At 38.3% G+C, this 53,097-nt stretch overlaps 1 protein-coding gene across 1 annotated transcript; it reads left to right on the forward strand.

The window, feature by feature from the left end:
- The first annotated feature begins 20,388 nt into the window (after positions 1-20,388).
- Positions 20,389-49,068, forward strand: RANBP3L (RAN binding protein 3 like). The gene is made up of 15 exons (XM_056514666.1): positions 20,389-20,941; positions 29,183-29,241; positions 29,506-29,542; positions 30,127-30,204; positions 31,229-31,303; positions 32,334-32,405; positions 33,042-33,166; positions 33,681-33,784; positions 37,950-38,070; positions 39,452-39,551; positions 40,612-40,742; positions 41,654-41,774; positions 42,319-42,461; positions 43,786-43,981; positions 48,303-49,068. The coding sequence occupies exons 1-15, from the start codon at positions 20,698-20,700 to the stop codon at positions 48,344-48,346; spliced, it is 1,650 nt and encodes a 549-aa protein (XP_056370641.1). The 5' UTR covers positions 20,389-20,697; the 3' UTR covers positions 48,347-49,068.
- The last annotated feature ends 4,029 nt before the right edge of the window (positions 49,069-53,097 follow it).

A 53,097-nucleotide genomic window follows, 5' to 3' on the forward strand; every position in this document is an offset into this window, starting at 1 on the left:
GAAACTGATTTATTCTTTTCTTAGCTGTCCCAGTCCATGGGCCAGTGCCTTAAAACCAGCTATCACTGACTCATCTCTGCATTAATATGAGATTTCTAGGCTGTAGTTGCTGTGTTCAAACACCAGTTGGTGGCTTCCTGCACAAGAACTGGGCTGCTAGAAGGGGATGTTAAGGATAGCTGGCAAATCCCTCTGCAGCTGTCTGCAGCACACCTGAAGTAAACCCATGATTGATTTCAATGTGTTGCAGGGCACTGTACTCAAGCCAGGCTGTTCCTGAAGCAGCTGTTCTGCACTGTATGGGCCAAACTAAAGATGGAGATAAACTTCTTCAGTTGTCTTTTTTTTAATTGATTTGGGATCCAAGGTAGATGAATTAAAATGAGAAGATTATCTTATTCTTTTAACATCCCCTCAATAAGACAGACAGAGTGATTGTATCTGTGATTGACCTTCCCTTTTAGCTGCACAAATTTGTGGACTTGACTGCAATGCTGGAAATGATACAAGAGCTAAAGAACTGCTGGATTTCCCTGGTGGCATTTCAATTTTTGCACACACATGAGTACAATGACGGTAAAGCCATTGGAAAACCAAAGTCATTAAGTTGGTACTGAGCTTTCCAGCTGAACCTGTCCCTATTCCATGTTACATGGGTGCATTATGGAGAAAAAAAGTAAGAAAAGAGAGCTATCAGCAAGCCTGACATGCTGCTGATAAAACTTACAAAAAACATTTGTAAGTATTTCCTTCCCAGCTTCCCAGAATCTCAGTCAACGACCTTATGGATGGTTAGGACCATTTGATTAGTTAATGACAGTGTAATCAGGTGAGCACAAGAGAAGCTGCACACCTTTTGCTCTCTTTTCTTCTGCTACATGTTATGCAGTAGGTCCTATAATCTATCAGATAAGCCTGCCATTTTCTAGCCAGCAAATGTTTCCCAAGTTTCTCAGGTACAATCCACAGAGTGGTCCTATCTAGGCGGGGGAAAAAGCCATATGAAAGTCATAAAAAAAAAGAGATGCTTTAGGAATGTTTTCTCAGTTTAGCAGTGCACAGTAGAATGACATGCAGCTGAACTATGTATGTCCCCTGGAAGCCCTGTTATTCACTAATAAAGACTGTTGGTATGGAAAGCATGTCTAAGGCAGGCTGAACTACAAAAGAACCATTGCACATAAGAAGCATGAATACATAATAAAATTGTTACAGTATTAATCTTACATTTTTAAAAATTTATTTTAGTCCAAACTGGGCACATTTCTATGCCTCTTGTGTAGTTTAAGCAAATGTGTAAATTTTGGTGCAGAAATTTGCAGATGCCAGAATAATTTTTTAAGGCCATTATACAGCTATATTATTATAATCATACTGCAAGCATTTTGATTCCAGGGAGCTACAAAGACATTCAACCCTTTCTTAAAATGGCAGTTTGACTGTGAAATTATGTAAAGGAGGTACATCAGCATAGATGGTACTTTAAGCCACATACTGCTAGTTCACATACATGTGACATATTTTGCATTTGCATCATACATAATCTCTCAGTTTACTTCTCCTTTGTAGAAAGCTCCATGGAAACATTGTTTGTAACTGCAAATAGCATTGTAAAATTCTATTTGCATTTAGTGCTGTCTCTTAGTCTGCAGACAGACTAAGACTTCAATGAAAGAAGTGCTGGAGAAGATATAATTTTTCTAAAGAAACCAAATGACAAAAAGTCACAAAAAGCATGACATTAAACAGTTTCAAGATGCTAAAATTTCCCATGGGACTGCCAAACTTACACAATCTACCATGATGTCTTCAGCATGGCATGCAGGTGACACAACCATAATTACATTACAAAGGCATGAAATAGGTCAGGTCAGATAAAATAGGTGGAGTTAGTGAAACTTTAATAACTGATTTAGGAGGAATATTACCTAGATCAAATTTCTGATTTGCAACTACAAATTCATTAAGTTGCTGTAGTAACATGTGCCAGCTATTAGGTATAGATATATATATATATGCTGACTTCACCAACAAGCCTGATTAAGGTAATACTTGCCTCCCTCTGATCTCCATGGTCAGAAAAACAGGCAATCCACTCATTCACAAGTGTAGATTGCATATTGCTTCTTTTACCTGCTTATCAATTCTCAGTCAGGTATTCCTGCACACTTCTAAGTAGAGACTGTCTGTAAGACAACCACATGATCTATTACAAACCAATATTTATATGTGAGGTTTTTGTTAACAGATTAGATTTGTGCATGTTTTTTGAACAAGAACAACAGTCAAAGGACTTTTACTTTGAATGAGACAGAATTGAATGTGATTTGTGTGGTGCCTTCTTATTTTTAATCACAAAAATCTAGATTTTTCAGTGTCTGAGGCAGCACAAATAATCAATTTTTCCTAGTAATGTATATTCTGTAACAATATACGTGTATCAAGAGTGCTGCATTTCTTTGCTTCTTTGAGAACATGGTTTATGAAAGGAAAACCTGGTGCTAGAGATACCCACAACTTTGGACAGGACATACACATTTGGAAGAACACAAATCAATACATTAAACCAGTAGAAGCTAAAAAGAGATCTGAGGTTGCCAAGTCCCAATTATTTGCAATAGAACAGTAGTAAAAGAACATTACCAAAATAGATGTTTTTTGACTTAAATATATGGGCAGATCATGTACCTAAAGTTATGTAATAATTTTATTGTGAAACTAGATCATCCTGAATTCAAACAAAACTTGCAAGAAGCAGAAGAAAGTAAATCTGGCATCAGTTTCTTCTCTCTGTCACTCAAGCATTTGTGTTTGAAAAATGAGCAGTACCCCAGAATAAAATAGGTAAACATTGGAGAACTTGGCCTTCTTTACGACTGACATTCACTGGAGATACAAAGACATTGAAATCCCTGATATGATTAAGACATATATATTTAATATTCACATTTATTAAGCACTCCAGAACTGAAATATGTTTAAAAACGTGCAACAATCTTGATAAACTTATGATTGAGAATGATAATTTGTATTCAGCCTTTTAGTTAAACTAGAGCAATACTGACAGGTAACATTGACTCCCCTTAGAAAGGAAGAATGAGAGAGAAAGAGAACATATCCAAAGGGGATTGGGTATGTCTGTGACAGATGATCCTGAAGAACCTGAATGGACAGGTAACATTTATAACCTGAGTGTGTGAGCTGGCATGGGTAAGACTCAGGAACAACCACAAAACCAGACGTGAAATGCAAAGAGTAAATTTAATTTTCTTACCTCACCAGCCAGGGTATCCCTGATGCAGCACCCAGGCAGGGGCACACAGGAGGGGACAGAGGCTTGGTCCATGCAGAGGATCAGCTAAACTGCAGTTTTCACCTGTACTTCAGGGATTCATGCAGGTGGAGTTTACTACTCTCCTTGGGTCTTTCCCACAGCAGAGTAGAAAGAAAGAAAGGAATAGGGAGAAAGAAAGATCACTAGTCCTGGTTCCAGTATCAGGTAAGCCCCTGGGATGTCCAGGATCCTGGGGCATGCACTCTGGCTTCTTGGGGGTACCTTTGTATAGAAAGTTTCCCTGCCCTGGAGATGAGTTTCTCTCTTTCTATGCAAATCAGTTCTCATGTGCAGTTCATTATTTCAGACCTTTCTGGAAATGGGCCAGAGGCTGTGGGGGTTTTGGGTGGTCTTGATACTTCCTACAGCCCATGCCCACTTCCTGGCCTCATTCCTGCTGTGCTGGGCTGTGCTTATTCCCAGGAGCCAGAACAAGCACGTTTATCCCCAGAAGTGCTGCCCTTGCTCTGTGTGCTCCTTCCCAGCCACATCCTGTTCTTTCTCACATCCCGTCCTTACCAGCAATTCTTTCCTTTTACCAACAGTCCTTGTCTGTTACCACATAACTTTGGTTGGCTCACAGCCATCTGGCTATGGGTGTTTGAGACATACACAGTCTCCCCTTCTGGGATTCTGCAGCAATAATGCACCATTCTGGGTACAGTATGTTTGAAGTAGCACTTGGTTGAGGAACAGATGTTAACTAACTTCAGGCAAGCAAAACAGCATGAATGTTTCAAAGTATGATCCTGGAGTCTTTTATTGTCATTTAAAATTAAATACTGGCAAGAAATCGACCAGCAAGCATTAAAGATGTTCTACTGTATTGTAAAATGATTGGGGTATCTTTGACTACATTGAAACTAATGTATTAGATCACTTCCAAGGACTGTCCCAGAGGTATCAGGCTCTGCCAATTACTCAAGTCTCATCCACTCAACACAGTGGCCTTGAATGCCCTTGGTTGGTAAATTTCATCCAAGAGTCATTTCATTATCTAAGCAAGGCCCTTAAATAACCATCCTGATCCCACTTCATAGGTACATTTGAAAGGTGACCTATTTATAAAGGATATTGTTTCACTCCATGCATCTACCAGAGTGTTGCAGAAAGAAGTAGAAGGACTAGCTTCTCTGAGAAATCAGATTTATACATTCTGCCCCATCTCAATACAGTCTGTCACAACAGTAAGGTAGGGCACAATCTCAAGAGAAGAAATCTCTACTATGTAAGACCACACTCTTTATTGATGAGACCCAGAAAGCCTTACTGTTACAAAGGGCAAAGGATCTTTTCCTTCTAACAGTGCCTAAACTGAGAGCAGAACAGACTCCCAAAACATGGGACCAAAGGCACCAAAGATGAACATTCCCAATGCTTTTGCTTGAAGCTGGGCTCCAGAGAAGATAAAAGGTCATCTGAAAGCAGTCCAGTTTGGGGAAAACTAACCAGTCTCTAGAAGAAAAATTCCAAAGTTAAAACCAAATCCTACTGGATGGGGGATTTCAGTAGGCTTTCTCCCTTGCCCAGAACTCATGGTCCATGAGACTGTCAAATTGGGTCTACCAAAATGTTTTGATTCATTCATTTCAGTCATTCCTAAGTTTTCATACTTCAATTGACTTGGCTGGGAGAGACACAGCACCCAAGTTCCTCACAGGACCCCCACCACCTCCCAGCATCCACCATTCAGAATTCTTTTGTGCTGTGCTTTGGGAAGACACAGCACAGTCAGGCACAGGCAAGAGTGTCCCAGCCAAGACAGGGTGAGTAACAGAGTCCATGCATGTATGGCTGAGTGACTGCTTTTGAATAGAAGAGCAGAGATGGATAAGAAAGCCTTGCCATGTAAGCACCTCTGTTGGGTGAGAGATGCTGAACTGGTGGAGAGAGGGATCTGTTGTGAGTCCACAGACCATGAAACCAGCGTCTGCAGGGTGAAGGTCACCTCTGAAAGCCCCCAGAGAGGAGCAGTGACCTGGCCTGCAGTCAAACAGGATGATCAAAGGGCTCTCACAGAGCATCTCCTGCCTGAGTTTATCATCCCTCCTCTATCTCCACTGTCACAATGGACAGCCTGGAGGGTGGGGGATGCCTTCACCTAAAGGTGTTTGAATAAACGTGAGAGGTTCTACATTCCTGCTCACAGCCTGCTGCTTATCTCATCCCTTTATTACTTTTATTCCCTTTATGTTTTCTTCTTTTACTTCTTTCTCTTTTTAAGCTGCTCTTCCTAACAGTATTCCTTAATTCTATATAATGTAGGTATAAATGTGGTTGGTCTATCAAATACAAATAATTTGTATTTATTATAATGCAAAATGATAAATTTCATTAATAGAGATCCTGCTTTACTGTGTATAGCTTTTCATATTTCATGCTTCTTTATGTATATAGATAAATATTTCATGTTTATATGAATAATCAGAAAATCATCTGGATAGTTTTAATATCTGGGTCAATCCTTGGATTGACTTCACTTGGAAGTGATCTAATACAAATCTAATAGAGATACAAAACGCATTCAGCTGAGGATCTCTGAGACTTTTAAAGAGAGTGTTTCTACACAGTTAGCCTCATATTTGTCTTCTTGGGTTGTTTGTTTGGTTTTTTTGTTTGTTTGTTTTGGTAGGTTTGTTTTGTTTTGTTTTGTTATGTTATGTTTGGATTTGTTTGGTTTTTTAACTGGTTCCACAGTCTGTTGTCTAGGAAAACAAATTATTTGCAAATCTATGAAGTTTCTGGTTTGATTTCTCTCTGGTCTTCTCTGAGGCAAAGTCCCAGACAAATCTGCTGGACTTTTGGCAGAAGATCATATGCTTTGATCAGTTAAAGAATTTTGATTTAGCTTCAGGAAATAAATTTTCTAGATTTTATTTAATGAGATTTTATATCCATTTAAATGAACAGAAGAAACACACACTATGAAAGATAGATACTGGCACAAGCATAATCTCATTTCCAAATCTTAAAAGTGAAATACAAGCCAAGTTATTCTGAATTAAGTAAGTGTGTCTTTATTTAACACTAGGGAATTCCTGAGAAGAATAAAACTCAATAAGCTTTGGGGTCTAATGACCAATAAATACCTTTTCATCTTGGGTTTCCTTAGGATTTTTTGTATCAGCTCACTGTAAATTCCAAGGCTGGGCACTAGATGATTAATTATTTCTACAAAGAGCAGTTTCAGTCAGCCTTTCAGAATGTAAGGCTAGGATTTCAAAGGAGCCTAACCAAGTTAACTACTCATCACCTAATGGATGTCAAAGGAGTTTAAATCCCTTGAAGATTCCTACAGGGAGAGGAGAAACAGTAGGACTTTTTGATACAATAGAAATAAGAAAAGTCTTGTTCCAGCAGATTTACAAACATGAAATATTTATTAGTCACTGGTGGTAAGTTTTGTAGCTAAAACTTCAATAATACTGAATTCTGATTATTTTAATATTTTACTGAGGAACTAAGAAATCCCTTGTAGACAAAAAGGAGCTCTCCTGGATACCATTAAAAACATCCATGTGAATAAAGTTTGAAAAATTTAATTCAATAAACAAATAAAGCAAAATGCACAACACTACACAAAATGAAAATAGATCTTTCCTGACCTTTCAGAAACAAGGACAGATTCCTTCTGGAAGGCTACAACACACTCCCTTCACATCATCAATCAAGTCTACCTTTCCAGACTCACTCTTCTCCTTTTGATCTACACAGGCCTGCAAAATTTTTAAAACTGAAACCAGAAAAAAACTAAAAGAGGAAGGATACTGAATGCACTTATAAAAATCTGAGTATTTGAATAATCCTTTTTGTTTTTGGCAGTGAGATTTGACAATACTAACAATTTGAATTCCCTGCCTCACATGACTCAGAAAAAAGAAAGAGGCTTCACTACTTTATTGTCTGTCTGTGAAGTTGCCATTTCTTTTTACATTTTCTTGTGTTCTTGACTGTTCAGTTATTTGTGTTAGGACAAAAACAGAATAATTTCTATTTATAGGCAATTCATTTTCAATGGCAAGAAGATAGTGGTTGATGAGATTACAGCATAAAAGGAGGCAATTTTGAATGAAAATGCATCTGAAATGAAATGCTTCTCTAGCTGTGGAAAGGCGTTTTACCACTAACAGTGATGAGAAAGAAACACAGATATAGACATAGGCTCCATCTGAATGAACTGACAGTATAGATACCCAGCAAATTCTAAGCCAGCACATTTGTGTAATAAAAACATTTCAGCTATATCATAGATCTTTGCTGTTGTTGCCATCTCACTAAGATGGGCTGGCAATATACTCCAACATTCCATGTAGACACTCTCACAGAAGCTTCACAAAGCCAAATTTTAAAATTTGCCAAATTTTGCATTGACTGTCAGAAGGTAATGAAGATTCCTAAAACAGTAACAGCAGTTGCCTTTTTTTTTTTTTTTCAATCTATTCCAGAAATCCTAAACACAAATTCTGATGATAAAAAGATAGTTAATAATGGTAAGTAAAGAATAGCAAAAATGATACTACTGGAATACAGCTGGAATACAGTTAACTGGAATGTAAATATAATTAGGGTTTTTAATATCCTAAAGAAGCTGGCTGGAAGGATTCCATGCCTGTAAGTAATTTAACTCATTGTACTTTCCATCACAGGGCTGGTTCTGCTTCAATACCTGTGACTTTGCACAAGTTGTCTTTGGTCAGCTTTCCCTTAGACTGCCTTCAGGGGTTGGCCAGCTTTTGACTAATACTATGACAAAAGATATCAAATCACTGTTTTTCTCAGAATTCATTACACTGATAACTTTAGTCTGCTGCAGATGAATATTTTTATGAATATTTTCACTCTTGTACACCTGATTGCTGCTGTGTGTGACACTGGATCTGAAAAGTCTTCCAGACTGGCAGCTGTGGCTTTTCCATAAGGTATCTGTGAACAGATATTTAGAGCAGCTGCAACACTACAGAACAAGCTCTTTATAGAACTTGAGTTTGCAATCTAGCGTCCATATGTGACACAGATAGCCAAGATAACTTTCTTTGAAGCAGTCAGTCTTTGAGTTCTGAGTACAGGTCTACTGCCTCAGAGGAGAGATGAAAAATTCAGAGAAGGACACAGGCAAGAACAAGTTCATATTCTAGTCCCAGTGAGGAACCAGAGTTGTAGCCTCCAGAGAGGAAGATGATGTACACTTAAAGAGAAATAGCAATAGGGTAAGATATATTCAAACTAGGGAGGTGAAGAAAGTGCCTGCCTGTGTCATTGTTAGGGTTTTCTATGTACTCTTTTCAAAGGCTTAGACCACCAGATAAAACTTTGGAAATCATAAAGTCCCATTTACTTCTGAAAGCCTTGCCAGCTGACAAAGTACTGATTCAGGGCTTTTAAATTATGGAGCACTGTTCTACAGTGTAGCAAAGTGGAAGTGGTCCCCAGCAGCTGGATTTCTATCCCTGCCCTTGACCTGGATCCTTTGCCTTGTAAGCCTCTACTTTTAATTAATTTGTTATGACTTGAATTGTTGGTTCTCCTCTTCTTCTAAATCTTTTATTTATTTCAGCACCTTCTTCCTTTTCCCATAGTCTTATGAGTGAATCAATTTGAGGATGATTTCCTCAGTTGTTCAGCTTTTTCCATCTTACCAATCTACCTTGTTATTTTATTATTTTACCTAACTACTATCACAGTCTTTAGCAAAAGTCACCTGATAGATGAAGTCACAAAATATGTATTAACAAAATCACAGAATCAGAAAACTTAAGTTTTGATAGGAAGCAGAAACAGTTTCTTTGAGGAAAGACATTGCATGACTAATATATTACAATTCTTAACTTGTAGGGAAGTGACACAGCTTTCCAAATCAAAAGAAGATCAGCAATTCACAAAAGGTTTCAAACAAATCTAAATGCAAGACTTAAAAAAAGCCAGACCCTGCTTTAAGACTGTTAGTTTTAGACACATCTGAGATAAATGGCTTGTCATTCTGTCCATGAAAGTAGCTTGAATGAACTTCAGAGGAATGGGCAATTCCACAATACTTCAGTTGGGTATTTCTTCCCACCTCTTGCAAATACATTGGTGGTTTATGCCTTGAGTCATAAGAATTATCCCTTACTCATTTACGACTCTCTATATAACTGTTATTCCTATATGTAGTACTTTTACACACTGTTGTCCTGCTGAAAGTTTGTCTTGTGGCAGTGTTCCAAGTTCTCTTTGTCCATTGTGTTAATAATGTTTCTGCTCAGTTTTAGGGGTTTTATTGGGCAGTTTCAGGATAAGCAGCTGCTATCTGAGCTGGGACTTGGTGCAGGAGCACTCAGGTATTATACACAGGTGTAGTTATTCTTAGAACATATACTGAACATCAAATTGATTTGTTGAATTGCTAAATAGAGATGTGCAATAGCATATAACACTGGCTTGCTCTCATTTCTCACTAGTTTTACACATGTAAAGTATCTCAAACTTAATTTTCAATGAAGTACAGTTATGCAGAAAAAATAAGCAGTTAATTATCTTTTAAGACTATGGAAGCATTTTATTCTATAAGAATGACACAACAGGCGATTTCTGTCATCATATTTCCTAGGGAAAAACCCACAATAATATATTTTACAATGCTGTATTTTCACTTTTATTACTTAACCTCAGTAGCTGCGAGTTTTATTATTTTCTTTTCCCTGGCAATTTATGTCCAGTCATATCGAGGAAGTCTGTGAACACTATTAAAGAATGAAATCTTTCTGGATTATAGTGAAATCTGTCATTATCCACTATTCTTGTTATGATAATCTCCACGTAATTAAAGAGGAAACTGACAAAGCATCTGTGATTAGGAGAGACAAAACTAGTTGAGTTTACCTCCTGATTTGCTCTGTCTAGTTTTCTCTTAAAAGAATGTAAGTACTTCTCTTTCTCTTTGATTTTCTTTTCACTTGCTGATCTCTCACACAAAAGCCCAACCTCTCAATCCCAACATTTGCCATAGTCCCAGTGACTCAAATCAGGCTTTTGACTCCAATGTTGAGCAGCAGCTTTTGATTGCAGCCCTAACTTTGTGTATTAGCCTGCTTGGTGCTCTCTTTTTATTGGAATAAAGGATAAAAAAAATACAGCATCTGTGGCTTTGCTCCTGTTTGCATTTGTCTAATGAAAAAATCCATCTGATAGAAAGATAATAGTTTCCACAGTAGCAACATTAATTATAGTAATTTTAATGTACTGTATCACAGCTATCAATAAAAACCTATTCTTGAAGAAATGTTTCCTTTAGCTCTTGTTTACTCTAAAAATACCATGAGCTGGAAACTGTGAGTAGTTAGTTACTCAATCAACAATGTACATATACACAAAAAGAAAAGTAATATAAAGATGCTGACACTGAAAACAAAACCAAAACAAATTATTCACTTATAGGGAGATTATATAAGCACAGCAGCTTTCATGAGGCTTGAAGAAGTTTCTCTGCCCAGTAAGTTAGTTTACTGTCCTGGTTTGAAGGACAGGTGTCTGCCAGTAAAGACAGGAGCTTCTCTTTGAAATGGAGAATGTAAACTTCCTCCCTCCAAAATATAATTTTGAAATTAAGGGGCTCTCAGGCAAAGATATGGGAATTAGGAATAACAGTTCTTTACCAGGAAAATTAAAATAGAAATACATTATTACAAAGAACAATCCCAAAGCACTGACAGAGTCAGAATACAACCTGACACCCTGTCAGTCAGGGTGTTGGTAGCAGTCCCATTAAATGGTGGCTACAGTCCTCCTGCAGTGGCAGATGTGGTTCAGCTGAAGCTGTGCTCCTGTAGAAGGTGCAGTTTTCCTCTGAAGGTCCAGGGATGACAGGGAAAGGTCCAGCTTTCCTCTGGAATCCAGTGGAAAGAAGGTATCTTGCTGTCCAAAATCTCAGTTTTTATCAAGGTAGGAAAGGCTTGGCTCCTCCCCCTGGCTGGAGCATCTCCCAATGGAATGATATCATTTTATCAGTCATACAGTGGCACTTAATGGGCCATCAGCAGATGATATCTCCTGGAGGGAGGATGGGTTGTGGAAAAGATAAAGATGATTGCCCCACCTGGCCTTAAAGATGGCCCATTAGCAGATAGTATGTGCCAGGGAGATAAGGACCCCACCTGGCTTCAACAGATGGTGATAGAATACCCATTTCTGGCCACATCCTGTACTGCAACCCAAGACATTTACTCAGAGGAAGCTCAGGGCAGCAAAATGCAGCCTTGCCATGTCTGTGCCAGCAAGGTCCAGCAGGCACTTTAGGATGTTGGAAGTGACCTTCTTTCCATCCTTTGTGCCAAACACTGAGAAATCATTCACAGACAGGCAGAGGAGCTGCACCTAAAAGCTGGCAGTCCTGCAGTACCCTGGAAGCTGCACGACAGGGTCTGCCAAGGAAGGAAGCCTTCTTGTATCTGGTGCCTGCCAGGTGGTGTGGCAGTGGCTGAAGTTCCTTTTTGTTCCACTGGGACCTGCCCATTTGCTCATTGTACAAACTACACCATCAAACTCTCAAAACTGAGCCTAAGCACAAGGCAAATGAGGAAGATTTCAGTGTTTGTCAGATATGTGCAAAATATGACCCTTGCATTCCACAGGGCTTGTTCAGGCTATTTTTATAATTTCACTTATTGTAGGCTTAAACAACCCAAGGTTTGCTTTGAGTATCAGCTTCAAATCAGCTCCAAAGGGTTCAGAATCCAAAACCAATAAAATATGAATTCTAGATAAGGAAATCTAGTCCACAAGATAAGCCTAGGTAATTTAATGACACAGGAAGTAATAAAAAAAACAATGACTGCATTGTGTGTGTGTGTGTTTTATACAAAAAGGACTAGACAATCTCTATTCCAGAAAGGTGAAAGAGTGACATAAATAATACTTCATGTTTCATATCACAAATCTGTCTGGTTGCCTGCTTCAAGGAATTAGAGCTTAGTAAGTTTAATAGGATTTATTAAGGGTTTGAACAGTCTCTTGTTGAAACCAAAAGTATTTTCCAGACTTTAATAAAGTTTATATGATTCTGGCCTTCAGAAGTCTCAGGTTCTAGTAAAAAGTTCAGTGAAACATGTTGACCAGGACTAGCTAACTCATTTAATGTGCTGTGTTACTGACAGACAAATCTTGTGCTTTAAAAAAACTACTAATTAATCACCTTTGAAGTGGGGATATGCTTTGCCAACACTCTTAGAGAAACACTGCTTCATTTAGTTGGCCATTTAGTTTTGTTGTATTATAGAATGAAGGCTTTGTAACATAACATCCGATTTGGCCAGGGGCACTATATATTTTTGGTTTGATCATATCCAAGTTTGACTTAATCATAGCACTAGAAAGGGACTTTATGGTTTTATTCCTCCCCCAAATGAGAATTAAATTGAAGAATGTGACTTCCTTTCCCACCAGGGGAAAAAAATCCACTACTTTTAGCAATTTGAATAGTTACAGTGATACAATTTTGATTAAGGAATTTCCTCTACATGTCTCCAGAAGCAAAAGAAGTGAGAAAGGATTGTTCTGCATGTGCTAAAATACTAATGAGTCCTAACAGCTGAAACAGCTTTTGCTATTCATTGATTTACAGATTAATACAGATTATTGTTAAAAGGGGTAATTCTGAACATTTCTTGACCTCTTGCATAGTGCAGCAAAGAATTTCAGTTATTGTTGCCCTGTGCTTCAGGAAGTCACTTTGTACTTGCAAAGAACCAAAAGACACACAAAAATTTAGTACTATAGGACCACAAGGAACTGAATTGATTCCTACAATTCACTCATCTAATTTGCAAATGTTTGAAAGATAACCCAATGGATAATAAAACCTAGTTTTGCCTGAAGTCTGAAGTAATCATCAAGTGTCTACTCTACTGCACAATAATCTGGTGATGGCTCTTGGTAACTGAGCTGCCAAATGGAAACCCTTCCAGGAGCACAAAGGGCTCCAGCCTTTTTCATTTTCAACAAATATGAGCAGTGTAATTGTCTTCCATCTGATGGGTGGGAATCCTTTGGGAAATTGCTCCTCTGACATAATAAAATAGTGAAATAGAAAACAATTTTTCTTTCTTATTCATCCATTTCCTCTTGTCCTCACAGATAACTGAAGTGATCTTTTCCTCTACGTTCTTGTCCTTAAAATATATGCACTTTCAAGGCACAATCTCATTAGTATCATAACTTTTTTCATTATTAACCATAATTTTTTGTGCTGCTAAATTAAGTTTTCTTGACATTTACTCAAGTATTTACTCAAGTGCTAATGTACCCTAGGACAGCTACACACAGCTTGAGTGTGTCCTCAACACCACTGTTCATGCTGCTAACAAAGGTGTTAAACAGTGCTGGTAGGTGAAGGTAAAACACAAACCATTGCTAAAGAAGATGCAAACCTACTGCAAAGAGTGTAATGGTTTCAATTTAAGACACTTTCTTTATCATATGCATCATTAAACATAAACAGCCTGTTAATCAGTGAATTTTCTGCTACTCAAATGCAGTTTTGCACTACAATCAAAACTTCACAGATATTTGAAATATTATATATACATAAATTACAGCATAAAAATGTGATTTATATGTAAGGTGTGCAGCTCACTGTGCTCCTGTACTTGACTGCAGGTCTGATGGCAATGAGAGCATTTCCTACTCCAAGAGGAATGAGAGTTCAAAACCAACCGAGAAGAGAATGGAAACTCAGTGAAAAAGGGGTGTACTAAAACTCAGACACTAAAAGAGAATACAGTACCTGTTAGCAGCAAGGCAATACTCCCAGTTATTCCTAAGTAAAGGCAGGTTTTCAATATAACTTTCCAGGTGTATGTGCACCACTAGACCTAGTGGAATATTCATTTAGCTTTTGTTTTAATCAGTATAACCTTGCTTTCCTAGATGTCTCTTCTTCATGCCTTTTCTTTCTTTCAGTTCTATCTCTGGACCAGCTCCTAGAGAAACCTTTGAGGAGGCTGTTAACATGGCTTGAGGTCAGCTGATAGAGCAGACAGAGAACCTTTTCCAGTCCTCTCCTCCTGAAGGGCAAAGACAGTGCATGCTCTGACCCTGTCCTGCTCAGCACAGCAGGAGTTTCATGTCCTAGTTCTCCTTCAGTTTTCTTTCAATAATTACTGGAGGCAGGTTAATTAAAACCAAGCCTTTTGTAAATAGTTTTAAATAATGCCAATGATGTCCTGGCATATCTATTACAGAACCACTGGAAAGTTGCCAGGATGTTGCACGGAGCTAATTTAATGTGTCACCTACAGCAGAACATGCAGTATTGTCATGGCAACAATGCAGCACAGTGTCAGATTCTACATTTTGCAATGCCATGTTGCTGATAACACCCTGTGAAATACATCAGATGGATGAGAAAGGCAGACAAAGAATACCAAGGAAACATTCTTTATACCTTATATTTGAACACAAAGATACTCCAAACGACTATCATAAAAAAAAAAAAAGACTTAAGAAGAAGGCCTGTGTATTGTATTTTATGTGTCAAAAAATGAATTCAAAAAGCAGGTATGATTCTACAAATACTTAGAGCTTTTGGCTTTAAAAGTATTTATTTTTATGCACAAGCCATCACAAAGTATTCCACAGAGTTCAGTTGCCTCAGTGTGGACTATACAGGAAATTATTCATCTCTCTTACCTGGAAGTTGTTTGAAGGGAATCCTTCCTCAGTCGGTAAAGGGACAGTGTCTGTCCAGAGGCAGCTCACATCACTGGAATAAATCACTGTAGCAAAACCTTGCAGGTGAGTTTTGCCTTAAATAAGCTGGTTTTGAACTAAAAGACAAACTGCTGTTGAGCAAAAGTTCCTGCAGAGAGATCCACCACTCTGCCAATGCACAGCTCTGGAAGATTACTCAGGAACTTTGTCCTGGCACAGACAGACACACAGACAGCCACACTGTCACCCCCTCCTCTCGATGGCACCACACTGCCAGAATCTTCCAGAAATCATACCTGGCCAGAACTCCAGGTGGAGGTTCTGGGGCATTTATGGGGAGAATCAAGGTAAAAAATCTCTAATTCCTGTTGTGTATATGGGTTCCCACCCACAACAGAGCAGGGCTCCATATGACAGCCACAGACCACAATCACCCACACGTGGCTGGAGCCATGGCAGGTGATGTCTGTCTCTTATCTTACCTCTCTTTCCCCATTTTTCTCTTTCCAATTTTCCTCTCTTAGGGTGATCACATCCTCCATAACACCTCTATACCCCTCCTCATTTTTTTCCAGTTATGTTTTCAATGGAGTTGTTCATTGTTACATAAGTTATTTAGCACTGTTTTGCTTTAACACACCCCAAAGGATGTGTTAACAAGGAACCTGGTTGCCCTGCCTCAGAGGCAGATCCCAGCAACTTCCCTCTCTGAGGTACAGAGCAGAAGCAGAGCAATGGGGCTCTTAATTTAGATGCCTTACTGAGTGCCTAAAATTAGAAAGGTGTAATTTAAGAAAACAGGAATTTGCATACAGAAAACAGGAATGTGTTTTCCTAGGGGCCCTAACATACCTTACAGTATCTGTTGACAATTGTTTTCCTGATTCCTGTCTGAAATTCAGAAATTTTAGAAGTATTTTGCGAGGTTTTTACTGTGTTGAATGACTTGTTGAATATTCACTCACAATGTACTCCAAAGTGTTGGATCAGATTAAGTATTATTGTCTTGCAAAATAAATACCACAAGTGATTTAAAATAACAGTCCAAATATTGCAAATTTAATCACAAGATTAGGCTCTGGAGTAAAAGTTATTCTGTACATGTATGTTTGGACTATTTTCAGATGAAGTTTTGCAAGTCTTTCAATTTAGTACTGCATCATGTCCTGATGAAAAATTCATATACTCTACAATATAGAGCTCAAGTAGAATGAGTCAAAAATTAGCTGGTGTCACTCAAAAGGTAGTTGTCTTTAGGGAAATCACCAGTGAATATGTGTGGGTTTTCTAGAGACTGGAAACCTGCAGCTGTTCTACGTTTACATCAACAGTGTATGGATGGCATAACGATTTTGGAGTGGGTTGTATAGCTGGCTTTGTGACTCAGGCTTATTTAAAGAATAAATGCTTTAATAAGGAAAAATTCAATATTAAAAATCTAGCAGTGGGAGCATGTGCTCTGCTGAGAGTGGAGAAAGGCATTGGGAACAGCCCTGACCCTGGGAGGACTGTTCAAGTGTGCACCTGTGTGCAGTGTTACAGCAGCCCTGCTCTCCTGCCCTGCACGTCCAGAGGATGTGCTGGGGGGAAATACAGGTTGTGTCTGCTTAGATGCTCATGCCATGGAAAAAGAACCTACAGGGGGTGGAGAAAGACATTTAAAGAACAATATAACCATCAGGCACAGGCAACATGAATTCACAGAGGGAAATTTAGGTTCATCTAATGATATTTTTCTACAAGAAAGTCACCTGTATAGTGGGTGAAGGGAAGGCAGTGGATGTAGTTTTCCTGGGTTTTAGTGAGTGCTTTTGATACTTTTGTCCTTCATAGCATCCTCCTGGGCAAGTTGTCCAGCAGTGGGATGAGCAGGTTCACAGAGTGCAGAACAGGTTGGATGGCAGAGCTCAAATGGGGCTACACTGACTGGTGACCATTTACCACTGTAGATGTGTTCCTCAGAGCTCAAGTCGAGGGTCAGCTCTGCTTGATGTATTTATCAGTGTTCTGTGCAGGAGGTGAATGCATTTGTGCTGGTTTCAGCTGGGATGCAGCTAATTTTATTCAGAGTGGCAATGTTTTGGATTTGTGCTGAACACGGCTGATACTACAGAGATGTTTTTGTTAGTGTGGAGTAACTTATAGAGAACCAAAGGCTTTTCTGCTTTTGGGCTGTGGTGCTAGCAGGGAGGCTGGGAGGAGACACAGGCAGGACAGGTGACCAAAACTGACCAAAGGCATATTCCAAACCACGTGACATCACACTCAGGATCACAGTTAAAGGGAAGAAGAAAGGAGGAACATTTGGAATTATGGCATTTTTCTTCCCAAGTAATTTCACATTTGATGGGACCCTGCTCTTCTGGAGATGGCTGAACACCTGCCTACCCATGGGAAGTGGTGACTTAATTCCTTGTTTTCCTTTCCTATTATAATCTCTTTATCTCAAAACAAAAAAGTTTTCCAGCTTTTACCCTTCCAATTCTCTCCCTGATCCTGGGAATGAGGGACTGACTGAGGCTGCTTGGGGCTTGGCTGCTGGCTGGGGTCAAACCTCAACAGCACTGTTACCACATTTGATATGAATTATATTCCCTCCTAAAATTTTATTAAGTTGAGAATGCTCAGATCAAGGGTTTGGTTGAGAGATTAATGTATCTGTAAATTAAAATGAATGTATTGTGCTCACTTTATTAATGTTAAATAAGGAATTCCCAAATGTTATCTTTGGATAAGTAGGAGGAATGTGAGTGCATCATGCTGGCATTCAAAAAACCTGTGCTGTGGTTGGAGGTTCTGTTGATAGAAACAGGTTTGCAGAGAAGAGTGCCAGAGATGTCCCTGACAACAGGACATTGCAGGCATTTTCAGGATTTTGTCTGAAACTAGTTGCAGACCCTTGGTTTTGTCCATTACAACTTCGAGTTCACAAAAGTGTTGGACTCATCATTAAATTATAATGACTTTGATCTAGGATTCATAGTTACTCTGTCTATCAAAGAACCTTGTACCTTTTGGAGCTTGAACTAATGAGGAATTTATCTTGTGACCTAGGCAAGAGTAGACCCAGATAATTACTCTGCTTTTTACTTTGCTCTCTCTTAATACAAAATTAATTTCATCACAATGTGATGAAGAACTGCTTATGGAGAATCTAACTTCCTTGGCTAATTTCCATATTCATAGCTGAAATGTAACGAATTATTTAAAAATTATTTATGATTTCCAAATTATTTCACCTTTCTTTTTACTTTTACTTGCCAGTTTCAGATGATGTTGTGTACTCACTTGGCCACTCACAGTGTATTAAAGATTTTATTATTTAAAGGAGTTTGACAGGGAAAGAAAGGAGAAAGACTGGAGATGTTGAGTGATGAGATGTTGAGGGGCACCAAAGAATTGTTTCTTGAGCAATGGGTAGCAATGGATTCTGAGGCTGAGGACAGGATGGGAATATGATGTTTTCACAGAACACTTTCTCCTTCTCCAGCAATTGTCCTTATGTCTTTATGTCTATTGATCCCACATAACTCTATAAAGACTGTCACAGGGAGTTAAAGGCGTTAATTTAGAATATCTTTATATGTTGTCAGACAGAACAGCTGGTTTCACTGGACAAGTTAGACATAGCTTTGCATCATTACCTTTCCTGGAACTGCCTATGGGCCACCTCTGTCTGGAGCAGGGTGTTTGTGAATTCAAAATAAATAATGACTGAAAAATTTCCAGCAGTATCTCAGAAGATAACTAGAATATATGACAAAAGTATAAAACAATGAAACCTTCAGAAGCTAGGACTGTTGCACATAATAGTAACATGGCAATATTCAACTTAAACAAAACTTGCAAAATAAAAATTACAAACTTCATGCAATTCTGTGACTGTGGAATTTGATGGAGAAGTGCACACCACAAATCAAGGACTTATTAAAGTTTATACAGAGGTGGCACATATAACTGGAGGTCACAAAAATACAACATTCTAACAGCTAAGGCTCAGGTTTCTGCACCTCAAGTGCTGTGATCAGTTTAGGGACTCTTACTGCGAGACAAGAAGATGCTGGAGCATGTCCAGAGAAGGAGGTTATAGCCAGGTGGAGCTCAGCCTCTTCTTCCAGACAACAAGCAACAAGAGGAAATGGCCTCAAGTTGCTCCAGGAGAGATTTAGATTGTATATTAAGAAAATTTCCTTCACCAAGAGGGTTGTCAGGCACTGGAGCAGGCTGCCAAAGGAAGTGATGGAGTCACCATCCCTGAAGGTATTTAAAAGATGGTACTTGGGGACATGGTTTAGTGGGGAGCTTGGCAGTGCTGGTTTAAGGGTTGGACTTTGATTTTGGAGATCTTTTCCAGCCCAAAAGTTGCCCTGATTCTACTGCAGAAGGGTCAAATGGTAGACTTCAGAAGTCATGCCAGCACACACTGAGTCTCTAATGAAGGCAAATCGCTGAGCATCTGTGTGCTCTTGGACTCCTTGCATCTTTTTTTTTTTCTGTGAAACATCTGATACAGGCTGTGTGAAGACACTAGACACATGATTCCGGAGAGCTTACAGCGAATTCCTGCCTTTTTATCTTGAACTGTTTTGATTACAGGCAGCTTGACACCAGGCCCGCAATATATAATGGCCTGAAATCGGTCCCACTTGAAGAATTCGGGGCTGTTGCCATTTAAAGAGCAGCAGGAGGCTCGGGCGAGGCTTCAGAGCTCGCAGCGCAGCGCGCCCGGAGGGAGGCACCGCAACACCTCCCGTCTGACGCTGCCTCGGCTCCCGTCAGCCTGGAACAGCCGCCGTGCTCGGATACCTCGCCTGGAATTTCACCTTCCTTTCGAAAACCAAAACAGCCAAAATCCCGGCGGCAGCAGGCAGGCGCGGTACTGACGGGAGCGCCCCCGCGCCCGAGCGCCCGCAGCAGCCGCGGCTCCCAGCCCGCCCTCCGTCCGTCTGTCCGTCTGTCCCCCTGTCCGTCTGTCCCTCCGTCCCTCTGTCCGCCTGTCTCTCCGTCCCTCTGTCCACCTGTCCCTCCGTCCTCCTGTCCGTCTGTCCCTCTGTCCGCCTGTTCCTCCGTCCCTCTGTCTGTCTGTCCCCCCGTCCCTCCATCCCTCTGTCTCCCTCTCCCTCTGTCCCTCTGTCCCTCCGTCCCTCCCCCCGTCCCTCCCTCCCTCACTCCCTCTCCCTCTCTCTCCCTCCCTCTCCGTCTCCACGTTCTTTCCCGAGCCCAGCTTTCCGTGTGCCCTCCCACGTCCCGCCCCGCGGCCGAGGAGCCGCCCAGGGCTTCATCCCCCGGCTCTCCCCGTCCCCGGACTCCATCCCCCGGCTCTCCCCGTCCCCGGACTCCATCCCCCGGCTCTCCTTGTCCCCAGACTCAATCCCCGGCTCTCCTCGTCCCCAGGCTCCATCCCCGGCTCTCCCCATCCCCGGGCTCCATCCCCCGGTTCTCCCCATTCCCGGGCTCCATCCCAGAGCTCTCCCCGTCCCCGGGCTCCATCCCCCGGCTCTCCCCATCCCCGGGCTGTCCCCCCCGCCGCTCCATCCTTGCCTGGCTCCGGGAAGCTCCCGGGGCCTCGCCGGCTGCCTCCAAGGGTGGCGGGCTGCCAGACCCAGCTGCGGCGTCTAGAACACATATGAGTGCATATACAGAGAGGGATGTCTATGAAAGCGTACTTAGGCTGAGCTATAATGAGAAACGAGCCCGTTCCTGCGTGCAGAGGGAATATTCTCTGTGCAGGCTCGCGATGCTGCTGCGCTGGCTGTGACAGACCCCGGCGGGCTACGGAGGTGCCCGACCTGCCCGAAAGAAGAGACTGGCCCGGTGGTGCCTGGGCTCTGCACCAAGCTGCTCCCCCGCAAGAACAGACCATGCCCAGGCCCTGCCGGGGCTCCCGTGGCAGCACCTTGGATCCCAAGGAGGGATGCGCTACAGGTAGGTTTTGTTAGCTGTTATCCTTTGCACGTCTCTTGTGTTCCCCTGGGTTTTTGGGGGGAATGAGATAAACACAAAGAATGTGCCTGGTTGGTAACAATGCTGTGTGTAGTGCAATACAAGAGCTTGGCTGGCTGTGCTTTTTTATTGCATTGTTTTTGCTGGTAATCTGTCGGAAATCCCAATTCGTATTTTGCTTGACAAAAGGACACGACCAGATGTGTGTATGTATGTGGCCCCTCTATGAGCCTGGCAGTGTTAACTCCCCTGCCGTTTGAGCTTTCTGCAGCTTTCCTAGATGCCGGGCCTGACAATAGGTGGGAATAGCAATTGCATTCCTGGCCATACCTGGAAGCAGCACTCGTTTTCCTGGACATTCATGCCCTGACGTGCCCTGCACCTTGAGAGTGAAACTATTCTGCTCTACCTCCTCAGATTGATGCCTAACTACAGAGGTGGACAGCAAAAACCCTTATTTAGGTAGTGAGGAGAGCCATGAATTAAGAGACATTTATCAGTATCATTAAAACTGATGGGGATGCATAACGAAAACAAATGCTAATATCAGATGATGCCACCAACCATTTTTTACCCCGGGGCTGATGAATGAACCTAAATTCCCAAGAGGACTTTCAAAGGCTAAGCCTGATGTTATGACTGATACATTTTAGAAAGATTGGGCTAATTTATCAGCTGACCAGCCTTTCGGTTTCTGCTTAATGTTGAGCACACAGTCCAATTTACTCACTGAAATTTAAAGATGTGTGAATGTTCTTGGATCATGACCTTATTACCTTTATAGTTCAGTTTCTGCACAAAGCCCCTGAGGGTTATTTCTGCTCCGCCTCATAGGGATTTATGAAATTTAAACTTGGTACAGTGCCCAGGAAAGGGTAACACATTTTGTGCCTGTGAATTTTATTGCCCTTGCATTGGGCATTTTACTGGCTTTTACAATAGGTTAGAAATTCTGAGCAGAGGGATGTTTCAATGTTTCTATAGTAACTTTTGGTTATTTTTTTTTTTGGCACAGTGCTGCTGGTCTTGTGAGACTGTTACTTCTGATATTGTCTCACTGCTAGAATTACACTCCAGTGATGTGACTCTCAGAAATATTTTCTTCACTTTAATGTGTGAAATAAAGCCATAAATCATGTTACAATATTGCTGGATAATTTTTATTGCTACTTTAATGCCTTTTTATGTGATACTACTATAAACATGAGAAATGTGCTCTACAGAGGTGAGTGGGTGTGACGTGCTGTGTTTATAAACACTTCCACAGGCTGTCAGCTGAGTTTCCATGGCTGAAGAGAAGTATTTTCAGTTTTAAATCTCATCTCTTACATGGCATGCTATAAACCACAGTAGCAGCTAGGAGTATTCAATGGAATTTTTTGGATAGAAGAACCCTTTCCACCCTAATCCCTATATGTGTATAGAATCTGTAGCATTAAGAAGAGTGACTTAGGAGAGGATGAACATGTCTTAAAATGCTAAGAGTCTTATTATTCAGGACTGTGCCCACATGAAGAATCTTTGCTCTCATAACTGGTGTCACTGATGACAAGGAAATTATTTATGTGGGTTATGCATTATTTGTATAACAAAGAGTGTGCAATAGTGGAGTCCCAACAATGTAGTAAAGCTGTCCTAGGAAAAATTCCTTCAGAAGTTTTATTTCACAATTGTCAATTAAATGATCTTTCTTCTTTTTGAGTGCAATGAAACAGAAACTTCCTTCTTTGATGATGTACTCTCAACTGATCCAGACAGGGAGGTGTGAAGTTATTTATTGGTTCTTCAAACTGTATTTACAGGATGCTGTTTGAACCTAAGATAAGCAATGTGCACTTCATATTTAGTACAGGGTGTTTAAACAGAGCAAAGTGCTTCTTCATGGGCCACTGAATTACAGTTGTTCCTTCAGCAATTGCAGCCAGTGGCCAAATATCAGTGATATAAATATAAGGTCTCTGGAAATAAAATTCACAAAGGTGAATTTTTTTTTTTTTTTTTTTTTCCCCAAATAATAAAAAACTTTGTAAAAGATTTAATCTCAATAGGTTTGAAACACTTTATTTTAATAATACTTAAAATACTTTTTCACATGAAACACCTCAGCGTGGCTTTGGACCAATTATTTAGAACAATTTCTATTGAACATATTTGGAAAATCAGGATTCATGAGGAACTGTTACAAATTTATTGATTCTCTGACATTCAGAAGAGTATTATAAAAGAAAAAAATGCCATTAGCATACAGGTCTGGAACTATGGCTAAGATACTGTACCCTGTGTAGCAACATGCATCTCTGATACCTTTCTGTATGGGAAACTCTTCTGATTAGCACTGGAGATTTGACCAGGTTAGAACTTCTTTGTATTTATGACCTTAGTTTATTTTTTGTGCTGAGCAGCTGTGTGTGTGAATTCCATCAGGACACTCAGCTGCCCAGCACTTCTGGGAACACACCTGTTACTCAGGTCAGCAGTGGGAAATTTAAAACCCTTTCCCATACTTCTTGATCCATTTCACTAAGTTGGTTGCATGAAGTACTGTTCTAGGACACCCCAATTTTGCCTCATGTCATCTGTCTTATTTAAGTTTTGGCAGAGAAAAGCCTGGTTTATGTAGTGAGGCCAAGACCCAAGGTGTTTCCCCAGGACCCAAGATGTTGGCTGGCAGCATTGTGGCATTTTCTCTTGGCTGTGAACAGACTCTGTTTTATGTTGCAAACTTCCATGAGTATTTTTAAACCAGAAACTGTGGTTTCTATTGCAGATTTGGCAAATCCTGTACTTGATTTCTTCTTGGCAGAAGCCAGAAGGTTTTTTCTTATTTTCCACCTCATTTTAGACGAAAATGGTCCATCACTGGAAATAGTGACAGATGTCTTTTTGTATCAAAAGTCACAAACAATATTTAGACATGAGCCCAAGCCTAGAGAGCAAAATATTTTGTTAATTTATCTAGTTTCTTGTTTTTGCAATGTGTATTTTTCTTCTGCCTGTTGTAGTTTTGCTGTCTAAAATATTAGCAGTTTTCTATGTTTTTTGCAGCATTTTGAATAAAAATTTGTCATATTATTACATAGATTAACTCTGGTGCTCCTTGAAGTCACTAATGTACAGATCATCATCTAGCATAGTGAAAATAATTTCTTGTATTAATTTCTTTTATTAATTTTATTTATCAATGTAAATTTCTCAATCCATGTCCCCCACTTAAATGCTAGTCCACTCTTGCCTTCTTTTCCTTCATGTATATTGCCACAATATTTTGTCTTAGTGTTTTATCAAGTAATAGCTGTACATAGCACATATTTATTAGTGACAGAGTCAAAATTTTTCTGAGTGTTTTTCTCACTATTTTGGTGATATAAAACTACTTCTGGGGATGGAGCATCCATACTTTTTTTCTCAACATCTTCCAAAATTACATGTCCTTATTGAGCTAATTTAGATGTAAAACAATAAAAATGGCAGTCTTAGGTGAAAGAATTTATTATCATTAACTTGGTTTGGTTAGAGTTCTGTGGGAACCAGCAATCTAAACTGTAACATGAAAATACATCAGAGTCTCTGCTTCTGTTTTTGCAAATTATAGCTTTAACATCCAAAGCTTCCAAAGTATGCTATAGCACATCAGAGCACAGAAACTTGAAAATTCAATATCATAGCCTTATCATTTGATAGGATAAAATTAAAAAATGGTTATAAATTATCCTGTAATCTTTATGTGTTTTGCAGTGCTTACTAGGATATTGCAAAGGAAAGTTGGATGCAGTTAGAGGTTTTGTAAGTCAGTGACATCTGGACATTATACAATTTTCAAGTATCATATTCAATTTGAGATTTTTTTTTTTTTTTTATTAAGAAGGGTGTTTCTGTTTGGTTTGTGCCTTTTTTTCCTCCTTTTTGTTTGTTTTATTTATTTAATGTCATGGTATGTTGACCCTGGCTGGATGGTAGGTGCCTCTGAAAACCACTTTCACTTCTCAGCTGGTCTGGTGAGAGAAAACTGTGGAAGGCTCATGGGTTGAGATAAAGACAGGGAGAGAACACTTAGCAATTACCATCACAGGCAAAAGAGACTTGACTTGGAGGAATCAATTCAGTTTAATACCACTCAAATTAGAACTAGAGTATGGCAGTGAGAACTAAACCCAATTATTAAAACAGCCCCCTCTTCCCACCCTTCACAGCCTTAACTTTACTCCCTCCTTTCTCTGCCTCCTCTCACTGAGCAGAGTTTTTACTATGGATATGAATTAAAGCATTTTGTCTTCTGGCCTGTTTGGTAACGGTGAAGATGCAACACATTTAATTTTTTTTTTAATTGAAAATGTAAATATTAGTTGTTTCAACACCAGAAATAAAAAACTTTTAGTGAGATTACAATTCCTGTCTTACCTTCTGAAAGATTTGAGGGGGTTTTTTTTGCATCTCTTTGAGGGGAATAGAGAAACAGTATTGTCACAACTTTTGACATGATTTCAGGCATAGGACTGTCTAAAATTAGAAACAGGTATGTGCATGTATTCTGTCCACTGTATCCTTAGCCCTCAAAGGTTAAGGACCATTTATCTGTGTTTAGGGCAGGACGGAACAATAGTAATAACAACTCTAAAATTTTAAAAATCATCAGTGTCCCATTTATTTTTTAATGCATATATTTTGTGAAGTCTCAATTGCTTTAGAAAAGCAATGGAAGTAAAGAGTGGAATGTCACAGCAAAGACAGAGGGACCCTTACATCTCATGGAAAAAGGTTACAAGCTAATCTGGTGAAAGCAATTTTACATTATTTCTTGTAGGTATTCTGGCTAGTGCTCCTAAGGCATCAGCCAGCATTTGCTTTTCCCTTTGAAAAATGCTCTTTCAAATGGAATGCAGTCTTCATCCTGTAACGTGGGCGCCTTCCATGTGAGGTAGCTCAGGTATGAGCACGTTTGATAGTGCTTCTGTGCAGGACAGGAGGCTGCAGCCAGGACACCGTCCAGGTGAGCTCTCAGACAAAGAAACTGGATGTTTCTAATGCATCTTCCACACAAGGGCCTATTTTGATCTTTGGATGCAGCAAGCATGAGGCCAGCACATTTCTGATTCAACAGCTTCAAGGGAACTGCAGCAAGGGAGAGAGAGCCCAGCCTGTGGTGATTATTCATGTGCAGACAGACAGGTTCTGTGTCTGGACTCTTGGCTGAGGCTGGTGGACTATTCCAGTCCTTGCAGACAGAGGCAGCTCATTTGGCATTGTTTTCTGGTAACTTTTCCAACAGCCTCTTTTATCCACAAGTGCCAAGCTGCCGAGGACTGGAGTGGCCCGGTCTGAGCCAGGCACTAGCCAGCCCGTGCCTGTGTCCTGGTGGTGGAGATGAGGGGGAATGGCTCCAGCCCACCCCTTCCCATCCTGTCTGTGAGCCTCTTGGCTGCTGCTGCCTGCTCCTGGGGAGTCTGGCACTGCCTGGCTGGGTGCAGGGCGTGCAGAAGCACTTCTCTTTTCACCCAGCACAGCCAGAGGCAGACCTAGTGCAGGAAATGGAGAAATGCAGAGATACTGACCACTGTTAAAATTATCACACCCACATGACTGTGGTAACTCCTTCATGGCCTTGTGCTGCACCCACAAGAAGTTCTGTGTGTCTTCTTCTGGGGAGATCAGCTGCAAATAGGTTGTGCCTGAATATCTGAGAAGCTGAAAATGTAAATGGAGATTTATGCTTAGGATACATATATAGTTAACACAAATATTTTTTTAAAACCCTGTTATGAACAGCCTTATTGAGGACTGAAGATCTTACTGATGAGCTTTGTGGAGTCTGCTTCAGGAATTACAAAAAGGTTTTCTTGATTTGAGTAGAAGCACTATAGAACTGTGAAAATTATAAATAACTGTGGCAGCATCAGCAACTTCTGACTAAATCTACAGGCAGCTCTTTGGCTCAAGAGCAGTAGGTGGGATATATTCTTTATATTTACTGCAATATTAAAATATGCTTATTTATCTTTGAAGGTTACTATTATGCTGTTGCTTCATGTGTTTCTGTTGGCAATTAAGCAGTTATGATTTTTTTCTTCTGGAACTTTTGGATTTTAAAATATTATTGGAATCTTCTTGCTGTTTCAGATGTAGTGGGCTTTCTTCATTCCTTCAAGTTCCAAGCCTTTTAGCTCCAGGAAAAGTTAACTCTGTGACTGAAAGTAAATTCCTTTTTTACAGCAGTTCAATCTTTGCTAATTCTATTTTTTGGAGTAGAAAATATACCTTTAAAAATAGTGCAAACTTCTGAGCTTGAGGATTATTGAGAAGAATATGAACGTTTCTACAGTTACTCTTCACTTTTTGTATTTTTCTTTCATTTAATAAGAACTCCAGTTTTGTTTGTTTTTAAGGGGACAGAAAAAAGCCTATTCTCTTAAAAATATCGTATTTAAGCAAAATACTATTGTTCATGTGTGCCACTCCCCTCTAGTGAATAGAAGTGGAATTGCTTCATGTCATGTCATGCCATTGGCCCCCTAGCTGCAACTTGATTATGGAATTTTTCTTCAGCTTTCAATGACAGAGAGTTATCTTTCTTTCAGTGGGACAATGTGAATTTTTTTATGCTCTTTCTATCAAGGAAGAAATAGATTTCATTGCAAAACATGCTAAATTTGTTAAATCCTGTCCTTGCACACACACAATGCCCAAGTAAATTAAAACTAACAACAGAAAACAGTATTAGTTATTACTCCTATGTCTGTGTTTCCCTGGGTTTGAGTAAAAGTTTCATGCTCCTTGCATTTATTTTAACAATGTTTACTTTTTCCTTGATAGTTGAATACATTTTTGTGTATTCACGAGGAGTTGATGTTTGCTTTATCAAACCTTTGAGTAAGTTACACCACAGCTCAAGCTGTTTGATCACAGATAGGTGTGCAATTCTAGATAAAAATATCTATCCACATATTTTCACTTGGATGTTTTTATTGAAGAGGTAACAGAGGAAAATAGTATTACAAAAATGTTGTGTATGTGATAAATATTCTATCAAATGTCAGCTAACAAGGAACCAAGTGTGAGATTTCTCTGGCCAGAGGCCAGTCAAAGTTCAGCAGTCACCTTAGTCTGTAGTCTGTACTTATCAGCCATGGAGAGAAATGCATGCATTTAGCTTTCCATTTATCATCTGAAGTACACAGCTAAAATATGCTCATAGTCAGAAGCTGATTGTTTCTATTTACTGCACATGATAAATGTATCAAGCAAGCATGGGATGAATCCTGTAATGGGTAGTCTTTAAAAAAGATCTGTTTGTGTCTCTTTTTTTGTTCATTAATTCTGCCCTTAATTCATATAATATATATGTCATTAGCCAGTGGTGCTGGTGAAAACAGCTTTTTCTTTTACACTGACAACCAAATCTAATCCATTAGAGTTGCAAAGGCTGTAAAGGTCACAAGCCTAACAAAGTAAACAGCCTGAAGAAGTTGTATGAGATGTAGAAGTAGTGGACCCTAAATCAACATAAAGTATGATATGAGACAAATGTATGCAGAAAAATATTTCATAGAAAAAAGGGCACAGATCTAAGGTATTTTTAGTTATGCCTAAGAGGGGCAGGGGTCTGCTGAGACTAGAATTTGCTCTATAGAGCTCCCTATGTTTATTTATCATATACACACATTAAAATTGACCCTAGACATCAACCTCCCTGAAGCTTGAAGAGCAAAATGTGTGAATATAGCTGAAAGGCCAAGTGTAACACATTCTCTTGTTTTCCTTCCTTTAGAGATATTTTATATTTCACATCCTTGTTCTTTTCTGCTACCCAAAGATGCAGTTCGCCCTTGCTCTTAAAGGATGGCAAATGTCTTTTATAAAGGCTAAAAGCAAGGTTGGTTGTTTTTTTGGTTTTTTTTTTTTTGTTGTTTTTGTTTTTTTGTTTTGTTTTCTTTTTGTTTTTGTTTTTGTTTTTGTTTTGTTTGTTTGTTTGTTTGTTTGTTTGTTTAAGAAGTATTAAAAATATGAAGCCAAATCTCATGACATCTAGTTAGGCAGAACTCACACTCAGATCTGGAGATTATAGCTTTTTTTTTTTTTTAATGTACTGTACTGTACATCACTACATCTCTATAGTTTCTTCCTTTGTAACAAAAGGATAAACTCCTGTTTGTTATTGCACAGCATTTTCAAAGCTCTGGTTGATAAATACCATTATGGAATTGTTATTAAAAATTTCCTCTTTTCCAGAGAAATCAGTGCTTGCCCAACCAACATTTGTTTTTGAAAAGAAGGACCGTTCTTTGAAGGTAAAGACTATTTTTCCCCTCTTTTCATTATTGATATAAAATTGATGATAAAAGTTGTTGAGAAATAAGGATTCTATAGACAATTATCCTAGCAGTAAGATTTTAGCCCTGGTTAACACTTGCAATAAATGGTTTGAAAACAGAACAAGGAAGAATAGAAAACAGAAACAAAACTTAATGCATATATGCTGGACTGTTATACTTTATCTCTCTGTCTAGAAAATGCTATTTTCCTTGACTTTCCATGCTTATTTTTTTTTCCAGCGACCTGCAGAAGACCCAGTTTGCAAAGCTGAGAATGGTAATGATCACCTCACTGAAGCAGCCTAATATAACTGGGTTATTCATGGGTCTGCCTGTTGCCTGTGGAAACAGTGTCTGGACTCTTTCTATGAGCAGGGCAAATCCCAGTTACCAGACTAAGATCTTGTGGGTTGCAGAGCCACCTACTCTATCCTAATATATATATCCTTGTCTTCTCTCAAGAGTTCTTCCATCTTACCTCTCATATTTACCAGAAGCCCTGAAAATTGACCAAGTGTATTCTTCAGCTGTATGAACTCCTAACTGTATTTTTCTATTTGCTTGGGTGATGTTATAATGTAGCTCCTCATTCCAAATGTTTTCTGAGCCCATGGGCTATAAATTGATTCTAAGTGCTTGCTTTAGGTTCCCTGAACTTAGCAGAAATAAAGACTTCCCAGGGCTTTGTGACAGGTGTTGACTGAGAATCCAAAGCCCCCTTGCTTTTAGGTAGTGCCTTAAAGCTGTTCTGTAAGTCTCTCCTAAGAATAAATAAGAATTAATTTTGTTCAGGTTTTAATTCAGTATCATAACATCATGCTGATGCCTCCTGCCAATTACATTATATTTTCTTTTCTCTAGATTTCATTAGTTGTTCCAGAAAACGTGCAAGATCATCATCTTTGACTTTCCAGAAGTCTGACTCTCAGTCTAGCACTGGTATGACTTCTACTGCAGTCATGTTTTAACTGGAGTTTTGTATTCTCATCTGGTAAAGAAAAGAATGAATTCCCCATCTAAGAAATGTTTCTGCTTTGTAGGCATGCTGCAAGTCATGAAAACTTAAACATTGGTACTTGCTGGTAATTTCCAATAAATACCTTTTTAATTAAAAATACATTATTTTTCCACACTTATGAAATACCACATAAAGTAGTGGAAAATATCTGAATTTTGCATAATTTTCTTGAAATGCTCACACAGTCAAGGGAGGACAAGGTCAGAAAAGGAATTATATCCCTGGCTTCTGGAAGACATCAGTGTTTCCTGGGCAGTCCTTTAAAATGTAAAGCAGTTTCCAGAGGGACTCCTTCTGTCCAGCCAAGAGCTGACTGGGAATGCCTTTAAGGACTGTGTATTTTTTCTAGGGGAAATGAAAATCCCTGAGGCTGCAGAAGGACTGATCTGTTTTTCACAGTTTTTATTTAACATAGGGATGGTACCAGAAAGGTACTTCTGATTTCAGGCATTACTAAACGTACAGTGCATTTTTTTAAAATCACATCGGAATGTACCTAAGGGGTCTTAAGGTAAGCTGAGTTTGGTTCACTCTGAAAGTTAAACTGGAATAGATATGCTATAAATTTTAGGGCATTCCTATACCAAAAAATAAAGCAGAGTGCAGGAGGAAGCTGGAGTGCTTTCCTCTTGATTGCCCACGCTGTTTAAGTGATGTGACCCTGTCTGGGTCTGTTTTGAGCCTCTCCACCTGGCAGTCTCCAGGACAGAGCTATCACAGAGAGGATTAGCTGTGTGCCTGAGCCAGGCTGTGCTGATCAGCCTCAGAGGCCTCCTGGGATCATCAGCACAGACATAACCTGACAGTCTGCTTCAGAAAGATGGTAGGTAGCAGTTAATGATTCATTCTGCTGTCAGTGAAAGCATGATATCAGCCTGGCTAACCCTAAAACTGGTCTTTTTTATTCTCCAAGCAAGTGATAATTTCAGTTTCTTATTCTTTTAGATACAGCTCTCACACAGAAAAGAGGGAGATCATCTTCATTTAACATCCTTCCTACTTTCCCTCCCTCACAGACAGGTAAATAAGAATAAATATTTATGTAGGAAAGGAAGTATTAACTAAAATAAAGATGTGTGCAAAAAGGCTTTTTCTGCAAGATAGAGCTGAAGTGTGTTGGATTGGTGTGGTATTTAGGTGGGAGAAGTTCAACAGAAGATAAGTTTTGTTTTTATAGCTGGGGAATCCTGTGGGACAGGGGTGGAATATTTGAATATTTAAGAACATATATTTATGAAGTGTGATACAAATTATACTTAAAAAAACAAAATGAAATTACAGTAATTACGTGAATAGTTTGCTTGCAATATAACAATGATGGTTCCTACAGAAATATAATTTTCTGTCCCAGGAGCCTGGGAACCGGGGACCCAGAGAATATCCTCATTCTTTGCACTAACAAGAACCATGGAATAGTATCAAATCCTAGCCTACATCTCTTACCAGAGACAGGTTCTTGATAGACACATCTTGGCCTCATTCCTGCTGTGTTGTGCTTATGGTTCTCCTGGGAAGGTGCTGCCCTCCCTCTCCATGGCCCTTTCTGCAGCCACATCCTGCACTTGAACAGCATGGTTGCCATCACCTTCCCACTGGTGTTTGACATCTTTATCAAAACAGTGAAAGCATCAAATGTGCACTGCCATCATTCTAGGGAGTTTTTAGCTGAATAGGGCAGGGTACTCTTATTTATTTATTCGTATGTATTTGGGCCTCACTTAATCATCTTAAAAATGCCTAAAACTCAACCAAACAGCATTGACATTTCAATGTTTCTACAAAACAAGAACGCCTAAAAGATGAGGAAAGATTTTGCATTTAAAACATTCATTAATATCCAAAACACTGTGACATAGCCAGAAAACCTCTGGTGCTTTCTGGTGCCAAAGTCTGCCCACCTGTAAAAACTGAGACAACAGCAGTTACCTTGGAGATCTTTTTCAGATGGATATGTTGGAATATTGCTCAGGGACTACCAAAACAGGGAACATTAATTAATGGTTAAAATTTGTGTTTACTCATTATTCAATTTTAAATTCCTTTTCTGTAGTAAAGAATAACATATTCATGACCTCAGCTCTTCTTCAAAGAAATCCTCAAATCATCAAAAGCACAAGAGAAGGTAACTGTCATTGTAATACTTATTCACTCTAGTTTGACAAAGACATCCTTTAGAGATACAGAAGACAAAGAAAGAACAGCTCTTTTCCATAATGAATGATTGGCTAGGTATCTTTATGCAACTTACTTGTTTGACAGTGTAAATTTCCTATGAACTCTGGTCTGAGCATCTGCTCTGACTACTTATTTCCTGAGTGGACTGAATATAACCTTCCATAGCGAAATTTCCCATTTCTAACTGAATACCTCTGCTCCTGGAGAAGGCAATGAAGAAACCTCTTGGCATCTGAAGATGCAGAATTAAATCTGAAATGGCAGAAGACATATTTAAAACAGCAATAAATATAAGTATGAAGATATATCTAAATATATAAATACAAATATATTTTATAAGTACAAATAATAATGTTTATGTATATAACACATTACTTTTTTATCCTAATAACACATTGGTTTCACTTCAGAGTTGTGTATTTTAGAAACCATTACAATTTTTCAGAATATGAAGCAAGTAAACAACAGTAAATGTAATTTTAAAATGGTTTGAATCTTTCAGTTTAGCAACAAGACATATAGGTATGAATTAGATGTGAAGAAAAAGTATATGTTTAAATATTTTGTCTTTGTATTTTGCAAGGATCCTTGTCACCAAGTCAATTGTGGAATGTCATTAGACCTGCCACTTTACAGCCCCCACAAGCCCTGACCTGTCCTGAAATTCCTGTAGTATCTCTAGTGACTAAGAAAGAAGCATGTGTTCAGGTAAAAAGAAAAATAATTTTACTGGAGCTCAAATTAAGGAAAAAAACCAACCAAACAAAACCATCCAAAACAACCAAAACCAAGCACCAAACATACCTGTGGTGTTTTAAAGCAATTAAAAACCGCTGTGTGATTTTCAAGAAAGTTCCCATGTAAGTTTCAGTGGAATTGATACATCACTGACAAGATGTGAAATGTTAAACTCATGCTGACTGTGTTTGAAAAATCATCTCTTCTCTGCAGCTCTCTTACCTTTCTGATATCAGGGTTCTGTGGGAAAATCAGCTTTGGGTGTTTTGGATTTTGTTTATTTAGAAAGTGAGATTTTAGTATTTTAATTGAGGGCACTGGCTTAGTACACAGCTGGAGGAAGCTCTGCCAACTTCCACATCTGTTATCTGTATGTGTATCTGTGTGTCTGTCTATAAACCTTAGTGACTCTGTATTCTAGCAGATCTGTTAATAGCAGAAATACACTAGCTCTGATTAATCCATTTGCTTTTATCATTCCTAGCCATCTGAAGACAGCTCTTACTCATCAGCTGAGAATTCAGTAAATTCCAAAGCATCAGTGGAGTCATCTATTACCATGAGTCTTTCTGGCTCTCAAAAAACACAGTAAGACTTTTTTTTTCTTTGTTATATTTCTACATCATCTTGTCACTTGGCTGATGGCATGCCCTTTCATCATCTATGTGTAATGTGGTACTAAGCCCTTGCTATCTGCACCCACACAGGGCTCACTGGTGTTTGTGTGTGGTGCCAAGATTTGTGTCTGACATAAGCTGCATATGCCATAAGAAATGGACTCCTAACTGCAGTTAATCTCTGTGAGCTAGCAACCAAGCTGGAAACTATTTTGGTTTGCCTTCTCTCTTCTGACTGCATGTCTGCTACATCTCATAGAAAAGGGGCAGAGAAACTCAGGAAATTTCATTCTTTTGAGGAATTACCATTATATGTCAGCATATTGGACACAGGAGGCATAAAGAAAAAAATACAGGACTGATTTGGAAGACCAAGTGAATGCTGCAATTGATGCTCTACTTTCATTCACAAAGCAGAATTTCAGGCCCTAGAAGTTCTCTGTGGTGACTGTGATAGTCTAGCATTTTTGTGCAGCACAGACTTCAGAATTTCTGTGAGGAGGCTGATGTCCTTGGACTGGGATGTTTCCCCATCCTCTTGACACTGTATGTGGTGCAAAGAGCCCCATTCTTGGAGATCAATCAGATTCTGACCAAAAGCTTGGAAAGCTTGTGTTGTTAAGTGACAGGAATACAATGCTGGGAAAGCATTGGCTTCTGGTCATGTATCTGACTTCACACAGGGCTTTGCTTGGGTAACAGAGGGTTCAAGGCCAGCAGTGAGAAGTCATACTGGTGCAAAATTAGGCTATTATCTCTCTCTGGGGACTGACTCATGAGAACCCTACGTCTGTGGTTGTCTTGTGGTATTAATACTGCTTGCTGATGTTGATGAGGGTTATTTACTGGGAAGTTGTGAGCATCAAGAATACACCTGGCATCACCTTTGATGAGAGAAAGATTTTCAAAATCGCTAGGACCACAGATAATAGATTTCTAATGTTGCCTAATTCCCCCTCATACCCAAGAAGGGCAGAGAATATGTTAATTGCAAAGGAGTCTGTGCCCATCTTTTATAGGGCTAGATTGGGATGCACAGTGCCAGGGTTCTGAGGAGGCAAGGGATTTTTAGATGCACAAACAACTTAGATTCTTAATCCTTATAAACAAAAAAAAATATAGTTAGAGGACAGATGCTCACTGTGATTTTGAAAGAGCCAACCTTTTCTATTACATTTAATGGTGTTGTGATGCCCTCTGAGGACAACATGTAGCCACACAGCACACTGGGTTTTTAGCAGAATCTGAATGATGGCAATGCATGTATTAGAAAAGCTGAATTATTTACTGTTGATACTTTAAATTTATTCATCTTCTATCAGCTGTAAAATATCTAGGAAAAAATTGGTTAGTGACTTTCTCCTCTGAAGTAGAGAAATGCAACATAGTGATTCAGTGCCAAAAAGTTAACTTAAAGATACTTATGGTATTTCTTTCCCTTGTCTTTTTTTCCCCCACAAACACCCTGCTTGGTGTTTTTGTGCTTCATGAATTCTGTATATCACAATACTAGTTCTGTCACAATCATGGTTAGTTCAATGTTGGTTCCTTTGACAGTTTAAAACTAATTTAAATCAACCAGGTGCTTACTGCTCTTATGAGATTGCAGGAGGATGTAAATGCCATTCTTCTGATCCACATTAAGTGACTGATGCTGTAAAATACTTCAGTAAAATCATTCTGACATAGCTGTTTTCTCATCAATAATAAACAAAAGACTTTATTAAACTGTGCATACATGCTGAACAGTGAGTGAACATTACAGCCAGACCTCTCATTGCTAAGAAAACAACTTTTTAAGGTTTGCTTTTAATTTTTAATCAAGGCATAACTGACATTTATTTATAAAATAAAATGCAGAGAGATGAAACAGCAGGGATTGCTTTGCCTGCAGACAACTCTCTCTCTCTTTTGCTCCTCTTTCACTTCATCTGTCCATTTTATGATTCTTTGGAGAGATGAGTGAAAATACTTTGTTATCCCTCTGCAGTTGCTGCAGCTGCCCACATTTCCTGAAACTATTAATCTTCATTTCCTGGGCTGACTATAAAAATGAACTGAAAAGGAAGAAATTCAAGTTTCTTGATTCTGATTAAAAGCTTGGAAAGCTTGTGTCATAGGTTACAGAAATCCAGCAATGGGAAAACACAGGCTTGCAGTCATGACAAGTCAACTTTGCACAAGGATTTGCTTGGAAAACTGAAAGGGTTAGAGGCCAGCACTGGAACTGGCGGCTACTCAGATTTTTTTGGACACTCTGAGAAGGCCAGTACCCCTCTCATAATCCCATGCAAGTACCTTATCCATGTTTCTCCTCCCATTGCTCCTTGTTAGTGATCATTCCCTGGTATCAGTGACTGTGTTTTGTATCTCTGTGATAATGACATCCCTGGGGCAAGAACACTTTGCATCCCTAACAGTGCATCCCTGGCAAGAACACTTTGTTCTTGCCATGCAGCAACATAAGGCTCTTGAAGTTTTAATAACATTTTAAGGTTGGCACTTCAGTTAACTTTCCCTTTAAAAGATCTTGCACTGATTAGTTTTTCTTACATGTCTGAATATAATTAAAACAATTTGCCACATTTTTTCTTAGAAATAAGCCTCTAATTCTTTGTGTTCTAGCTCTTTTGGGGTGCTGTCCTTAAGCTGCTATTGGAGCAGCCTAGAAGTAGCAGTTGAAATGTCAGTATGGAAATCAGTTCCAGTGATTTTTGTGAGGAGTGTGTTCCAGGATAAAAAGCTTATTAGCACACTTCAGATTCCCTGTTCCTGGCCCAAAACATGCATAGCAGCTTTCAAGGCTGAAAAGACAAGTATTTTCTGATTTCTCTGTTTTGCTCCTAGTCTTAGCAACACATCAAGCATGAGAATGCTAAGGAATATTTTTCTCATTAAGTGTAAGATTGAGAAAGGTAGTACTTGGTAAGCCCTTCATCCTTGAAGAGCTTCATCCTTCAAGCACTCTGTAGTTGTGAACAGAGAAACTGTTTTAGAGGCAATCATCAAAGTTCTGCCAACAAAGCCAGCTAATTAATAGGAATATTCCTCTTCATGGCATATGTTATGTTAAGCCCTCCCAAGGGTGATAAATACTGTGAAACAGAAGTAAGTGGTGCTGAATTATGCAGTTTGTGACACAGTATCAGGCTGCCTTCCTGCCAAGTCATGCTTCTGGAACAGAAAGTTCAAAGAACTTGCATGGTTTTACCTATGCCAGCAAGACATGCAAGATTTAAGCTCTACAGAAAGCATAAACAACCTATAACCCTTTGTAAAAAAAGAAAAAAACAAACCAAAACCAAAACCAAACCAGCGGCTAGAACAACTTCCACATAAAGGAGTTTACAAGGACTTCCCTAGTGACTTTTACAAAAAAAAAAAAAAAACCAACCCAAAAACCAATTTAAAGTGGCTATGTAATTAGCAGGTCAAATCACAATTCTACTTGTATAGAATATTCTTGAATGTAGTCTTCAACATATAGTTGAAGCCAGTTGTAGCCAGTATCAAAGGATTGCAAGTATTGAGTTATTTTCTCATTTTAAGTATATCTTTGGAGCAGGTAATTGAAAAATGGGAACACTTTTCTCTCCCGTTTTACCTATACATCATCCTAAGCCATCTGCTATCATAGCTGTACATTTTCTCAGTATTTGTGTGTGTATGTAAATACATTGCCTTCCTGCCCTTCCAAGATGTAAGGAGGATGACCTAGGAGTGCCTGTAAGGCACTGGGGTGTACATTATTCTGCAGAGTACTGGAGCTGCACCAACTTGAAAGGATAGCTGCTAATTGTTGGTAGTCCTTTGGAGGAGCAGAAGGAAAGAGGAAAACAAAAGTAACTCTTTATAATTTCTGGAGTAAGATGCTTCCCTGAGGAGAGGTAGCATGTCATTTTGCTGCTTGTTCTCTGGTCTGAAAGAATATCCTCAGTAATCTTAAGGAAATACAGTATTAAACTCTGTTCCTTTTGTGAAATGTTTCGTAGAGAATATTCTCAGATTCTCTTAAAGAACTCGCCTGATTACTTACATGATTACTTTATTGTTTTTCTTTAAAGTTAGGTGTGGTGAATCTTTAAAGTGCTTTAAATAGTTCTAAATCACATTCTTATGTTATTTTGTTCCCACAGAAGTCAGTTGCTCAAAGAAAGAAGTGTACAAAACAGCAGCAATTCTGATTTTGTGTTTGGGGAAAACATGGTTGAAAGAGTTTTGGTCAGATCTGCATATGCTGGCAGACTTTTTATCAAGGTCAGTGTACTTAAGAGTATAATTACTTTTTCAGATATTGATTCATATTAGGTCCTTCTTCTCTTAAAGATGTGAGTAAATATGGTTCCAATGTTTATTGAGGAAAAAATATCTAAGAATGTGCTGCTGGAGGAGTAGGAATTCTTATCTTCACCACCGTACATGGGTTCTTTAATTACTAATGCGTACCAATAAGCACTTCTGGTTTGCTCTTTTTCTGACTTGAAGAAAGGTTTTTTATTTATTCCATGTGAGGTGGAGCACCCACAGTATAAGATAAAAGAATGTGGCTCCTGCTGCTCTAGTAACATCTCCCATAATTGTAAAGAGATCAGATACCTGAAAGGAGCCTGCAAGAAGGCTGAAGAGAGACTTTACAGGAGCATGGAGTGCCAAGACAAGGGGAAATGGCTTCAAACTGAAGTAAAGTAGGTTAGGTTTGATATTAGGAAGAAATTCTTCTCTTTGAGGGTGGTGAGACCACAGGAAAACATTGGTAGGAATGCTGTGGATGCCCCATCCCTGGAGGTCCAAGGCCAAGCTGGATGGGGCTCCGAGCAACCTGGTCTAATGAAAGGTGTCCGTTCCCATGGCAGAGAGGTTGGAACCAGATGATCTTTAAGGTCTCCTTCAACCCAAAACATTCTGTGATTGTCTGAGGGAATATGTATGAAGGAAAAATAAGTATGAGGGAAAAATTGGACACTCACCCTAGAGAGTGTCTATGCATGTTAAAGCATATTGTGCATGCTTGTGAGGCAGCTTAAGTCCTGAAGGACTCTAGGAGAAAGTGGTTCCCAAGCTGAGGACTGCACCATTGAAAATTGAATTGCAATTCAGTTTTCAGTTGAAGTAGGATGAAAACTATATGCTTATCTGCCAGGTAAAAAGCTTGGCAACCATAGATTTGGGCTATGACTTCTGACCAAGATTTATTTATAAGGCATGAGTTGAGCCACTGAGCATTGTCAGAAGCCTAAGAATATTTATCTGCCAAAATGAAGGTGATAGAAATTTTTAAGTCTTATGAGGTTTTGTGGTGTCTGACTTTTAAACTGTTCTTCTGGGAACTATGGGGTTGAACTCAAAATAAACCAGATGTTAAGGTTTGTTAACATCTAAGTTCTTCAGTGGATTTAAATACTAGTCCAGGATCCATACAAAAAGGTCATTCTTCTTGGAGGAACAATGATGTACTGATTCTGTGATTATATTACTTCTTCTAGAGACTGAAATTGTATCATCTGGGCTAGTTTTTACTGTGAAGCTACTAAAACTGCTAATCCTCAGCCTAGCATGCATTAAATGATTCAATGTTATGTTGGATATAATGTACCCATTTTTTAAAATAGGAATTCTTATTTCCCCTGTGTTTTTTTAGAGTCCTGAGAGGCATCCCAAGTTGTGTAATGAAGCTGATTTACACAAAGGAGAAATAACATCCATGTCCACTGAATCTTCTCGTATCAGGCCACAAACAAGTAAGCATACTCAGCTAACAAGCACAATTAGCTTTATTGTTATGTTTCACTGTATCTTAGAGGATATCTAATGAGTGGTGGTCAATAATTTTCATCTATTCTCAAACAATCCAGTCATGAGTACACTTAAGAGTATGTGCCAAAATCTATATTCAGAAAGCAGCTTTGGTTTATGACATATGAACTAGACTAACTTCAGAAAGTGTGATCTGAATTACTCAAGAAAATATTACAGAATATTATGATTTAGTACAGATTATAATTTACTATTTGAAAAAAACTGCAGCAACCTTTATGAGCCACATTGTTGAATTACAATTTTAGGGTGTCTGCTGCGTTTTTCAAATTCTCATATAATTTACTTTGTTATTTTGAATCATAATTTTGGGACTGAAAGTTCTATACAGACAGATTTCAGGGCTTGTTTGTGACCCTGGTATGAAATTTTCTACTAAGCCATGTAAACTTAGGCTGTGAGACAGTCCCCAACAGGACCTGTTGTAAACCTTCTTGACAAATTTTGCATTCCCCTTTACTGACAGATGTATTAGATCCTCTGATTTGTGTAAGCATTCTTACAAGTAAAAATTATAAAAGTAAAGCCTTCAGAACATGTGTATAGATTATGCAAAGATACAGAGCTTTGTAACAATGTCATTCCTTTCAAATCTTGTCTTTCTGTGTTCCTGTTAAATATTCATTGTGTATGTGTTATTATTCTGAATAATGGGATATGTATACTTGGCATAACAATATATCAGATGAAGTTAATTTGGAAAATCATCTCCTAAATATTTAGGCCTTGTTTCTGTTTGTCCCTTGGGACAAACCTCTGCAACTATAAACAGCTCTGTATGAGCCTTTTTAGTGAGGTATTTTTTATTCCTGCTTTTTCCTCTTATGTTTGTTCCTTTGGCCAAAACTGTAATAATAATACTAAACAATGTCAGATATGACAGGTATTATGAGGTCACATCCTGTGTACTAGTTTTGTTATCCTAAAAATATTCCCAAAATGTTCCCTGTACAGAAAGAACTTCTTTTATTTTTTTCCCTTCAGAAAGAGCTTTGTTGAGGAATGCAACACTAATTGAATCAGCAGCTGCTTATATTTCCAAGCCAGTGGAGAAAATCCTGTTAGATAAAGTTGAAGTTATAACTGGAGAAGAAGCAGAACACAATGTATTGCAGGTGTGTATTTCATAAACCTTAATGGTGAGTAGTTTTGTTGCTGAAAAGAACATCTAGATTGATTGCAGATGCAGCAATCTGAAAATTACTTCAAGTTATATTTTAAATTTTCATTTTTTTAAGCTATACCTCAGCTAAACCATTTTTCTGTAAGTTGGTACTTTCTTTTCCATATTGTGTTTGTTCATCTTGTGTCCCTTCTAGTAAGAGACTATTTCTGTTTTATTTTATAAGCATGTACACAGTATACTACCTGTAACCAAAACCTTAGAATTGGAAGTGATTTGAGTAAAGATGGGGTTTATGAAAAAACTTTTTTTGGGGAAAAAAAAAAAAAAAAAAAGCAATGTGTTGTTAAAGTAATTTGTTTTATAGTTCAGCTAAAATAGCAATTATCTTTCCAACCTGGCAGGGCATATCTTGCTATTCTTTGTCTTCAAAATATTATTTTCTCAGAAAATAGCAATTACAATTTTAAAAATCTTAACATTATTTTATCTTTGATTAATTCTTCTATCTTGACAGAACACAAAAGTTTTACTGTCTTGGGAGCACTACTCTTCTAGTAGCAGAACTTGTACACTGGGCTGCATAATGTAATGAGTGAGGAAATAAGGTTGTACAACTTTTGCAAAAAATTTAGCTATGCTAGTGGATATCACATAAATACAAAATAACTGAAAAAGTAAAATGGGATTCAAACTGTATGTTTTCTATTATGAGAAAAGTGTTTAGCACAGATCTAGAAGCCACTTAATTTTAAGTAATAAGGTGATATATATATATATCTACACTTGTAGACATGCAGATGGATGTATTAAAAGCCATATCAAAAGTTTTACAACCATTAAGTTTTTCAGCAAATAAAAATAGCATTGGCTGGAAGTTTTCATAATGATTTTCTCTTTCAGATTAACTGCAAGCTCTTTGTATTTAATAAGCTTTCTTTAACGTGGACTGAAAGAGGCAGGGGATCCCTGAGGCTTAATGACACTTCTAGCAATAAGCATGGAATGTTGCAGTCAAGGCTAAGTATGAATTAAATAATTAAATACCCCATACAGAAAGCCAAGTAACTTGTATTATTGTTCAGAACATTTAAATCTGAGAAGATCGTTACATTTAACAATCAAGTTGCTGAGAATCTTTTTACCTGATAAAAGTTCTCTGTATTACAGACTGAGGAACTGGGCTCACACATATTATTAGGTTCTGTGTACTTCTCTGATGCACTGTGTTTCAGCTCAGTCATCAGTCTAACAGTTTGCTCTTTGTTCTGCTTTTTCAGTAGCACTGTTTCAAGACTCTTTTGGAGTGTTGTTCTTATTGTGCTGTCACTTTTTTTTTTTTACTGTATTGCACAGTTTCAGCAATTTCAGTTTTCAGATTATTTCCTTTGTGTGCCGGACATACTGAAAGAAACTAATACATTGGGATATTAAAAAAATTTAAAATCTTACTATATCAGGGTTTTTAGACCAAATAAAAAAGAATAATTGTTGAAAATATTAGTTGTATACAAGTGCTGAAGAAAACAGCTGCAGCATATCTTATCCTATTAACTTTCTTATTTTAGTTATGCGAAATCAAGGTAGTTTGAGACTGATTCTCAACACCCAACTCTGGGAACAAATGGTTATAAAAAGAGCAAACAGAAAGAGCCTGTGCTTCACTGCCACAGATCAAGAGGATCATTCTGTTCAAGTATTTCTAATTCAGGTGAGTAGGAGACAACAGATTCACCCAAACCACCACTTCATCTAGAACTCAGAAGGGTTGCTGAAGGTTAGTTTTAGCAAATGACCCTCATGCTCTATCAGACTATGCTCAGCTTAGATGTTACATGGCTCTTATTATGGAATGTGTTAGAATGATATTTTAAAAAAGCCAGGTGTGATGATATGATCTGTCCTTAAGACAGACATTTTCAGGCTCTGGTTCATATATCACCAATGGAATGAATATCATTCCAGAAATACGTAGAAATGGCTTTTTTTAAATCAAACAATTTGACAATTTCTTGACAGGTAGTTACAATTTACAGTTTAAAATTGTAAGTTACTCTGGTAAATTTCTGCCGTGGTTCTCAAAACAGCACTTGCAACAAATCCATCCAGTGTAGGACCTCAATTTCTCAGTTGAGAAAAACTGAGTTTCAATATTGCCTTGTGTAAAACAATAGTCCTAGGAACCCTTATTTTCTGCAGCAAGGGCTAAATTGGAGATGGAAATGTGCTGAACTTATCTGCAAATAAATAGCACATATGTCCCAAGTTGGAAAGTGAGAGCATACACACGGTTTTAAGGATGTTTACAGTTTCCCCAGTGGATCTTTCTAGGAAGGATTCAGCTTGCTGGGAAAGAAAAATAAATCATCATTTCCAGGAAGTGTCACATATAATACATAAGCAAAGCACCAATCATTGTATATGCAAGTACTGTAAGTCTGTCACTTCCTAACAGGGATTGACTTAACTATGACTGTGCTGGACTGATGGACTGCACGTGAGAATTATAAATGTCCTGACTTCCAGGTGTGCTGCACTGTTTTCATAGAGTGTGTAATTTACATTCTGTAAATTTGTTTTGGCACGAGACATGTATGAGGAAATCACGATATATGAGAGCTGTATGGGTGTGATAAGGGTTGCAGGAAGCTGCTTCCACAGTTGCTGAAGAGGGTGGTAACCATCCCTACAGCATCCACCTGGCTGCTGTATATATTGTCAGTGCTTTCTTACTCCTGGAATCAAACCCAGGAATCATCCAAAATACCAAGTACTCCATACAAACTAAGCTGTTCTTCAGAGGAAGTAATTTTTAAGTTTATCTTTCTTGTAACTATAGAGAAAATAATCAACATCTGCATATGAAGTTCAGACCACATAAACTGTTTAACTGGATGTTAATTATTAAGTGTGAATCTTAAGCTGATTTTTTTTATTAGAAAGGACAAAATACAACTCTAATTATTTTTTAGATGAAGTTTTAAATACAGGTTTTTCTCAGTTGTTTTGGACCATATACATTTTATGTTCTGCAGGCAAGCTCAAAAGACACTGAACACCTCTATGCAGCAATACATCATCGCCTTGTGGCTTTGCGCAGCTTTGCTGAGCAAGAGCCAGATGCTCACCAAGGAGACACAGAGTCAGAAAAAGCTTTTCAGCCATTAAACTGTGACAGTGATGATGATGATGATGATGAAGAACTAACACAAGTGAGCAGCACTGGATCTGGTAAGCAGAAGTTTTGCTGGAAATGTGTAATCCTTTCAGGGTATTTGCTTAAAGTAATGAAAATGGGATTTTTTATTTTTTATTTTTTTTACCTAGAAATTTCCTAGAAATAGGGTAATTCTTTTTAGTATTTTGACTTACTACTGTTAGAATGTAAGGTTGTGCCAGCTCAAGTATCTACACATATTTATAGTCATGACAAAAGCTTGATGTTTAAGAAATTTTGTATTATCAAGCATTACCTAAATGTTTTTTCAGTATATTTCAGCAGAAATGACTAGAGATGTTGAGATACTGATTTCACCTTGAGTAAGTGAAAAATGAGTCTGTTCACATCAGTCACTAGCTTGTTACTAAAAGCCTGGAGCACAATGTGTTTACTAAGATATTTATTATGTCATGGTTAACTTAATTCAAAACATGATTCTTGATCGGTTGTAACAACTACTTCAACGAGGAAATCTGCAGGACAACCTTTAGCAGTTTTGCCTGCTTTCTTCACCGTAACAAAAATGTAAGTTCCTAATAGAGAAAAATGCCACTAAAGATACAAGATATTAATGCCTTAACACTTCTGTTGATGCAACTCACAACAGGGCTGTGGTCACATTTGCAGAAACCAAGGCAGAAAGAGCTCTTAGACTTAAAAGCTCTTCTTTCTTAGCAAGAGACAAGTTATATATCAGGAGCAAATTCACTTCTTGTGTCAAACTGCTACAGTGGATACAGGAGCTGCCAATTAGGTGGGATTTTTCAGCAGCTGGACTACATCAGGCAATTCTGAGTTGTTGCTCAAGGGATTAGTTTCCCTCTTCAGCTAGGTAACATACTGTCCTTGTATTATAAATGTTCCTTTCAACAACTATTCATCAAGAATCAAGTAATGAACAGTAAGATCTATAAGTACTGTTTCCCTAAGGAAACCATTTTTTCCCCTTTATCATAGAATCATAGAATATCTTGAATTTGAAGAGTGATCCATAAGGATCATAAAGTCCAGCTCCTGGCCCACAGGAGCACACCCCAGCACACCCAAGAGTCACACCATGGACCTGAGAGCATTGTCCAAATGCTTCTTGAGCTCTGTCAGACTTGGTGCTGTGACCACTGCCCTGGGAAGCCTGTTCAGTGCCCAACCACCCTCTGGGTGAAAAACCTTTTCCTGATATCCAACCTAAACCACCCCTGACACAACTCCAGGCCATTTCCTCAAGTGCTGTCACAGTCACCACAGAGAAGAGATCAGTTTCTGCCCCTCCTCTTCCCCTCATGAGGAAGACCTCAATGAGATGTCCCCCTTAGTCTCCTCTTCTCCAGGGACAAAATGCCAAGTGACCTCAGCTGCTCCTCATGCATCTTTCCCGTAAGGCCCTTCACCATCTTGGTTATCCTCCTCCTGAAAGAATGCAATGCCTTGATATCCTTCTAATATGGAGGTGACCCAAAACTGCACAGTTTCTGATAACTTGGACATTAGTGTAGGAACACAGATATATAAGTTAAAAATTTATGACTTTTGATACAAATATTCAGATGACAGCCAGTAAACAGATTTTGAAATGTGTGAGGTGTTTTTTTGCCTTGTCCTTTCAGTTTAAGCCTTGTTTTTTCCAGTTCGTAATAACAGTTTTAACAATTCCTTTCAAGTGATTTTTTAATGGCTTCTAGCATTTCCTGCTTATCTTAATCTCTTCTCAGAGCCACAATGTTTTAATCTGCACACACTTCAGTTACTGGTATCCAAGTCACTCTTCACCTTCAGACACTCAATCTCACCCACGACTGTCCCTGGAAATCCCTTTTACAAAAATAAAAAAATAATAGGCCTTAAGGGTTTCAAACAGGAAGAGGTCAGTTTTAAGTATTAGCATAGAAATGTTCATTTAGATAAAAGAGAACAGAAACTTTTTTAAGAACACTTGTTTTAATCTTAATTTTCTTTCTTTCATTTTCATTGTAGAGTAAATGTGAATAAATCATCTTTTTATAGATGTAACTCAGTTTCAGAGATTACATCTCCTTAAGAGTATATAAATGTTAAGAAATATAAGCCTTCAGAGACTGTTTCTTTACAAGAAATAGGAGAATTTACAAAATATGCCTGCATTTTATTTAATTCCATTCTATTTTTCTCACCCCCCAAGTGGTTTTCTTTTCTTAATATAGCAATTTCCTTCTTGCCAAACTGAACTCACATCATTACTTAGATGATGATATGTGTTTCAAGACACTGTAAAAGACATGAGAAATTAGATAATTACCTTCACAGTATATTTATAATAATTGTCTTTAGTGCTTGAGACTGAAGAAAAAAGCAAAAAATATATACATAATAAGTGAATTGTGGACATTGAAGTGATCCTGCATATTTGCAAGACTTGCAAGCATTCTTTAAAGAAAATTCTTATTCTACAGTATGTTAATGCTATATACAGATAATGTAAAAGGTAGCAGAGATCTTTCTATGATTTTATGAGTTCAGTATAAACATGTATTCCAATATTTTTAAATTCCTAGTTGAATTGCTATACTTTCAAGTAGAGTTATTAATTTCATAAAGTCCACTAAGATGAATTTGCTGTGCCTGATATTTTTATCAGATCATATTTCACCAGTTACAGCCTGAGTATTTTTACCAACAAATTGTGCTGTAAATCTGAGTGGAGATAAAAAGAACAATTCATCTTTAAATAGATTTTAAGAGTGGACGGGATCAGTAACTATGTGGAAAGTATTTATCTTTTCCCTCTGACTATAAAGTGAGCTGAGGAAGTGAATTTAGACTAAACAGTAAACTTCTTGGCTGACAGAAGTCAAACAAGTACTTGGGAGGTACAAGTACAGCAGTGTCACTAGGCAAAGAAAAGTTTTATGCATGACTCCTTATACTCCACCTCATCAATCTGAAATCTTCTCCTAACTTCATTCCTGATTGAGGGATCGTCCCTTTTGACTGAGTTGTCCTCTCTGGAATTTATCTTATTGAATTTAAAAATTCAAGAATCTAGGACTAAGATAAGCCCCAAAAAGTCTCTCCATATGCAGCCATAGACCTTTTGAGAAAAATCACAGTGTGCAAAGAAGTAAAAGTGTATCCCATATGGATCCACAAAGAATTGCACAGATTTGGGAGACTACTGGTATTGAGAGCCAGTAGTCTCCAAAAACCAGTAGTGCGTTAGTCTGAGAGCCAGACAGTATCATAAAACACAGAAATGCAAAATCAAATGCATTTCCAGAAATGAAAGATGTTTTATTTTAGGCACATTTTCTGGTCCACTATACATGTACTTACCACCTCAGCTTCCTTAGGACTCTCTCTTATGCTGGAGTTCATCAAGATTTAAAAGAGCTTTCTTTCTATTTTGAAGGAAAGTACTTCTAAAGTTCTTAAAGGAACTACTCTTCAGAAACTCCACAGTAACTACTGAAAAAAACCTGCTATCTTTGTTTGGCATTTCTTGTCAATTTAATTTAAATTCTTAACAATTGTTAGAGATTCCAAAGCTAACACACACACACACACACACACACACACACACACACACACACATGCACACCCCTGATAGTGATTATAGTGATTAAAACTGGGGAAAAAGGAAAAGTTACGAATTGACTTCTTCATTGGAGTTTCTGTATTATTTTCAGCAGGCACCGGTAATATCTAAAGCAGAGAAAAAAACCACTCTGTTTTAAATGCTCCCATATCAGGAATGAGAAAGGGGAAAATCAGATTTAATATTCTGACAAACACAAGCTTTCATTTCACCTGTAAGAGATCCAAAACTCTTAGTAAGTATTTAGGGGTGGCCAGATGGTAGCAGCAATTTTTAAGCAAATACTGTGATAGTGGTATTATGTGTCTGATATTATTAGTCAGTTCTACTACCTACTTTCTGCAGATGAGTCAAAGTCGCAGAGATTATGCACCAAAACCACTTTCTCATAACCAATGAGCTGTTTGAAGGGATGCTGGATGTCTCACAGTTTTCTGAGTATCTGCAATAAAGTCTTAAGACAGTGTATCCTCCATAGAGTGAGACAATTTGCATCCTGGGTACATTGCCCTACCTAGATATCAGATTCCTTAGTGTTTTTTGTGCTTGTCTTTACTGACGTGGAGGGTCATAGGCTTCATTCATGATTCACATGCTCAAATATTTGTGAATAATTCTGTGTTATCTAGTTACCTATTTACCTGAACCAGGAACTGATCATATCCAAACTTTAACCTACTGCTTTGGTATTATGAAATGCTTGATTGTTTCAAAACATGAATATGCTCAAATAAGCAAGATTTTTGTAATAAATTCTTTTTCAGATCATTCTGGATGGAGCCGCAGGCGGTCTGTTGTCTGCTCATGATATCTGCCAGAGGTTACAGCAGCTCAGTTAGGAACTCAACTTCCCAAAATGTCTAAGCTGACTCATCAACCCCTGGAGGAAGGAAAACAGATGCATATTACTTTATGATTTTTAAGTAGAGATCAATTGTAGAGACAAGTTTAATTTGTTGAGAAAGAACTTCAGATGCACTGTTGAGAATTCCAGGCAGTCTGCTTTCCACTGAGCTATGAATAACACCATGGCTTCCAATAGTCACAAACGGCTACAAAGACTTTCAATTCCAGAATTAAATATATTTAGATACATTATTAGAGTAAGGAGTTTTATAGGGAATATGTACTTGTTCATCATATTGATGGATAATACCACATAAGCATGAACTAATAATATATGTGAACAGATATTTGTTACTTTTAACCTGTTATTTAAAAGATACGCTTGGAAAGCTTTAAACTAGGTGTCACTGAAAACATTTATTTAAAATTGTGTGATAACAATTAAGCATCCTATTTGTAAGTACATACGAACAAAACCTGGGATGGCAGTTTAGCATTATCAAGGCTTATAGAAACCAGCCTTCATATAAGTGATTTTATTTATTGTTTATTTTGAAAATTCCTGAAGTGGTATAATGGCTGTAGAACTTTGTTTGAGAGAAAAGAATCATGATCTGCATCTTCCAGTTCTATGCATCAAAAGAATTCACCATGAAGAAGTAAAAGCCTGTTCTAAGGGCCATATGAACTTTAGAATTTAAGGTGTATCTGCTTGCTCACGAACACCTTTCCAGCTGAACAAAACAAGCACCTGCACTTGTGTATATTAATTGCCCATTTAATATACACAAATAAATGCATGCACAGTACAACAGGATATCTACATTAAATGTGTGAGATTATCTGAGATTACTTCTGCCTTAGCTATAGCTATTCCTAACAGCATCATTCATGTGAGTATGTTACACACTCACGTGCACAATAATCCCAATAGTGGCCAAGACACAGTTGCTCTGTAAAAGTCATTCCACAAACTACTGCCTTCTACCTAAATATTTTTGTGCAAAAAAACGCTCCAATTCTAAACCTCTGAATCAAGACTCGCAGGGTCATTCAAAAGCCCATGCACAGTAAGACACACCACTTATGTTCCATGTTTCCATTCTGTCAAAGATCAAATTTGTCTGCAATCTGTCCACTGCCACTTACCTGATGTCTTGCATATTGTCATTCTCAGAGCAGAAGCAATGTTCTGAAATATCTCAAGTCCTTTTAATTAAGGCAATTGTAATGATTTCTCAATCTAAAAAGCTGCAACACACCTGAACAGTCACGTTACAATTTAGGTTTCCCATGTGAACATGTGTACGAAATTGGAACCATACTAATTTATTCCTGAATTCTCAGTGCACTGCCCAGATTAGCATCCAGATGAAGCTGAAATAGTTATCTGGATTACAATGAATCCTAAACGGCCCACCAAAATTAGCACTTGTCTGACAATTATTTAGCATCTGGATAACAGTAAATTTAAGTGGAACTGGATTTTTGCCTTCAGAAAAATGGAGTGCTTCCCAACAGAGCACTTGTGTCAAACAGTAAAGCATGGGGATTCTCTTTGACTCCAGTCTGGCAATAACAAAAATATTCTTTCCATAACAAACTGTACATTGTGTCCTTTGTTATCAGCCTCACTCCTGACCACAACAATATTTACATTACTGACCTTCATATTTCATTGCTGCAACTCATCCTCAGGGACAAAGCTCCATGCTATAAAAACTCAGGCAGTCATAAAACACAGCAGCCCTACGTATTTAGCAACAGGTCATGGTGATAAGTTTGCCCTGGAGTTCAGCTGGCTATGCACTCACAGAATGCAGAGTTTGATTTCAAAGTCTGTCCTGATAATCAAAGCTTTCCTTTGAAACAGGATTTAAGCACCTGAGTGTCACGATACCAGTCTAAATTCTACTACAGCTGTAAAATCCTTGGCAAATGAGGGAGGTTTCCAGGGCAGGGACAACAGAACTTTTTCAGACATAGGACTTACACTTTGTAATTTGCTCCCACAGCGTACAGAACAAACTAAACTGTATAACTAAACGCTCTTTTGATCAGCCTCTTCCCAAGATACTTACACACAAGTATATGTATGAACACACAGAGTCATGTGCACATACCCTCACAAAGCTTCATCTCCCAAAACCTGAGGAGGAAAAGAGATGTTTATTTTAAAGACATTGAATACTTTGGCAATAGAGGAAAAATTTTTGCTCTTAAGAATCTAATTATGTGTTCTCTCTAGTTTCACTGCACTAAAATTCACTGTTCCTCAAGCCTGAAGGTACACATTACGTAATGTATTACCTTGGTTTTAAAGATGTAGTTTGTCATTTTCTGACACCTGGAGAGCAATTTCCATGCCTCAACAATAAACAATTTTCTTACCACTTAAATTTCTGTGTAACCAGTAGGCTTATTTGTGTCCCAGTTAGAGCTTCTACAGTTCTATGCTGCAGAATCTCAAGCCAGCTTTCCTAAGGAAACAATGTGTAAGCAGTTGTGCACTCCATGCGCCCATCTGTCAGACCCACATTGAGTCCACTGTTCAGTTTCAAAAAATTGGACAGGAACTAGAATGCTCCAAGGCAATTTAAATTCTTCATGAAAATTGGCAGTTGCTGAGTGACAGAAATGAGAGAAAGGCACCCTCTGAGGAAGAAGTTTCAGGGTAAGCTTGGTATTTTCTGTGATGCTAGTGGGACTGAGTGGCGTCATTTCTGCCTCTGTACAAGCTGCAGCACTTTCTGGGAGAGAGGAGAAACAGACCATGGAAGGATGGGTCCCTGTAGCTTGAAGAGAGGTGTAGAGCCATAATCCAAATATGAAACTAGACAACATTAATTTTTTTTTCCAGATGAATTTTTATTTATGTATGACAAACGCCAATGACGTTTATATACATAATGTAGAGCTGGAAAATCTTAATGTATTCATGCAGTAGTAATTTTTCCAAGGAGGAAAAATTAACAATTTCTAATAATAATGATATATTCTACTAAGATTATTAATTTCTAGCAAAATCTACTTGTAGAGGATAGACTGAATGTGTTACTTTACATTCTGGAGTCATTTGTATCTCTTAATAAATCTTGTCCCTCATGTTTTTCATGTCATGCTCTTTAGGGACCTCTGAAATTGTTCTGGCAGACTGTATGAAATTAAGAGATAGGTAATGTCTCTATTGAATAAATGAATGCAGGAAAATCTTTTAGCACATTTACTTTCACTGCTAGTGACAGCCAGTATAACATGGACAGAGAGAGAAAGAGCATCCTCATTTCCCTTAGATGGGTTTTAGAGGCCTTACCACGAGGGCATGCTGGCAGGAAAATTTAGAAAAAAGCATGCATGGCCTGTTTTACAGCAGTTCTCTAACTAAAAAGTGGACTTCAAATCAGAACAGTTTGTGTTTCACAAACACTAAAGTTATTTGTACAAGTGTCTACAACTGTTTGAGCATATTCAAATTGCTTCTGAAATGGTGAAGTCAATTGTATTAGATCACTTGAGGGATGGTGTAATTTGCTTTGCATAAGCAAAGAGTGAGAAGAAATGTAGAAAAGTATATCTCTGATAATTAAAATATGTTCTAATGGAAGTGTGGACAAGAAAGATTGCTTCTCTCACTGGTTTTGTGGAAAAAAAAAAATCAGTAATTTGCATAGCTGCACTTATTATGCTTTTTTGTAAGCTTCTTTGATTTTGTAATCTGGAATTTCTGAAACAAATAATATGACTCAACTATCAGTACTCAGTGATGAGGTATATGCATTGCAAGCAAAGTGCAAGCACACAGATAGGATCTGTAATCAGAAATTCTATCAGACTGATAGACACCTGCTCATACATTCATCTGCTTGCCTTGTAAGACTCTGACGTGTTGCATGAATGACATGCTCTCTAAGCATTAGTCTGGAGTTTTCCTCTGGATTATCAGAATTAACAGCTGCAGCCAGCTGGTCTCAAAATCCAAAGACTTGATTTTATGAAATGTTACAGTGATGGCATGTTTACCTCCTGCCCTGTGAATGCATCCAACACTAATAGCATCACCATTTTAAACACCAACAAACCATCATTATTTTCCATTATCAGTAGCACTGAGGGTCACATAGAGTAACTCTAGACAATGCAAATAACTGGGTAAGTTAATTATGTAGTGGTTATTAATTGAACTATCACAAGAAGACATTATTCACAGACTTCAAGGAGTAGAAATGAATAGTTGTCCCAGATTGTAACTGCACTACAAGCAACATGTACATTTTTTTGGGTGGAAATAAGAACATATGGAGATTATCTTATATAAAACAGCTGGCATAGTTGTACATTGCCAGTTTTGCAGCTAGTGAAATTTAGAGAAAAATTTATTGTTTATGTAGAAATTTTTCCAGATACTTTGTTACACAGAATATTTTGTGTATTACACAGGTATTTTTTAAAGTTCACTGCATACCTTGAAGCATATACAGCTAAGGATGCCTGGTTTTCTATGGATTTGTATCTTGAAACTTACATCATGTATTATAACTCGGTGTCTAAAATGGGAATTTCTCTGAAGCATTTTTCAAACTTCAGGCAGTCCTAAGGCATGTTTCCATGACAAACTTTTAAGTACCCTATGCCCAAACCAAAGTTGGTTTTGGTCAGCCAGGGATTCAAAAAGTTATTATGGTGGGAATTGACTCCTAGTCCATGTTTGTGTCC

Source organism: Oenanthe melanoleuca, chromosome Z (genome assembly GCF_029582105.1).
Source record: "Oenanthe melanoleuca isolate GR-GAL-2019-014 chromosome Z, OMel1.0, whole genome shotgun sequence".
Classification (NCBI taxonomy): domain Eukaryota; kingdom Metazoa; phylum Chordata; class Aves; order Passeriformes; family Muscicapidae; genus Oenanthe; species Oenanthe melanoleuca.

Excerpts from the sequence above, each read along its gene's own strand:
- RANBP3L (XM_056514666.1), top strand. The coding sequence starts at position 20,698 with ATGAGAAACGAGCCCGTTCCTGCGTGCAGAGGGAATATTCTCTGTGCA. Across the intron at positions 29,242-29,505 it reads AGAAGGACCGTTCTTTGAAG|CGACCTGCAGAAGACCCAGT; the intron begins GTAAAGACTATT and ends TTTTTTTTCCAG. Across the intron at positions 39,552-40,611 it reads TCGTATCAGGCCACAAACAA|AAAGAGCTTTGTTGAGGAAT; the intron begins GTAAGCATACTC and ends TTTTCCCTTCAG.